This window comes from Humulus lupulus, chromosome 9 (assembly GCF_963169125.1).
Source record: "Humulus lupulus chromosome 9, drHumLupu1.1, whole genome shotgun sequence".
Taxonomy (NCBI): Eukaryota; Viridiplantae; Streptophyta; class Magnoliopsida; order Rosales; family Cannabaceae; genus Humulus; species Humulus lupulus.
In genome coordinates, this window is record NC_084801.1 from 117,176,809 (window position 1) to 117,248,897 (window position 72,089).

At 38.3% G+C, this 72,089-nt stretch overlaps 2 long non-coding RNA genes and 2 pseudogenes across 2 annotated transcripts; all 4 read left to right on the forward strand.

Annotated features, from left to right (window-relative positions):
* Positions 1 to 2,646: 2,646 nt before the first annotated feature.
* On the forward strand, positions 2,647 to 32,873 carry LOC133799965 (CDP-diacylglycerol--serine O-phosphatidyltransferase 1-like; annotated as a pseudogene).
* A 1,993-nt stretch (positions 32,874 to 34,866) lies between these two features.
* LOC133801863 (uncharacterized) lies at positions 34,867 to 35,403 on the forward strand. Its single transcript, XR_009877027.1, has 3 exons — positions 34,867 to 34,939; positions 35,144 to 35,191; positions 35,297 to 35,403. It is a non-coding gene; the product is annotated as an uncharacterized LOC133801863 (long non-coding RNA).
* A 1,982-nt stretch (positions 35,404 to 37,385) lies between these two features.
* Positions 37,386 to 38,062, forward strand: LOC133801890 (uncharacterized). Its single transcript, XR_009877050.1, has 2 exons — positions 37,386 to 37,464; positions 37,598 to 38,062. It is a non-coding gene; the product is annotated as an uncharacterized LOC133801890 (long non-coding RNA).
* A 2,271-nt stretch (positions 38,063 to 40,333) lies between these two features.
* Positions 40,334 to 49,969, forward strand: LOC133802056 ((E,E)-geranyllinalool synthase-like; annotated as a pseudogene).
* The last annotated feature ends 22,120 nt before the right edge of the window (positions 49,970 to 72,089 follow it).

Genomic DNA, 72,089 nt, shown 5'->3' on the forward strand with positions numbered 1-72,089 from the left:
TTACTATCTATATATAAGGCCCTGGACATCTTCTTCCTCTTATTTTACACTCATCAGAGAAAAAAGAAAAGAGACAAAACCAGAAGCCATCCCAGAGAGCTTTTTGCTTTTGCATGTTCTCCCAGCCAAAGAAACAAAGGACCGCTAGCTTGTTCGAGACCGTGAGGTTATACCTGCAACCTCTCCTTCAATCAACAATTTCTCTGCAATCACCATCATTGTGTAAGTATCTGATGATCTTTTCGTTTTCCTTTATGCCAGTTTCTGTCTGTGTTGCTCTTTTATTTTTGGGAATGTGCTGGTTTATTTTTTAGTTTGACACGCTAGGAAGCTTTGACTGATAGGCATTTAAGTTTAAGTTTCCACTCTAGGTTTAAGTCACTGGTTCCAAATCCAGTTTTGATGTAGAACAAACTCAAACAAGGTCTCTTTTTTCTGGGTTTTCAAAATTTAAAAGACATATCTTGCACACCAAGATATCGGGTACAAAATCTTGGTTTTAAAGAATGCACAATACCCAAGACTACCATTTCTCAATAACCGTCACCTTTTTCCCTGATATTTCGGGATTCTCACTTCCCTCCTTTTTCTCATAGAATACATGTTATGACCCTTAATCGGGTTTCCAGGATCAAGCTCGTTTCGTACCCAAGCACTTTCCGAGCTTGCCTTGCCAAGCTCGTAATTCTTGACTCCTTGCATGCATGGCCCTCACCATTTTTTCTTTCTCGCTAGATGTCACAGAATCTGGAAAGACGGTGGGGGTTGCCGCTTGCCATTCTGTACTCGCCAAAAACTCCGAGCCTAGAATCGTTGTTTTATCGGAATTAGCGCCTGATTCATGAATACGACCTCGCGCGTGAACAGGAAGAAACCCGAGCTCATTATCGCCGCCAAATCGTCGAGGTCATAGAGAAAAAGAGAAGAGTCCTTCGGGAGGCACTTTATCCGGAATCTGGTTCAGGGCCCCGACCGATCCCCCTTGATCCTAGGTTAAAGGTGACGATCGCATACAACCCGGGAGAGCTTCCATTCGCACTGATGGGGGAGCCCTCTATCTCGCAGCCAAGGAGAGAATTTTTTGAGGCCGAGCACTACTAGAGCTCGGTTACCTCGTAGGGATAGATAAATGATATCCTAGCCTCCCACGGTCTCAGACTATTAGGCTCCTTAAGGTACCGAGCTCCTACCTCCCAAGAGCGAAGCTGTCGCGCCCTAGGAGGGTGAAATCCTGATAACAAGCTGAGGTATGCGGCTTGGAGCCAGGAGCGTTACTGCCTTTGAAGTCTTTCTTCAACGACTTCACGGACTTCGTTGGGTTGGCTCCATTCTAGCTCAACACCAATTCGTATAGGGTTCTGTCTGCCCTGAAGTCGATTTACAACGAGCTGAAGCGGGAAGGACCCACGCCAGAAGAGATCTTGTATCTTTTTTTTTTTAAAAGTAATCCCTCCCAAGCTCGGGGAGGAGATGGCTTCTATTACCTCTCAAGCTACCCAAAGGAGAAAAAGATGTTTGAGGATCTTCCCAACCATCCTCCTGATTTTAAGAAGGCCTTCTTCTGGACGGATGGCCTGTCTCCGTCACGATGCTATTCCTTCAGATGGATCCGGAAGTACCCCAACTTCCTTTATCTCTATGCTCGAACTTTTGTCTATAGGCTTGCACTTAGTTGAGTTGTATTTTATTTTCCAGCCAACTATCATCGTCCCACTCCTTCTGACGAGATGAAGGAGCATAGGGAGACCCTGCTTCAACTACCTTATGGCAGGAGATCACTCTCATACCTTTTGTATGAAGGAAAACTTCGAGCTTGCGGGCTCTTGGAAGATGGCCAGTCCACCTCGGACTGGTCTAACAAAAAATACGACCGCTGGGATCTCGTGCCCTTGCCAACAGGCGCCCTTCCCCCGAGAAGAGGGGTGAGGCCCCCACCTCTAGTTCGCCGGAGGAGCCCACAATCAAGGAATGAGGCCAACGATGAAGCCTCGAGCTTGGGCTCGGATGATCAAGGTATAGTCATCCTAAGCTCAAAAATGTGGTCCCCCACCTTACTAGAACACAAACCCGATAGGTTAGTGTTGTGCAAGGATGATAGGAACCACTTTTATGTGTGGACATGGGTAGATGAACGGGTTCATAGGTTCGATAGCTGGCTCGGGCAATACAATACTATGCATAGCCTGAACGAGGTATAGAACGGAATAGCCGTTCAATAGGGAACCAATGACTATAGGGACCTTTCAAGGTTGACGTCTACATATAGGGAAGGTACTCCCCCCACCTCTTCTAAAGATGGGGGAATTTCTTAGTCTCCGAGCTCAAGCTCGACGGAGAGTTCCAGTTAGGTTTTTCTCCACCTGCCCTTTTTGTCACTTTGCATACTAGTGTGATGTTGAGTTACTTTTTATATATTCCTTTCTTTTTATTGACTCTACTACGGCGCGACTGTGTAGGTGAGATGGACTCCGACCTCAACAATATCCTCGAGAGTGGCAGTGCCAAGAGGAGCAAGCGCCCCAGGGGGTCGCGAAAGGTTGACCGGCCTGCAAGGTCCTTAAGAGGACCGACAAGACACCTCCTCCCCCAGCTCCGCCTGCCACGAGCTCCACTGTGGTGCTGACTTCACAGGTCGGTGCCTCCATTATGGACGAGCCTCAACCTCCTATATTGGTTCACCCGACACTCGGTCCACCTCCCAAAAAGCCTTCTGCTTCTCTAACTCACAAGCTGTCGGTTTCTACTCACGTTGAGGAGTATGTAACTGAAAATCCTGCTAGATCTCATGGGGCTACGCTGGGCTTGGATGTCTTGTCCCTAGTGGGCCAGAGCTTTAGCAGTTTCGACGCTCTCCAATGGAAATTTTTGAACAACGCCCGAGACTGCACCTCCCTCTACGAGAAGAGTATTGAGCTTGCCGCCACGGTAACTTTTCTTTTCTTTTCTTTTTTTTTTAACTATATTTAAAGACGGTCCGAGTGTTAATGATGATTTTTTTTTTGTGTGTGTCAGACTCTTGTTGTTTCTGCCCAGCTCAACTATAAGTTGAACAACGAGATCCATTCGAGCAAGTCCTATGCTCAGGAGGCGAAGGATCTTCAACTCAAACTGGGTGATGAACTAAAGGCAGCAAATGCAAAGCTTGAGGCAGGAGCCGAGGAGCTTAAGGCCAAGGCATTCGAGCTTGAGAAGCTGAATGCTAGGCTCACGGAGCTTGAGAAGGAGAATCCCAGGCTCGCGGAGCTTGAGAAGGAGAACACTCGGCTCCAAGAGGCTAATAAAAAGTTCGAAGAAGACCAGGCCGCCACCTTTGATATAATTGAAGGTGAAAAGGCTTGCCTCCTTGCCGAGTACAAAGAGAAGAAGGACCAGGCGGTCGATCTGGCAATGTACAGAATATGGGCCAATAACGACGACCTCAATACCAGCTTCTTAGGTCCTCTTGAAGAAAAGCTCCTAGATAAGTGGAATGCTCGGCTTGAGGCGGAGGAGGCTGCTCAGGAGGCCGCTACCGAGGCTGCTAAGAAGGATAGTCATGTTATTCGTCCTGAGGAGCCTAGTGCTGCTGGTGCTGAGAAGGCTAAGGAGACTGCTCCTTCTTGAATCTCATCTCGGGGCTGCGTCCCTTTATTTTTATAATTGTTTTATTTTATGCCCGTAGGGCTGATATAATTTCTTTTTCTTTTCTCTTAATACTCATGCTTTTCATTTCTTGGTTTGAAATATTTTGCACATTTTATATTAAAGAATCGCGTATGTTTATTTATTCGTACAAACATAGTTTGGATTTAGGCTCGAGGCTCAATGTATTCATGCACCGTTTGCTCGAATTATCCACTTTCGATCTCATTATTCATCAAGGTCAGATATTACTTTAACCATGAACTCGAAAGTACTTGTATGGTGTGTAATGCAAACGGTTTAGTTATATCTTATTGTTTAGTTACTTTTTCTCATCCTCGGTTATTTCTCCAAGGTTATGAGTTCAAAACTATTTTTTTTATAAGATACTCCAGCCTCGATCTCGACTTATCTCGAAGTAGGTTTAGGTTCCAACTTATCGTCGATTAAATCTAGCTGGTTTGCTCCAAACCTTTTAAGGTTGTGATTGGTTTGTAATCCATACACTTATATGTTTTTGATAATTTGGTTTTATGCAAACTTCCTTAGCTTGCGCATTTGGTTACATCCAAACACTTGTACGTTTTTGATAATCAGTTATATTCAAATTATCTTAACTCGCACATTTGGTTATATCCAAACACTTGCATGTATTTCGTATATGATACTTTATTTTTCAAGCTGGTGGTATTTATATATACCAATAATGCCCCCTTAATATCCTATGAATGTGATCATAGGTTATTAGATTAAGAGAGATTTCAAAAATAAACCATATTAGATGAAATAACTCTTTATTTAATAAAATCCAAAAGTAGGCAAAACAGTACAGATAAACAAGCATGGTTACAGGCAACATCGTTCCTACACTATTGATAGTAAGGTCGTAGGTGTTCGCCATTCCATGCTAGCGGTACCAGGCTCCCATCCAATCTCGCTAGCTTGTAGACACTGGGTCGGATGACTGACTCTATCTGGTAGGGTCCTTCCCAATTTGGCCCGAGCACGCCAGCTGCTGGATCTCGCGTTGCCAAAAATACACGCCTTAGCACCAGATCTCCCACACCGAACTTTCGATCTCGAACCCTCTTGTTGAAGTACCTGGTAGCTCGTTGCTGGTAGGCAGCGTTCCTTAGCTGAGCTTCGTTTCTTCTTTCTTCGATCAAGTCTAAGGTTTCTTTGAGCTAAGTGTGGTTTGATATTTGGTCATAAGTGTGAGTTCGAATTGTAGGTATCTCAACCTCGATAGGAAACATAGCTTCGCAACCGTATGCCAGAGAGAACGGAGTATGTCCTGTTGATGTTCGAGCTATAGTCCTATATCCCCATAGGACTTGGGGAAATTCGTCGGGCCATCGTTGTTTTGCTTCCTCCAACTTTTTCTTTAGCAAACTTTTGAGAGTCTTGTTTACAGCTTCGACCTGGCCATTCGCCTGGGGGTGAGCTACTAACGAAAAGCTCTTTATTATTCCATTCTTCTTGCAAAAGTTGGTGAACAAGTCGCTATCGAACTGGGTTCCGTTGTCGGATACAATTTTCCTCGGCATCCCATATCGGCATACGATGTTCTTTACCACGAAGTCAAGGAATTTTTTGGAAGTTATTGTTGCTAACGGTTCAACCTCTGTCCACTTTGTGAAGTAATCTACGGCAACTACAGCATACTTCCCACCGCCCTTGCCAGTTGGGAGAGAGCCTATGAGGTCGATTCGCCATACCGCAAATGGCCATGGGGAAGTCATCATGGCCAGCTCGGATGGTGGAGCTCGAGGAATCGTGGCGAATCTTTGGCATTTATCGCATTCCTTTACGTACTTGAAAGAATCTGATTTAATGGTAGGCCAGAAATAACCTTGGCGTATGATTTTCTTGGACAGGCTATGCCCCCCAGTATGGTCTCCACAGAACCCTTCATGAATTTCTTCAATGATCTTCTTGGCTTTGGGTGCAGTCACGCACCGATGTAATGGCATGGAATATCCCCTTCTATACAGCTTTCCGTCCAAAATGGTGTAACGAGGAAGTTGATACATTAACTTTCGAGCCTGGTTCCGATCTTTTGGAAGGACTCCGGTCTCGAGATATTCGACTATCGGGGTCATCCAGGTAGGCTCGGACTCAATCATACACACGTCTTCCTCCTCCGGCTCGTTAATGCTAGGTGCCGAGAGGTATTCTATTGGCACAAAATTTAGCTCATCATTCTCGGCGGAAGTAGTGAGCCGAGCTAAGGCATCTGCATTTGAGTTTCTCTCTCAGGGAACCTGTTCGATCGCATAAAACTCGAAATGTTCCAATGCGGATTTTTCCTTCTCTTGTAAGCTGCCATTTTTGTACCGCGACCCTGGTATTCTCCCAAGATTTGGTTAACCACAAGCTGGGAGTCGCTGTAGCAATGTATTGCTTTAGCTTTGAGCTCTTTGGCTATACGAAGTCCCGCCAGTAAAGCTTCGTATTCGGCCTCGTTATTTGATGCATTGAAGTCAAATCTTAAGGCATAATGAAATCTGCTCCCTGCGGGAGTAATCAAAATGACCCCTACCCCCGATCCATTTTCATTAGATGATCCATCGACGTAAAGTTTCCACAGCTCGTGGGCCGGGGTTATAACTTCATCGTTGGTCATGCCAGTACATTCCACTATAAAGTCTGCCAATGCCTGTGCCCTAATGGTCGTCCTCGGGTGGTAGGTGATCTCGAATTTTCCGAGTTCAAGCGCCCATTTAAGAAGTCGATCTGAAGCCTCCGGTTTAGACAAGACTTTCCGAAGTGGATGATCAGTCAATACATGGATAGGGTGCGCTTGAAAGTAGGGTCGAAGTTTACGAGATGAATGAATCAAGCTGAGAGCTAGCTTCTCCATCAAGGGGTATCTCGACTCTGCCCCCAGTAATCTTTTGCTGATGTAATATACGGGCCTCTGTATCTTTTCTTCTTCTCGCACGAGTACTGCACTTATTGTGTGTTCGGTAGTGGAAAGATATAAGTACAGTACTTCTCCCGTAATAGGTTTTGATAAGATGGGGGGTTCTGCGAGGTGCTTTTTAAGCTCCTGGAAGGCCAACTCGCACTCTTCCGTCCATTCAAATTTATTGCCTCCCCTCAAAAGGTTTAAAAACAGAACACAACGGTCTGTGGATTTCGAAATAAACCTACTTAGCGCCACCATCCTGCTGGTCAAACTTTGGACATCTTTGTGTCTTCGAGGTGAGGGCATGTCGATCAGGGCCTGGATCTTTTCTGGGTTGGCTTCTATTCCACGAGCGTTTACAATAAAGCCCAAGAATTTTCTTGATGATACCCCAAAGGAGCACTTCTGAGGATTTAGTTTCATGTTATACTTCTAGAGCACACCAAAGCACTCTTTGAGGTCGTCAACATAGTTATCGTTAAGTTGAGACTTGACTAGCATGTCATCAACATAAACTTCCATGTTGTTCCCTATTTTCTCCGAAAACATCATATTCACGAGCCGCTGGTATGTGGCCCCAGCATTTTTGAGCCCGAATGGCATGACATTATAACAGTATAGCCCCTTGTCCGTTATGAAGCTCGTATGTTCCTGGTCGGGGGCATGCATGGGAATTTGGTTATATCCATAATAGGCATCCATGAACGACATCAGTCCATGCCCCGCCGTGGCATCCACGAGCTCGTCAATTCTCGGTAAGGGAAAACAGTCCTTCGGGCAAGCTTTGTTGAGGTCTGAATAGTCAATACAGGTTCGCCACGTCCCAATAGGTTTTGGGACCAACACCAGATTGGCTACCCAGTCAGGGTAAAAAGCATCCCTAATGAACCGATTTGCTTTTAACCTATCGACCTCCTCCTTCAGAGCCTTCTTCCTGTCGTCATCCAGCTGTCTTCACTTTTGTTGCTTTGGAGGGAAGCTTTTATCAATATTTAGCGCGTGGCTCGCTATGTTCGGACTTATTCCTACCATGTCCGAATGTGACCATGCGAAGACATCCTGGTTTCTCTTCAAAAAGAAAATTAGTTGCTATTTGGTTTCTTCCTAGAGGTGTTTTCCAACCTTTACCTTTTTCGAGGGATCGGACTCTTCGAGCTGGATCTCTTCGAGCTCTTCCAACGGTTCGAGATCAAATTTCTCCTCAACCCTCGAATAGATTTCTTCATCAATCTGCAAGACCATCCCATCTTTATTCTGAACAATGACGAGTGCCTGTGCGCTCATCTATTTCTTTCCTCTTAAGGAGATGTTGTAGCATTCCCTTCTAGCCAACTGGTCTCCCTTCAATGTCCCGATGCCACTGGGGGTCGGGAACTTAACGCCTAGATGCCTTACAAACGAGACTGCCCCCAGCCCAACCAGGGCGAGTCTTCCGAGCAACACGTTGTAAGCCGAAGGTAGGTCTACTACTACGAACTCCATCATCTTGGTTGTTGAGACAGGGTAGTCTCCCAAGGTTACGGGGAGTTCGATGGATCCCATGCAAGCGGTCCCTTTTCCTGAAAAATCGTACAGTGTTGTTGCACATGCTTTCAGGTCGCGAAGAGTGAGTCCCATTTTCTCCAAGGTGGCTTTGTAAAGAATGTTAACTGAGCTCCCATTGTCTACGAGAACCCGATGAACTCTCTTATTTGCGAGCTGGAGAGTGATGACTAGTGGGTCATGGTGAGGAAACTGGACATGAGACGCGTCGTCCTCAGTAAAGGTTATTGGCTGGGATTCAATCTTTTGAATTTTTGGAGCTCTAGGTTCGGGTTCATAAGGAGACCCGTCCCTAGTTTTTAGCTCGTTCACATATCTTCTCCATCAATTGGAGGGGGCCTATCTTCTTCCTTAGCTCGGGAATTGTTGTTTTGTGCAGGCTGTGGCGCAGCTGCCCTCTGGCTCGTAGACGCTTGATTAGTATTCTGGTTTTTGACATATTATCTGAAATAACCTCTCGAGATCAATCCTTTGATCTCATCTTTCAGCTGTCGACATTCATCAGTAGTATGCCCGGTGTCTCTATGAAATCGGCAATATTTGCCGGAGTCCCTCTTGGACTTCTGATTTCTCATTGGGTTTCGACACCTGAAGGGGACCTAGTTTTCATTAGCCAGGTATATGTTCTCCCGAGACTCGTTGAGCTCGGTGTACACTATGTACACGGAGAAATATCTCTCCCCCTTCTTTTTCTTTCCTCCCTCGGCCTCGGGGTTACTCCCTTCGTTCTTCTTTCTCTTGGAAGGGTTTTCCGCAGCTGGCTTCGAGGTTTGTGGGTCTGCCGAGGTTGAGGCAGAGTTCACATTTACCGTTGTAGTTACGGGCTGGGAGGTCACATTAAGTGTCGACCTTGCTTCCTCTACATTAACAAACCTCTGTGCTCGTTTGTTAAACTTGGTTAGGGACCTCACTGGTTTTCTCTGCGTGTCATCCCAGAGAGCACTTCCTGGCATTACTCCAGCCTGGACAACCATTAGATGACCGCTGTCATCCACATTTCGAGCTCGGGCAACTTCCAAGTTAAACCTTGTAAGGTAACTTTTCAATGTCTCACCTGGCTGCTTCCGAACGTTAGTCAGAATTGATGCCTCAGGTCTAACCCCCATCATGGCTCTGAACTGCTTCTTGAAGTCTTTAGACAGCTGATCCCAAGAAGTTATTGAGTGTCTTCTATATTTTTCGAACCAGCTTTTGGCTGGTCCTGTCAGCGATGCTGGAAATAACATGCATCTGAGCTCGTAACCCACGTTACTTGCTCTCATTATGGTATTGAATGTACTCAAATGGCTGTACGGGTCAGACTTTCCCTCAAACATTGGGATGTGAGGGATCCGAAATCCTTGCGGAAACGAAGTGTTGGAAATATGGGGAGCAAACGGTTCAAGCTCCTCGTCAGAATCTTCATATGGACCCTGACTTGCTCATTTTTCAAGAGCCTGAAGACCTTCTCTAACTGATCAATTCTTTCCTGGACCAGGTCCCCGAGGGGTATTTCCTGAAATTGGTTGTCATCGATCACAATTCCAGGTTCGCGCCTCCGCAGGGGGTCTTTACGCCTATTTAAGCGATCCCTCAAGTCCGGGTTTTTCGGGTTAACATTACCCCGATTCTGATTCAAGTGTTCCCGTAGGTCGGAATGATTCCTGCGGCTCCCAGTATTCTTTCGACCTCGATCATGCATGCTGACTGATCTGGTATCTCCAGAGTCGTCACTAGAAAGACTCTTCGCATGATTATTTCGAGATGGGTCTCTTTCATGCCGCCTTGTTTCTACAGTGCGAGACCGGGACGTTTGACTTTTTTCAGATAGGGCGCCTCTCCGCTCCCAGAAAGCTTCCATGTTCCCTTGTCTCCTCCCCGCACGTCTTTCCTCATCATCTCGAACTGGTCGAGCATTCCTGTGAGGAGGTGAGGAATATCTTATAGGCGATGGAGGGAATCGTATGGGCGATGGTGGCTGCCACCCATTTCGAGGCCTGGACGGTCTAGAGTTTGCCCGAGATGGGTTGGTTGCATTCTGTGTGCTTCCAGGGACTTGAGTCCAAGCCTCTGCAGAGGCTCGGTTATTCTCAGTTCCCGCTAGTACCTCCGCAGATGGATTAACCGGGGCCCTAGCTTGGGTACTTCTCTGGGGTCTCGAGGGAACGGATGACTATGCTGGTGCCAGAGGTTGTTCCGGCCTTCTTGTGGCAGCATTTTTTCGTGGACGCCCATGAGGCCTGCAGGGAGGAACATGCACGTCCCTCGGAGGAGGGGCTTGGTTTTCACGCGGAGGCGGGGGCTGAGCCACCTGCGCCTCTGCGGCTATCCTAGCCAACTCCTCATTCCGTTTGTTGGCTTCTGCCAACTGCTGTTTCAGCTGCCGGTTTTCAAGTTCCACAATGGGAACGTACCGCTCAGGATTGTAATACATATCCTAATCCCTTGGAGGTGCGGGTGGTCCCCTAGAATCGAAGGACTCGCTTCTCTCTTCAGCATCCGGGTTTACCATTGGCTGTTTCCCAGGGCGTCTTGGATAGTTTTCTTCAGGAATGTTTTGATCGTTAGCGGCCATAACTTGTTTAGGGACTGAATGCTTAAGGCTCTCAATGAAAGCACCAAACTGTTGACGCCGTTTTTCGTCAACAGTGAATATAGAGCACGAAAACAATAAATAGTTATGGCCAGAAAAATACAATAAAACAAATAGGATTTTTTACGTGGTTCAGCAGTTAACTCTTCCTAGTCCACGAGTCTTTGTTATTAGAACTTAAGATGATTTTTGGAAATTCTTCAAGAATGAATTCTCCAAAGTTTTTCTAAAGATTACAAAATTTTCCGTCCTTTACAAAGGGACAAGACTTCTCTATTTATAGAGTAAGTCTCAGAATACTCTCCCACACGTCTCTGGGAAGTTCTTCTTTATGTAAATCAATTTAATGGCTTTAAAAGCCTGTAACACCTATATACAAGGAAACGTCCCCTGAAGACCAGGGGGCGTATAACTGAATAATAAATACCCCTTTATTATAGGAAAGTTACAACAATAAATGTAGACTACGTCTCTCCAAAATGAATCATTAAGATATTCAAAGTTATCAATCTATATCGTCAGTGTCGCGCCAGCCCAAGTCTCTTAATGACTTTCGAGTTGTAGTATTTTCCCCGAGATCATGTGGCTTCGAGCTCATACTTATGTCAAGCTCGGAACCCCCGATCCGAGGTCATCCGAGAATAGACGTACTTTGATGTCTGTCTTTCGAGCTTGTGAGGATTTCGAGGCTACCATCTTCAAGGTTGCCACCTCCTTTATAGGTTCGGTGCCTAGGTTGCGGACACGTATTTCTAGATATTGCGAGCCCATACCAGACAAATCCAGCTTTCGAGATCACAATTCTTAAGGCTCGAAATCTGGGTGTAACAGGTGTTGAACCATTTACAGTGAAACATTACAACTAAGTAACCATAGGTTTAGCATAACTCTACATTCTCGTCAAGTTGGCCATAGAAAATGAAACCGTCGGTTCCTGGTATCGAAACTCCGTTGTTTCTAAGGTGTCATAATTGAATGTTATATGATATTATATAAATTTATATTATAATTGTTACTTTGGGTTATGGTATATATAAAAATAAACTCTTCAATCTTTCTAAAAATACATTAGTTGCCCAGATCTATAAAGTTTATGATGTTATATGAATAACTAAATCTCTTTGACTTGCTAGAAATTATGTTATTGCACTATCTGTACTATTTATTAATTTTGGAATTTTTGAGCTTCAATCAGATCTTGATAGTTTGTACGCATAAACTAGTCATCTTTTGAGTTTTTTAGGTTTTAGAATCGCTCAAAAACGTTAATTTTTTAAGTTTATATTATTTTTACAATTTCATAAAATAAAGGTGTTAGTTTGTAACAAGAATTGTTATTGGACCAGAATATGAAATTTATTTGACACATAAAATTATATTAAAATAAGTCATACAATATCTTAAAACAAAGGTAATTGAGTCTATTTTTAAATGGAGCAAGTTTCAATTTTTTTTTATTTTTTGAATTGTTATAAATTTTCTACGATAACGTGTCAAAACTATTTTTGTTGGACATATTTGAATAAATGTATAGTTTTGAATTATAACGTCCCAAATTTTCTAATAAGGCTTAGTTCCTTGATTAGTGTGCCAGGAGGGCATAATTGGATTTATATGTAAGATTGATTGAATATATGTGTAATTATGTGGCATACATGTTTATGTGTAATAAATATGCATGTGGGCCTGTTTTTGTTGATAAGGGCATATTTGTAATTTTGACTCGTTCAGAGTATAAATGTAATTATATGTATTATGTGATTGAGGCCACATTATTATGTTGATATATTTGCGATATTCGGCTCGAGGCGATCCTAGTGAGCGGGTTGGTGGAAAATTCACAATGGGGTCAAATACCCAGCTCGGGGTGAGCCTAGGGTTATTATGGGAAACTTAGTGCGTATTCAGGATTTATCGGGTAATGGGTAGTTATTTGATGATTAATTGGGTATGTCAGGATTAATTGGGAATTTATAGGGCTACTTGAAGATTAGCAAGAAATGGGGTACAAAGACGATTTTTCCCTTGGGGCGTTAGAAAACCAAGGTTAAGGCTAGGGACGATTGGGTCTTTTCCCTAGCCTTAGACTGCCTTAGTCACTTAGGGACTTAGGAAACTTTGAGAAACAATCAGAAAACACCAAAAACACCTCAACTCTCCCATTTCTCTCTCTCTCTCTCTCTCTCTCTCTCTCTCTCTCTCTCTCTATCTATCTATCTATCTATCTCTCTCTCTCTCTCCCTTTTTTTGTTGGAAGATAACATTGGCTTGGAAAAGGCCCTAAGATTCTTGAGTTTAGAAGGCAGTTTGGTGAGATTAAAGTTTTGTCCTGGTGAGTTTAGGAATTTTCAAACTAGGAGGATCAGCTGGGCCGTTTAATTTTGTAGAGGTAAGTTAAAATTCTTGGAGCTTTTATCAATTTTCTTTTGAGTTATGGAGAGAGTCTGAATCTCTCACTTTTGAGGTTTTTATGGGGATGTTTTGGTATATTGTGGCGTTATACTGTTGTTCTGGATGAATTTCTTAGAGTTTACAACTCAATTATGGGTTTAGTTGTTATTTAGGATGATTTTAAGGAATTGGGCTCAGGGAAAATGTTGGAAAATTTTGGGTTTCCAGGGTTGTGCCACAACACTGTTCTAGGAGCACCGCAGCCCGCATGAACTCAGAAGCCTAGGGCTTTCTGTGAACTTCCTTAGCGTCGCGGCGCTGGGTGGGTTGCGTCGTGGCGTGTGTCTAGGAAAAATATGGATTTCGCTTTCAGACTTATTGAGGGTCGCGACACGTGTGGGGAGCGCCAAAGCTCAAATAGGGTTTTTATGCTCGGGAACTCAAATCTAAAGGCTCGGGAAGGATTAGACAACCTGGTTTAGTAGAATTCGAGATCTCGAAGGCTAGAAATTTACCTTGAAGCTCTTAAATAGTCTAAGTGATTGATGGTTATCCATTATTGCATTGTGACTAGGGCTCGGGAGTAGGATCGTGCTCGGGACCATGCTCAGGATTGCCATATACTATCTGCTTGAGACTCGAGGTATGAAAACTATACCTGGGTTATAATAGGGGCTTGGACCCTTGTAAATGGATATGATTGTTGTTATAAATGTGATTATTCGATTAGGCATTCTTTTATATGCTGCATCTGATTGTGTATTATGCAATCTATATGTTTGATTGTATCAAATCTAAGAGCCCAACCTAAGGGAGCCGGGGCCGACATCAAGCATGGGCAACGTAGCTCAGCCTAAGAGAGTCGAGGTCGGCAATAAGATTTGAGAGCTTTCCCTAAGAAAGTTGTGCCTGAACATCACGTAAATAATCAGAAGTGTCGTATGCACTTGTTTAACTTATTGATTGTTAACTTGGATTATGTGTTTGTTTGTGCAGATATTTATTGCTAAACTTATTGTTTATATTTTGTTGCTTATTGAATCTGTTGATTTAAGTTTTCTTGCTGAGCCTTGACCCACAGGTGTTATGTGGTGCAGGTAAGGGTAAAGGGAGGTTGGACTAGTCGTGAGTTGGAGAGCTTCAAGGGTGGCGTGTATATTTGCAGGTGCTCGACAACCACAACCAAGGGATCAACAGGGACTTGAGACAAAACTTTGATTTTGCCTCTTATTTCGACTTACATTGTAATTATTTTTGGGAGTCGTAAATGCCTTGTAAAAACTTATTTTTTTGGGATCCCATGTACAGAAATTTTTTTTTTAATGAAAACAACTATTCCTATGATCAAAATATTTAAACCCTATCATTAATTATCCTTAGTTACACGTTTATATCCAAATGACTTGATTAGAAAGTTCAAAACTATTTTAAATACACAATGTAATGGTCTTGGCTATCCAGGGCATTACAACTTGGTATCAGTGCAGTCTAGGTTTAAGGGTTCCTGAAGACTTGCTTAGCATGTACACCCGCAGCTAAACACAAGCTCGACTCAAGGTTTGGTAACTAAATATGTGAATGTGTGTTTAACTTCTTAGATAAAATATAAATGCATTATCTACCTGATACTAGGAAGCATGAGATATACTGATGGGGCCTGGCCTTTGACTACCATGTGTACATGGAAAGGCATACTTATTAGCATTGTTATTGTATGTTAGTACTATTGGAATGCTTGTTAGCATTGTCATAGCATATTTTTGCTTGATTGTTGTCATTGGACTGTGGGGTGACTTAAAAAACCTGTTATCATTGCCTGATCAGTCGAGTCGTTGATTGCAGATATACTTGGAGAGTTATGCCTCCAAAGCGATCAACTCGACTATCCGGCGTTGAGATCCATGATAGATAAACAGGGTCAAAATCCTTCGCCAGTCCCTGAGAATTGGCAACAGATGTTTCCTGATATGCAAGCCAGACTTCAGAGTCAAGAGGAAGAGATTCGCTTACTGAGACAGAAGGTTTCATCAAGGAACGTTGCACCAGATTTGCCACTTGCCGTGGCACCAGCCGTACAACAGCCTAAGATTGAGAATAAGTGGGAGCCGTTGTACGAAAGATTCAAGAAGCAACACCCTCCAATATTTCATGGAGGACCAGATCCACTAAAGGTTGAGTAGTGGATGAGCCTAACTACCTCCATCCTGGATTTTATGAGGGTGGTAGGTAATGACAGGCTGGCTTGGGCCACCTTTATGTTCCAGAATGATGCTCGATATGGCAGGAGGTGGCATCCCAGACTCGAGACATTTATTCCATGAGTTGGGATGAATTCAGAGATCTATTCAACTAGAAGTATTACATTAATGTCGTTAGAGAGGCGAACGTGAGCGAGTTTACAAGTTTGGCGCAAGGCAGTATAACAGTCCTGAATATGCTATGAAATTTTCTCAGGGGCTAAATACTATGATAGCCCAGGATGTGTGGATTACATCAGTACCTGGGGAAACTTCTTATACCTAGGGGGTTGAGAAGGCCCTCATACCTGAGGAGGTAGAGAATAAGATATGGAGGGAAAGTGCTGCACAATGGAATGTTCGGAGGGTAGTGCCTCCATTTGTGGGATATGGTAGAGGTGGAGGCACTAGTGATCAGAAGAAGAAGACCCCTGACACCATGACCACTGCAAGTCATGATAGGAGGGGCTGGTGTGTACAAGGCGGCCGTCAGAGCAACAGTGAGACTTGAAGGAGTAACCCAGAATGTGCTAGGTGTAGGAAGCGCCATCTAGGAGAATGTCGAGCGAAAACATATTATTTGTGCGGGGTGGCTGAACATCTCAAGAATGACTGTCAGAAATTGAAGAAAGAAGAACCAAGGAAGTCAGACAGCCTGACTCCAGCTCGAGTGTTTGCTCTGACTCAGGCAGAGGCTGAGGCTAGTCCCTCAATGGTGACAGGACAACTTTCTAGCCCTGGCACTCCATATACTATATTGACTGATTCTGATGCTACACATTCATTTGTTTCTAGCAGAGTGGTTGATATATTGTGTAGGCCCTGTGATAATTATACTGCGGGGTTTGGGACTTTATTACCTACCGGGGAGCTGGTAGTTTCTAGGAGATGGGTTAGGACATCGCCAGTGATGGTGGACAACATGGAACTATCAGTGGACTTGATTGAGTTGGGTATGGATGACTTTGACATGATTTTGGGAATGGATTGGTTAGTGAGGTATGGGGCAACTATAGACTGCAAGAAGAAGATGGTGACTTTTGAGCCCGAGGGTGAGGACCCCTTCGTTTTTGTTGGTATTGTGCATGGAGCCCTCATTCCCATTCTATCAGCATTGAGGGTGATAGACCTATTATAAGGAGGTTGTATAGGATTCCTAGCCAGTGTGGTTGATACCACTAGGGTCATGCCAGTGGGACCAGAGGAGACCAGATTGGTGTGTGAGTTCTTAGATGTGTTCCTTGAGGACATACCGGGACACCGCACTGAGAGATTGACTTCATCATTGAGTTGGCCCCAGGTATACTACCAGTGCTGAGTGAACCATACAGAATGGCCCTAGCAGAGCTTAAGGAATTTAAGGTACAATTACAGGAATTACTGAAGCTGGGGTTTATCAGCTTTTCACCATTGCGTGCTTCGGTTGATTAGATAGGACCGAGGATAGATGACCTGTTTAATTAGATGTAGGGTAAGACAGTATTCTGAAAGATTGATCTTCGATATGATTATCACCAGTTGAAGACCAAGGAAGAGGATATTTCAAAGACGACCTTTCGCACTAGGTACGGACATTACAAGTTTCTAGTCATGTCATTTGGGTTGACCAATGCCAAAGAAACATTTATTGATCTGATGAACATGATGTTCATGGATTATTTGTATCGGTTCATGATTTTCTTCATCGACGACATCCTAGTTTACTCTCATTCATAGGTAGAACATGAGCAGTATCTTCGGTTAGTATTGCAGAGATTGAGGGAGCACCGGTTGTATGCCAAGTTCAAAAAGTGCGAGTTTCGATTACTGCAAGTGACATTCCTTGGTCACATTGTCAGTGGAGATGGGATTAAGGCAGATCCGTCCAAGGTGGAAGCAGTTAGGGATTGTCCTAGGCCAAGGAATGCCTCGGAGGTGAGGAGTTTCCTTGGTTTGGCGGGGTATTATCGACGATTCATGGAAGGATTCTAAAATATTGATACACCATTTAAAGATTTGACACAAAAGAACTTGTAGTTCATGTGGTCAGAAAAATATGAGAATAGTTTCTAGGAATTGAAGCAACAGTTGATTACTACTCCAGTGCTGAGTCTTCCTTCAGATGGGGATAAGTTTGTCGTGTATTTCGATGCATCGAGACTTGGGTTAGGATGCGTGTTGATGCAGAGTGGGTAGTCATGTACTCATGATTTGGAGTTAGCAACAGTGGTATTTGCACTAAAAGTGTGGCGACATTATTTTTGTGGAGATAAGTGTGCGATATACACCGATCATAAAAGCTTGAAGTATTTCTTCACCCAAAAAGACCTAAACATGAGATAGATACATTGGCTAGAGTTGGGAAAGGACTATGAATGTGAGATTCTTTATCAACCGGGGAAAACCAATGTAGTGGCAGATGCTTTGAGTCAAAGGGGCCCAGGAAAGTTGTTTGGTTTTGAAGCAGATATCGAAGGAATTGGCAGATGACCAAAGCAAAGATAAAGTTGGTGGTGGGCCGGTTGGCTAATATTACTTTTTATTCCATTCTCTTGGAGAGAATAGAGGAGGGCTAGATGGGTGATTCTCAGTTGATGGGGTTTAGAGAAGATATCCTAGCGATAGTAGCTAAGGATTATTCCATTACAGAGACAGGCTTGCTGAGATACAAGGATCGGATATATGTTCCGATGGACATGGGTCTCAGACGAGAGATCCTTGTTGAATCTTATACCACACCATATTCATTACATCTTGGCACCACGAAGAAGTATCAGGATCTAAGGTCATTGTATTGATGGCCTGGGATGAAGAAGGACGTGGTCGACTATGTGGCAAAGTGTCTAACATGTCAGCAGGTGAAGGCTAAACACTAGCGGCCATCGGTGCTATTCCAGACTTTAGGTATTCTCGAATGGAAATGGAAAGATATTACTATGGACTTTGTAGGAGGCTTGCCCACGACAGTGGGGCAACATGACTCGGTATGGGTGATAGTGGACACATATACCAAGTCAGCTCATTTTCTGCCAGTGAGGGCAAACTATACTGTGGACCAGTATGCAGAGTTGTATGTGAGGGTGATTGTACGTCTCCATGGGGTTCCAAAATCGATAGTGTCGGTTCAGGATTAAATTTTTACCTCCAAGTTTTGGGGTAGCTTGCAGGAGTCTAGGGGGACTCAGTTGAAGTTCAGTACAACCTATCATCCTCTGATAGACGTGCAATCTGAGAGGATGATTCAGATAATGGAAGACATGCTCAGAGCATGCGTGCTATATTTTGTTAGGTCTTGGAGTAGCTCCATATGAGATGTTGTATGGAAGGAAGTGTAGGTCACCCATTCATTGGGATGAAATGGGAGAAAGGTAGTATTTGGGTCCAAAGATTGTTCAAAGGACTAAAGAGGCAATTGATAAGATCTGAGCTCAAATGCTCGAGTCACAGAGTAGACAGAAAAGCTACGCTGACCCTAAGCGTAGGGACATGGAGTTCCAGGTAAGGGACCACGTATTTCTGCGAGTTTCACCACTACAGGGAGTAAAAAGGTTTGGAAAGAAGGGCAAGTTGAGCCCTAGGTTTGTAGGTCCTTTCGAGATCCTGGAGAGGATCATATAGGTAGCCTATAGATTGCCTCTACCACCGTCACTATCAAGAGTTCACGATGTGTTTCACATCTCGATGCTTCGAACGTATGTGTTAGATACAACACATGTATTAGGAAATGAGGATCTAGAGCTACAGATGGATTTGTCTTATGAGAAGCGACCAGTTCAAATCTTAGATAGAAAAGACAAGATTCTAAGGAACAAGACGATTCCTCTAGTTAACGTTTTATGGAGGAATAGTAAGGTCAACAAAGCGACATGGGAGCTAAAGTCGGTTATGCAGGATCAACATCCCATGTTATTAAGGTAAATTTCGAGAACGAAATTTACAGTAGGAGGGGATTGTTGTAACGTCCCAAATTTGCTAATAAGACTTAGTGCCTCAATTAGTGTGTCAGGAGGGCATAATTGGATTTATATGTGAGATTAATTGAATATATGTGTGATTATGTGGCATACATGATTTATATGGTGATATGAGTATTTATGCATGTTTATGTGTGTTAAATATGCATGTGGGCCCGTTTTGATAATAATGGCTTATTTGAAATTTTGACCCGTTGAGGGTATAAATGTAATTATATGTGTTATGTGATTGAGACCACATTAGTATGTGGATATATTTGTGATAATCGACTTAAGGCGATCCTAGTGAGTGGGTTGGCGGAAAATTGACAACTGGGTCAAATACCCGGCTCGGGGTGAGCCTAGGGGTATTTTGGGAAAATTAGTGCGTATTTAGGATTTATTGGGTAATGGGTTGGTGATTAATTGGGAATTTATAGGGCTACTTGAGGATTAGCAGGAAATGGGGTACAAAGAAGATTTTTCCCTTGGGGCATTAGAAAACCAAGGTTAAGGCTAGGGATGATTGGGTCTTTTCCTTGGACTGCCTTAGTCACTTAGGGACTTATAAAACCTTAAGAAACAATCAGAGAACACCAAAAACACCTTAGCTCTCCAATTTCTCTCTCTCTCTCTCTCTCTCTCTCTCTCTCTTTCTCTCTCTCTCGTGGCTCTTTCTTTCTCCCTTTTTTCGGTTGGAAGTTAACATTGGCTTGGGAAAGGCCCTGAGATTCTTGAGTTTAGAAGGTAGTTTGGTGAGATTGAATTTTTCTCTTGGTGAGTTTAGGAGCTATTAAAATAGGAGGATCAGCTAAGGAGTTCAATTTGGAAGAGGTGAGTTAAAATTCTTGGAGTTTTTATAAATTTTCTTTTGAGTTATGGAGAGAGTTTTAATCTCTGACTTTTAAGGTTTGTATGGGGATGTTTGGGTATATTGTGGTGTTATACTGTTGTTCTAGATGAATTTCTTTGAGTTTATAAATCAATTATGGGTTTTGTTGTTATTTAGGATGAATTTTAAGGAATTGGGCTTGGGAAAAATGTTGGAAAAATCTAGGTTTACGGGGTCGTGTCGTGGGGCTGGGTGGGTTGCGTCGCGATGCATGTCTAGAAAAAATAATTATTTGCTCCCTGAATTGTTGACGGCCGCGGCACGTGTGGGGTGTGTCGCACTTCAAATAGGGAATTTCAGCCAAATAGGGCTTTTAAGCTCGGGAACTCAAATCTAAAGGCTCGGGAAGGATTCTACTACCTAGTTTATTATAATTAAAGTTCCCGAAGGCTAGAAATTTACCTTGAATCTTGTAAATAGTCCAAGTTATTGATGGTTATTCGTTATTTCGTTGTGACTATGATATACCGCTAGGGCTCGGGAGCAGGGATCGTGCTCGGGATCGCCATACACTATCTTCTCGGGACTCGAGGTAAGAAAACTGCACCCTGGTTGTAATCGGGGCTTGGACCCCTTTAAATGGATATAACTGTGGTTATTAATGTGATTATGCAATTATACATGCTTGTATATGATGCATCTGATTGTGTATTATGCAATCTATATGTTTTATTATATCAAATTAGAGAGGTGGTCTAAGGTATTCGAGGCCGACAACAGGCGTGCGAAACGTACTCGGCCTAAGAGAGTCAGGGTCAGTAATAAGAGCAGAGAGCTTAGCCTAAGAGAGTTGGGTCTGAATGTCACCTAAATAATCAGAAGTGTCATATGCACTTCTTTAACGTACTGATTGTTAACTTGGATTATTTGTTTGTTTTAGCAGATTTACTACTAAGCTTATTGTTTATATTTTGTTGCTTATTGAATTTGTTTATTTAAGTTTTCTTGCAAAGTCTTGGTTCACAGGTGCTATGTGGTGCAGGTAAGGGTAAAGGGAATCTAGACTAGCTGTGAGTTGGAGAGCTTTAAGGGCGGCGTGTACATTTGCAGATGCTCGACCGCAACGACCGAGGGATCAACAGGGACTTGAGACAAAACTTTGATTTTGCCACTGTAACGCCCTACTTTCTTAGAGGCCTTGCTAAGTGAGTTTAAAACGTGCCATTAGCTCACTAATTGAGATTTTAGGTTAAAAGTGTAGCTAAACTGGATGAAATAGTCATTTAATTTAATGTAAAAACGTGATCATTCATTGAAATCGTAAAGATATAAACATTTGCGATCCCAAAATACTGTTTAGAAAATACTTTACATCGCAAAATACATTTACGGTCGACTTAGGCAACAAAACAATTATCACAGTGTATTTTCCCAAAATAACCTTGGCCGTGGCAGCCAGGTAGGCCGAACATGTACCCATCGCTCCATGCTCTCCATACTAATGGTTGGTCGACCTTTCCTTTGCCCTTACCTGCACCATAGAGCACCCGTGAGTCGAAGCCCAGCAAGAAAACTCAACACAAAACAATTTACATATGCATAACTATCAACAGAATATAACAAAACAGCCAACAAGGCTAAACACATAGCGGCCATGCCTTCCCACACGCTTCACAAGGCCCTGGGTTCGCGGTCTTCACCGAGAGGATGACTCCAGCATCTCGAGGGGGGGGGGGGGGGTCTCTCCCTAATGGCCTACACTCCACATGCTCAACGCCATTCCTGGCCTCTTGCCATACTCGGCTTTGCACTCCGCGTGCTCAACACCGTTCCCGGCCCTTTGCCGTGCTTAGCTTTCTACCATTCTCGGCCTTCGCCGTTCTCGTCCATCACCGTTCATTCACAAATATGCATTACATAGCATAAAATCAACAAATATTTTAACATATATTAAGCATAGACAATAAGGCTATGCCCTGCAATTCAATCAATAGGGCCATGCCCTGCAATACAAGCAATAGATCCACGTCTTGCTCTACGGGTACAATTGTTTTCTTACCTATGTCCCAAACTATCTGAGCACTGTAATCCCAAGCACAGTCCTCTAACACGAGCCTCACTGATAACCTAGTCACAACATAATTACAACAGTCATTCATCGAATTCTAATCTAACAAATAACCTCGAGGCATAAATCTAGCCTTCAGGACCTTGGATTCTGCAAAACTGGGTAGTAGAAACCTCTTCGAGCCCTAACGTTTGAGTTCCTGAGCTACAATCCTTCAAATAGCCAAAATTCTGCATTTGGCCTGCGACCCAAACCCCTTAAGGGCCGCGGCGCGCCCTAAGTCAGAGGAAAAATGCCTCTTTGTTGAGAGACATGGGCCGCGGTGCCCAAACCTTGCGCCGCGCCGCTTAGGAAATTTTTCCAAAGTCCCTTGGCCTATAAACTCAAGCGAACCATGGTGCATGATGAACAGGGCCGTGATGCGAGCCCAAAACCCAAAAATCCCATGCAATATCACAAGCTAATTACCTTGAAAATCAACAATTCTGAGCCCTAATCCTAGAATTCTGCCTAGGATTCATATCGAAACAACATAGCTAGTTTAATCATCAAGAATTCCAACAAAAATCTCATAAACCTAAATTCAATCACATAAGTTCGAACTCCCAAAACCTCATGAAGATAGAGAAAGTTTGAACAAACATGCTTCAATCCCCTTACCTCTGTATTAGTTTCGGCCTGAGCTTGATTCCAATTGCCCCCAAACTTCAATTCTCCCCAAGCTTAGCAAACCTTTAGCTTTGAATTCCTAGGCTTGATTTCCTCCAAAATCCTCAAACAGCTTAAGAGAGAGAGAATCGGTGGAGAAAGCGAAAACAAAAGAAAAAATGAGTATCCTTTTGTTTCTTTTTTTATTTCTAAGTCCCTCCAGAACCATGTATACCCATTGCAAAAAGTCTAAAATACCCTAAGCCTATCCTTAAACCTCAAGTGCCACCAAGGGAAATTTTGTCATTAGCCATGCCCGCTAATTCCTTGAGTGTTCCTATAAATCCCCATTTAATCCTGACACATCCAAATAATTACCAAACTACTACCCATTACTCGATAAATCCTGAACACAATTACGTTCCCAAAATATCCCTAGGCTCCTCCCGAGCCGGGTATTTGACCCTGTTGTGACTTTCTAGCTAAACCGCTCCCTAGGACCATCTCGTATCGTGCATTACAAATATATCACCACTCACTCATGGTATCAATCACAATATACACAAATATTGCATTTATGCCCTCAACGGGCTAAAAATACAAATATGCCCCTAATAGCCAGATGGGGCCCACATGTATATTTAATTCACCTAAACATGCATTTCAAAGCACATAGTCATCAAATTCACATATTAACATATATAATTCCATTATTGCCCTCTCGGCATGCTGATCAAGGCCCTAGGCCTTATTAGCAAATTTGGGACGCTACAACTATCCCCTCCTTACAGAAATTTCGTCCTCAAAATTACTTGAATAACTCGGGATACTGATCCCGCATATCTATCTCAAGTTCCCACGTCACCTCTTCTACCTTGTTGTTCCTCCACAACACTTTTACTAAGGAAATTTTTTTGCTCTTTAAGACTTTATCCTTTCGATTGAGAATCTAAACCGGCTTCTCTTCATACAATAAACCTTGGTCCAGCTCCAAATTCTCATAACTCAGCACATGCGTAGAGCCTGATACATACTTCCGGAGCATGGAAACATGGAACACATTATGAACCCTTGATAGAGCTGGAGGCATCGCCAATCTGTAAGATACCTCTCGAACTCGTTCCAGAATCTCAAAGGGGCCAACAAACCTAGGGCTTAGCTTTCCCCGAACACCAAACCATTTCACCCCTCTCAAGGGTGAAACTTTGAGAAATACATGGTCACTGACTTGAAACTCTACACTCCTATGTCTCAAGTCTGAGTAACTCTTCTGGCGACTCTGGGAGGCAAGCATTCCAGCTCTAATCTTTTCAATCACCTCATTGGTCCTATGAACAACCTCAGGACCCAGATATCTCCTCTCACCCGTCTCATCTCAATGGATTTGTTATCTACAGTTTTTCCCATATAACATCTCATACGGAGCCACCCCGATAGTCTCCTGATAACTATTATTGTATGAAAACTCAATCAAAGGGAGATACTTACTCCAATATCCCCCAAAATCCAGCACACAGGCTCGTAGCATATCCTCTAGTATCTAAATCGTGCTCTCAGACTGTCCATCCGTCTGAGGATGATAAGCGGAACTAAACCGCAACTGCGTGCCCATAGCCTTTTGCAGGCTCTCCCAAAACTTGGAGGTGAAGGTGGGGTCCCTGTCACATACTATCGACCTCAGAGCTCCATGTAGTCGCACAATTTCCTTTACATACAATTCAGCATACTGCTCCACAGTATAGGTCGTCCTCATAGGCAAAAAGTTGGCGGACTTAGTATACCTATCTACAATCACCCACATTGAATCATGTTGTCCCATGGTCTTCAGTAATCCACCCATGAAGTCCATAGTGATATCCTCCCATTTTCACTCTAGAATCCCTAGAGGCTGCAACAACCCTACTGGCCTCTGATGTTCAGCCTTTACCTGCTGACAAGTTAAACACTTGGCCACATAATCCACCACATCTCTCTTCATCCCCGACCACCAATACAGAGTTCTCAAATCTTGGTACATCTTCGTCATACCCAGATGTAAAGAATAGGGATTGGTATGAGATTCATCCAAGATCTCTCGCCTGATACCAAAATCCATTGGAACACAAATCCGGCCTTCGAACTTCAATAATCTCATCTTCGAAACAGAAAAGTCTTTAGCCGCTTCGGCTAAGACGTCCTCCTTATACTCTCTCAATTGGGGATCCTCCCCCTGTGCCTCCTTGATCCTCTCAAGGAGCATAGACTGAAGAGTAAATTTGGCTAACTGCCTAACCACCAACTCTATACCCGCTCTAGTCATCTCTTCAGCTAACTTATCTGATATCTGCCTCGAACTGAACAACTGTCTTGGGCCCTTCTGACTCAGCGTGTCGGCCACTACATTGGCCTTCCCAGGTTGATATAGAATATCACAATCGTAGTCCTTTACCAATTCCATCCAACGTCTCTGGTGCATATTCAGATCCTTCTGAGTAAAGAAGTACTTCAAACTCTTATGGTCAGTGTATATTTCGCACTTCTCACCATGTAAATAATGTCTCCAGACCTTAAGTGCAAATACCACCGCTGCCAATTCCAAATCATGTGTGGGATATATCAGCTCATACTCCTTCAGCTGTCTCGACACGTAGGCTATCACCTTTCCCGCTTGCATAAGTACACACCCTAAATCCTGCCTGGACGCATCACAATAGACTACAAACTTCTCATTTTATGACGACAGACTCAAAACTAGAGCGGTGATCAGTCACTCTTCAATTCCTTGAAACTGTTCTCACACCTGTCTGTCCATACATACTTAGTCTTCTTACGCGTTAATTCGGTTAATGGTGTGGCTATTATGGAGAATCCCTCGACAAACCGCCGATAGTACCCTACCAATCCTAAAAAGCTTCTAACCTCTGGTACACTACTCGTCCTAACTCAATCTCTAAGTGCCTCAATCTTGCTTGGGTCCACCAAAATCCCCTCCTTGCTGACAATATGACCCAGAAATGTTACTTACGGTAGCCAAAACTCACACTTGCTGAACTTAGCATATAACCTATTCTCCCTCCACCGCTGCAATACCAAGCGCAGATGCTGCTCGTGCTCTGTCTCGGACTGAGAGTACACCAGTATGTCGTCAATGAACATAATCACAAATTTATCCAAATATTCCTTAAAGACTTTATTCATCAAATCAATGAAGGTTGCTGGGGCATTGGTTAATCCAAAGGACTTAACCAGGAATTCATAGTGTCCATACCTCGTATGGAAAGCGGTCTTTGGTATGTCCTCCTCTTTAATTCTTAACTGGTGGTAACCTGACCAAAGGTCAATCTTAGAGAACACTGTCTTCCCCTGTAGCTGGTCAAACAAGTCATTGATCTTAGTTAGTGGGTACATGTTCTTAATGGTCAACTTGTTCAGCTCTCTATAATCAATACACATCCTTAAAGATCCATCCTTCTTCTTGACGAACAACACTGAAGCACCCCATGGCGAGAAACTTGGTCTGATGAATCCCAAATTCAGTAACTCTTGCAACTAAATCTTCAGTTCCTTCAACTCTACCGAAACCATTCTATAAGGTGTCCTAGATACTAGCTCTGCCCTTGTCACCACTTCTATAAAAAACTCGATCTCCCGATGTGGCAGAAACCCTAGCAAGTTTGTTAGAAATCCTATGCAGCCCTCCTGCATTAGGTCCCTAGCTTTAAGTGCAAAAATCGTAGGTACTCACGGTCCACTCACTGTCCCCACTAATACAAAGGGTACCTCCCCTTCCGGTTCAAAAGTCACCATCCTGCACTTGCAGTCAATCATCGCCCCATACTTCGATAACCAATCCATCCCTAGGATGATATCGAAGTCATCCATCGCTAACTCAATCAGATCAACAGATAACTCCCTACTATCTATCTCTACTGGCAATGCTCTAACCCATCTCTTAGAGAGTACCAATTCTCCAGTTAGCAACAATGTCTGAAATCCCCTAGCATACAAATCACTAGGTCAACATAGCTGATCTATCACTCTAGCAGAGAAAAATGAATGAGTAGCACACGAATCAATCAATGCAGTAAAAGAAGAACCAATACTAGAAATATGACCTGTCACGACCGAGGGGCTAGCCTCAGCCTCAGTCTGGGTCAAGGTGAATACTCTGGCAGGAGCGAGACTGTCGCTCTACTTCGGCTCTTCCTTCCTGGCTTGTGGGTAATCCTTCCTCAGATGACTAATACTCCCACAAGTAAGGTAGGCCCTGATCCTGTACTCTCCCTGATGTCGTCATCTACATTGAGGACATAATGGGAAACTTCTCCAGTTATCTCCCCTGCCCTAACGGCCATTGAAAGCACCCCGTGCCCTCCTATCTGAGCCAGGAGGAACAAAAGAATTTGGGACCTTTCTCTTCTGCTAACTAGGGCCACTACCCCAACTAGATCCAGTGAAAGGAGGCACCGTCCTCCGAGTATCGCGCCTAGCAGTGCCCTCTTTCAATATCCGATCCTCAGCTCCCTTAGATGTAAGAGCCTTATCCACTACCTGTGCATAAGTGGTAGTCCCCGGATCCAAGGTTATCTTGACATCACGGACGATCATGACATTCAATCCCCGCACAAACCGATCCCTCTGTGCCATGTAAGTCGGCACTAGATCTGGGGCGAACTTCGCGAACCAGTCAAACTTCAAAGCATACTCAGTAACTGTCATTCGATTCTGAGTTAGGTTGGTAAACTCATTAACCTTTGCAACTTGAACTGTGACACTATTGTACTTCTCATTAAAAATGTTCCTGAACTCTTCCCAAGTCATAATTGCGACATTTCTTCTTTGCGACACAACATCCCACCAGATGTGGGCGTCTTCTCTCAACATGTAGCTGGCACAAGCTACTCTCTCATTTCCTTCCACCCTCATAAAATCTAGGATGGAAAAAATTATGTTTATCCACTGCTCTGCCTGTAATGGGTCTGGTCCACCCTCGAAGGTGGGAGGGTGCCGCTTCCTGAACCTCTCATACAAAGGTTCCCATTTATTTTCCACAACAGGCTGAGCTGGCACTAGTGCCATAGCTTGTGGGACCTGCAACTCAATGCCCTGAGGAAGGGCTTGTTAATTCAACTATCGAAGCTCTTCTTCTGTTAAGTGAAGTCTAGCTTCCATCTCGACAAATAACGGTTGCCAATTCGGTGGGGCAGGTGGAGGCTCCTGACCCTGGTTATCATCCTCGACCCTATTGTCGTGGAGTTTGATTGACTGCCGAGGCATCACAACAATATGCCTACAATCAATGATGCCGCTCATCATGCATGATAACAACATCCAAAACCACCTCCCAATTAACACCAACCATTCACAACCAGCAAATCCACATAACGCAAATTACATACAACAATCAAGGGGCCATGCCCTAGCATCATGCATATGTCAACTCATTCATCATGCTCTACATAAATACTCAAGAAAACAAGGCACTTTAACAAGCAATTAAACATATAATTCAATAATTACCAACCAACCCTGAGTCGAGCTTGTCAATAGCAGCGAGCGTACATGTTTGGTTGATCTCCAGGAACCATAAACCTTGGCTCACTCTGATACCAAGTTGTAACGCCCTTTGTCATTAGAGTCGTTACTATGTGAGTTTAAAACGTGCCATTAGCTTGCTAATCGAAGTTTTAGGTTAAAAGTGTAGCTAAACTAGAATAAAAAGGCATTTAAAGGAATTTAATGTAAAAATGTGGTCATTCATTGAAATCGTAAAGAGATAAACATTTAGGATCCCAAAATACTGTTTAAAAAAATACTTTACATCGCAAAATACATTTACGGTCGACTTAGGCAACAAAACAATTATTACAGTGTATTTTCCCAAAATAACCCCGGTCGTGGTAACCAGGTAGGCCGAAGAACATGTACCCGTCGCTCCACGCTCTCCATACTCATGGTTGGTCGACCTTTCCTTTGCCCTTACCTGCACCATAGAGCACCTGTGAGCCGAAGCCCAGCAAGAAAACTCAACACAAAATAATTTACATACGCAGATCTATCAACGGTATATAACAAAGCAACCAACATGCTAACACACATAGCGTCCATGCCATCCTAGACGCTTTACCAAGCCTTGGGTTCGCATTCTTCATTGAGAGGATGACTCCAGCATCCCGGGGGGGTTCTCGCCCTAACGGTCTGCACCCCGCGTGCTCAATGTCGTTCCCAACCTCTTGCCCTACTCAGCTTTGCACTACGCGTGTTCAACGTCGTTCTCGGCCCCTTGTCGTGCTCGACTTTCTGCCATTCTCGGCCTTCGCCATTCCTGGCCTTTGCCGTTCCAAGCCTTCACCATTCATTCACAAATATACATTACATAGCATATACTCAACAAATATTTAAACATATACTAATAATAGACAATATGGCTACACCGTGTAATTCAATCAATAGGGTCTTGCCTTGCAATACAAGGAATAGGGCCACGCCCTGCTCTACGGGTACAACAATTTTCTATCCTGTGTCCCAAGCTATCTGAGCACCGCAATCCCAAGCATAGTCCTCTAACATGAGCCTCGCTGATAACCTAGTCACAACATAATTACAACAATTGCTCATCAAATTCTAATCCAATAAATAGCCTTGCACTACACAAAATACCCTTTTTCATAACACATGAATATAATACTAATGAAAAAGTATTATGCAAAATATTATATATGTGGCAAAGTTAATGAAAAAGGCGGTAATTTTTTTGGGAGCCCGCCACTTCTACATTTTTTCATTCTTTCTTCCTTCGTCACTCCATACGGTGCGCCACTCTCTCTCTCTCTCTCTCCCTCTTTTTCCTCTCGGCCTAATCTTTTACAGTCATCATCAACATCAGCATCGTCTTCTTCTTTCAGGATCTCATCTCACAAACTTGCACTTTTCTTCTTCAAGTCTCATCTCACCCTCTCGCGACCTCTGTCTGTCACGATCCCTCAAGCGCCAATTTGATCACTTACCCACAAACGGACCCAGCTACTTGCCACCGTCGCCGCCAATTCGCCACCGTCGGCTATACGGGCATCGGTATCAATTCTCATGAATCCATCTGTCTGCTTATTTATTTTTGTTATCCCCAAGTTTGTGCCTTAGTGGTTTTGTGAAATATTTTTATGATTTTGTGCTGCTGCTTTGTTTATGGTGTTGTGTTTATGAGTTTGTGGATTGTGCTGCTATCATTTTTCAGTGAAATATTATGTTCAAATTTGTGTATCGGTATGGTTGACTTTGTTCAAACATGGGGAATTAGGGTTTGCAATTTACATAATCAGGTTCAAAAGGTTGATCTTAATATATACCATCTTCTTTCTCCTGCTGCCTTTTAAATCTTTAACTTCTCAAAACCTTAGTCTCTCTCTTGAAACCTCAATTTCCCATGTTATTATTTCTTCAATTTTTGAGTATAGTAACAGAGGAAGAAAAATATATAGGAAGATTTAGGTTAATGCCTTGTACTGAGGTTAGCCTTAGTGGTGTGTTGTTTGGCCATACAGTAGTAATAAATCCTTGGTTCAACCTTCTAATTGGTTGGTCCCCAAATCATTAGATAAAGAGTTTTGCCAATCCAAGATTAAATTTGGTGTGTAGCTAGCATTATTGTTTTTTTATGATCTAAAATCACAATTTTATGTGATGGGTTGTCATTATGATCATAATTGCATATTCAATAAAGCGCCTCTTTGCTATAGTAAGATAGAATCCATTTGCTTCCAAATTTTGTTATGTAGTTATATGTATGTACACATTTCTAAAAGGCTTCTTTCACTAATAAAATCTAAGTTATTTATTTATTCTTTATGTTTATGATGTATTGTATTCCTATTTATATTTATGTTTTTAAAGTTTTTAACATATTTGAAAATGTTTAATCTAAAAGTACCTTCGTCATATTTTCTTGTAACTATCATGTTGCTATCAATAAACTTTTTCTGGCCTGGCTAGCTTGTCTTGTTGGAGATTGATTGAAGCTTTGCAGGGGCAACGAGATTTCGTTTTGTTTGTTCCATTTTCTTCCTTTGCAAGTGTGCCAAAAGATTATCTTGGGGTTCTTGACCAACCTGCTGCAGACGGAGGTGAACTATTTTATGTGAACTATTTTATGTCTGGTTTATGCTAGAGTTTCAAGGGGTATTCAGTTGAATCCTGTATGTTGTTTTCTGACATAAATTCATACAGGATTCTGATTAGATCGCATCAAGTAATTTGGCACTTAGTTCATGGCATGGCTGTTGTTTACCTTGTTGCTCTCACATTTTTGCTTTTTCAGGTCAGCTCTTCTCTTTCCTATCTGTATAGTGATCTTTTTTTCCAAAAAAAAAAAAAAAATTGTGGAGAAGCATTCTTTTGATTCACTCTAGAGTCATCTACTTCAGATTCTTATCACATTTTTTTTCAGCCTTTTGAAGTTATTCATTTATCTATGATTTTGTTTTTTTATTTATATCTTATGGTAACAACTTTACATTTTCTCTCTTTCCAGAAGTGAGATGATGCTCGACAGTTTATGAAGTTTCTCCATCTGGATCTTGGTGTTGGTAATGCAGTTTAAGCTTGCAAAATTTAACTTTGCATATTATTTATGCAAATTCTTTTATTTTTCATCAGTCGAATGAGAAGCTTATGCTGATTGTTTATACTTTCGAATTCTGCCTTTGTAATTACGTGCAGAACTTCTTGAAAGATCTTATGGAGCTGACTGCCGCATATATCTTCCTGAAAATCCTACAAGCAGGTTTAAGAATGTTTATGTATGATTTCTTCTTTAATAATCTGTTTACTTATGATATTCTCTAATCATATCCTCTTGGTGTACTGTGTACGTCTTCTATGTTGCAGTTAAGCAGACTTCTGACTTCTCTATGTTTATAATATTTTAATTTCTATAGGAAACACTTTTTGATGAATTTATTTTAGCTCACATTATTGGATGGTGGGGTAAAGCTATATTGCTTCGTAATCAACCTCTTCTTTGGGTGCTATCAATTGGATTTGAGATGATGGAGGTTAGTTCTTTGACAAATATAGTATGTTTTACTATGTGCCTTTCAAAGTTTATTTAAATTGGTTCTGCTTTCTCCTTCTTTGAGCGGAGATCAAATGTCTTTTATGTTTCCGGCAAGTGTGTTTTGAGTGCTTTGGTGGTTATGGCTGTATATTAAAGCTTATCTTGGCATTTTCAGCTTACCTTCCGTCACATGCTACCAAATTTTAATGAATGTTGGTGGGACAGTATTGTTCTTGATATTTTTATCTGCAACTGGTTTGGTGAGAACTATTTATTAACAATTTCTGCTTATTAATTATTGAGCTCTATCCGTAGCCATAGTATTCAATTATTTCTTCTACAATATTAAGCAGATTGTGACTATAATTTTTCATTGTCTGCTATATGAGCTTTATGTGCAAATTATGACAAGTTTCTTTTGGTGAGTATGCTGCAGGTATCTGGGCAGGAATGCATACTGTTAGGTACTTTGATGGAAAAATGTACAAGTGGGTTGGGATAAGCCGTCAGCCTAATATTATTGGAAAAGTATGCTCTAAGTTTGGTGTTTTAGTTTTGAATATTTAATGAAGAGTTAATATTATTTGAAAAGTATGCTCTTATTTTGGTGTTTTATTTTTGAATATTTAATGAAGAGTTACTAAGTTGTAGCAAGAAGTTTAAAATTGGATCATATTTTTTGGAGTAGAAATACATGTGTTTTAGTGTTTTTTTTTCATGTAAACAGAAAATCATGGATTCCCTGTACTTTTTAGCTTAAGAAATTTGCTTGTCATGTCTCATTTTCTGTTTCTTGTGAACCTTTGTTATTGACACTGAGTTAGATGCATTTTTTACTGACTCAGGACAAAAGAACACAAGAACAATTTACAAAAGCTCAGTTGGACAAAGATGAGTGGCATCCCCTACTTGGTCTATGGCATTTCATTCAAGTTGTTAGTCTTTGTATCATCTTCCTCACAGTAGAGCTCAACTCCTTTTTTCTGAAGTTCTATTTGTGGATTCTTCCTCGAAACCCCGTTATTGTGTATAGGTTGATATTGTGGTGGCTAATAGCAATTCCTACAATCCGCGAGTACAATTCCTAATTCTAATTTTAGTAGATTAATATTTTTTTCCTCTCTAATTTGTATATTTAATGATATATCTTATGTTTTATATATTAACTATTTCTTATGTGAAATATATGGCATTATAGGTGATGTTAGGTGTAGATCACCTTGATATGATCAAAGGGATTCCTCAGAAGATATCTCTTCAATGATCCGCTCATTGGCCGTCCATTTCTCTAACACCACCCCTCTTTCAGTCTTGTCCTCTATTTCTCTGAAAACCCAGCAATGACTAACAATCTCTCCTTCAATATATTTCTCAAACCCTCTTTTTTGTTTCACGTTATTAGTTTTGTATTAATATTTTACAGTTTATTTTCAATGGTAAATGAATCTATCTTTTTCTCAGTTATGATTTTTAATTTATTTCATGAGAGAGTAGTATTTCTCTTCATGTATATGTATTTTTGGCCTCTTATAACCCATTATTTCTATTGAAATTGCTTCAATCTTTTAAATTCCTCTATTCGTCATATTTCTCTAGACTGACACAGCTATTTCTATTCTACTTATTTCCAATGTCCTTATCTTCTTTACATTGATTTAAATAGTGTCAATTACTCAATATCAATTATTGCCCACCAACAGAGGAAGACATTCCAGAAGGGAAAAGTTTGGTAAAATTTTGAGATTTCCTTACCCTTCAATGGATACTAAGGTGAAATTTTTAATGTTTCATTGTCTTGATTACTAATACTATTTCAAGTTGTAGTGGCATATAATCATCTTGGTTGGCCCCGTACCGACATTGTTAAAATACTGGTAAGTATATGTTTGCTCAGTTCACATTATCATATATTAGAATATTTGAATGAATAGAATACTTTCTCCAATGTGGTCTGAGAATCACAATTTCCGCCAGGTTAATGATGCCAATCTCGTTGTTAAAGATTCTTCAGGCAATACAATTAAGGCACAGTATGTAAGTTTAGACAATGTTACAAAGAACTTGAGAAAGTTCTATGCACAAGCTTACTTGGGACAATCACCAAAACAAGCTCCAAAGTATTGGCTTCATTTTCAAGTTTCTGTACTATCGCTTGGTTGGAATACTTACTTTGTCTCAAAGGCATCTAGTACAAGTAATTGATTTCAAACTTGCTAGTCAAATTATATTGAACATATAGTTGATTCTTATGAAGCTCACCATTAAGATACAATATCATACAGTATGCATAAAGAGGCATTAATTGTTTAATTTCTCTGGTTTCTTTTCCAAACTATTGCAGTAAACAGGAATTTACTCTCCAAGATAAAGAATCCACAAAATGATACCATTGAAGTTGGGCCTAGAGATTTAAAGCTGACCTTTTCGTCTACCTCAGGACAACTAAAACAGATGTACAATTATAAAACTGAGGTAAGTTGTTTAATTTCAAAAAGTAACCACGGAAATATTTCTTAACCCAGTAGTTACATATTATAAAATCAGGCAAGCCAACCACAAATGGGCACTAAAAATGAAATGCTAACTTAAGTTTATATGTCAATTTTACGTCTGTAAGGAAATTTTTTATGTTTTTTCTCTGACTTGACAAAAAAAATTGCATGCTAAAATAATGCTCATTTGATTGTCATATATTACAAGGTTGATGTACTAATACAACAGAGCTATCTCTGTTATGGTTCAAGCACTGGTGATTCTGATTCTCAGGTAAGCACTTCATGTGCTATGGTTATCAAGTTATTCAAGTCCCAAATTTTTTCAAGTGATGCCTTCAGTACTTAAAATGATCTATCTTGCAGGCTTCAGGGGCATATATTTTCCGGCCTAGTGGGGCACCTCCAACTATTTTTTCAAGATCAGTAAGAACTTTCTTGCAGTTCAATGTATATACATGTTATTACTTATTTTCTATAAAAAATTATAAGACCAATTTATGATAATAAGCTTTGAAAAAAACAAATTAACCAAGAGCTTCTAATGGTTTTGACTTCTGATCTGTTATCTAATTTCATGCATTTTAAAGGTTCCACTAAAGGTCATTCGTGGAGCTTTAGTTGATGAGATTCACCAAGAGTTTAATTCATGGATCTATCAGGTTATTAGCATATTTTCGGGTTTAACATTTTAGGCCATAATGTAAGAACCACAACTTGTTCTCTTATAATAGTATCAAACAAAAATGAAACACAATCAGATTGCAATTTTCTAGTCTTGGGAACTATCAGACCATTCACAAAATATAATTTCATTTTTAAGCCTTCATTTGGTGACCATAACTTTTCGGTTTATGTCATATTAGGTTACCAGGCTTTACAAGGACAAAGAACATGCTGAAGTTGAATTCACAGTGAGTACAAACATAACAGACCAAGCAAATATATATATAGATCAAACAAATAATGAGACATATATACTTAGTGTGTGTAGTTCTGACAACTCTTTATTTTGAAAGATTGGTCCAATCCCCACAGATGATGGTGTTGGGAAAGAGGTCATCATGCGATTGGCAACGAATATGGAAACAAACAAAGTTCTCTACACTAATTCGAATGGAAGGGATTTTCTTAAACGAGTAAGTATTTCTTATTAAACATAAGTTACTGGTTTTGCTATCTTGATATATATGATCACTGACAATGGTTTCTCAGGTTCAAGATTATAGAGAAGATTGGTCTCTTTCAGTTACTCAGCCTGTAGCAGGAAACTATTACCCAGTAAATTTTCTTAACCACTGCTCCATATGATACTAACAAGTATTACCATTTTCTTGAAACAACAAGAACAACTACTAACTTAAATGAACACTTATATTTCTACTAATAGTAGTAATAATCTTCTATAACCTTTGTCTTTCCACTTTCTTTAGCTTAATCTTGGAATTTTCATTGCGGATAAGAAATCTGAAGTATCGGTATTAGTTGAGTGTGCCACTGGGGGAGCCAGCATTGCAGATGGACAACTAGAGCTGATGCTGCACATGTAAAAATTTCCACATATTCATAACACTATTATACATATATGGATTAATTATCTGTTACTTAATAACACTATTCTAATATCTCTTAGCTTTTCTTATATTGTTTTTTCTTTTCCTAAAACACTTTCTTATATTCCTTATCAAGATTTTTTAATTGCTGTTACATATTTTTTTCATAGATCACCATTTAATGGCTATGAAAAGGTTAGAATAAACTGGTAAAATTAGTATAATTGCAGTTACATATCTTGTTATTACTTTGTATACGATTTTCTCTTTTTATTAAAGTTACTCTCTTGCATCTCTTGTTTATAATCAACTTTTTTTTATATCTCTTCCCTTAGAACACTAGGCAATATATATAATAATCACTTAGTATTCCTAGTACATTTCTTATAATCCTATTGGACATATATTCAGCCAATAATAATAGGCCTAATTAGTAACTAGTTCTTTTTATTTTTTCTGGAATAATTAAACCTCAAAGAAGGCCTAATATTCTTATCATTTGTCTTGTTATAAGTAGTTGTGTGTCACGATAAAACTTTGTTATTGCACTAGTTCTTTGTCACTCACTGAATTAGCTTACATAACTAACTCTTGAACTCTCTTTAAACATTCTTCACAGTTGCTACTTTATCATGCCATTAAAAGAAGATTTATTTAATTCTTCCTGCTGAAAATTACAATGTCCAAGTAATGTTTGAACTTTGAGAGAGTTGGAGATTTTTCAGCATAAATATCTGCTGTATGAACTTACTTATGTCAATATGATCTTCTGCTTTAGTGGCAGCTATGATTATGGCAGTGAAAACATTTGATAACTACTGAATTTAAATTGGATTGATTCTCAGATTGAAGATTGCATTCCCCAGTTTTAACCTATTCTTGACTTTTGGTTTTATTCTCTCTAGCTCTTAATTTCCATCTCTCAGAACTATAGTACTAAATTTCTAATTCAGATTATTTAGGAACCAGTTGAAATGATACTAGAATTCTTCTATGGTGTATAATTTCATTAAACTTCTGTTGATGAAGAAGTTTATCAAAATTATACACCATAGAAGTTTAGCAAGCCATGAGAGTAGAATGAGCAAAAAAAATAAAAAATGTAGTTTTATATTAAACAAAGAAAGCAGATAATGATAGTTATGTAATGCTCACCTTGATAAAGCAGGGCTGGATTCTAATACTTTCATCTTAATACAGTTGATAATTATCTATTTAAGGTTAAATAGTATTATAAAATCCAGTCTTTCTTACTTTATTTGTGCCCTCCTAGATAGATGTTAAAACTAGTGACATGTGACTATTTTACTGCTTGGCTATTTATGCATTTTTCTGTTGAAATATGTTTTACTCTACATTGGCTTTAAGGTCTGTTAACTATGTTTTGCACTTTGCAATTGGCACAAATGGGAATCTTCAATTTGTTGTGTTTTGATTATTTAAAAATTTGCCAAGAGTTTCTTTTCTTTATAGGCTTGTTTGATTTTTCTATAAATTTTTTGGTTTACCTTGTTCTTTCTATTGATATATTTTTTCTTTATGCCCTAGGCAGTGTGTTTTGCTTTAATGGGAATTGGCAGCTCATTTCATGCTCAAGAAACTGTTGTGAGTGGGCAATTGGAGAGTCGAGTGTGGTAAATAATGTTCTTTTCCTGTGTACTGTGTTATGTTTGGGGTCATTTGGGACATGTTATTTTCTTATTCTTTTGAGATCTGCACGTAAAAGCCTCAACTTATCTGTTTGCATACATTTGTTGAAAACATCAGGTTCTGGCCTTCGGGTACTGTGTGACTTCAGGCCATCAACTACAGAGGTTAACATAACAATAAAGCATTTACTTGTGTTGCTTCTCTCAGCAGTGGAGTTTTGTTGTCTCAGTTCACGTTTTGGTGGCATGATCGACATGGAATCTGTCGAGGACGTGGCTAATATTTCTAATGTGTCTGGGATTACTACCCATTCTTTGCAACTGTACAGTCATTGCTGACCACTGGACCCTCTCCCTGCAACTGTACAGTCATTGCAATTGTTGTTTTTTAATTTGGCAAATACTAGGAGCTTAGGCATAAATGCATTGTCAGGGGAGAATATTTTGTGCTGAAAGTAGTAACTTTTCAATATGTTGAATATTTAAGACTACTTGAATACTTAAAGAACATTTTGTTGTTGATGATAGTGTTGAATGTTTTAAACTAATTTGTGGATTGTTAATACAATGTTGAATGTTTTTACTTTTTGTTATTTGAAAATCAAGTTCATTTGATGATGCTAGTATATATTAGAAAGCTAATTTTAATTATATAAAAAAAATTAAAATAGAATAGAATAAATTAGTGTTATATAAATAAATATATAATGAGAATTTAAACTTATCTAAATATTAAAATAATACGAAAATTGTGTTATAATATCTATTACAATAACACTTTTTATGTAAAGAATTTTGTTATGCAAACTTCATTATATAACACAAAAAATGTGTTATACTAAAGTGTAGTATAACACAAATTTATAAGTATTGAAATGTGTTATATAATCGACTATAAATAATATAATTAAACAATTATCTATTTGTTAAAATAACACAGAAAATGTGTTATCGTTGACAGTATAATAACACATCTGTATAACAATGATAAAGTCTTATGTAAAGTACTCTGACCTACGATAACATAGTCGGTCTTAACACATCAAAAAGTGTTATGGTATGTTTTGATAACACATTTTTGGTGTTATTAAAAGCATTTTTTCTTGTAGTGTTGAGACATAAATCTAGCCTTCGGGACCTTGGATTCTACCAAACTGGGTAGTAGAAACCTCCCCGAGCCTTAATGTTTGAGTTCTCGAGCTAAAAACCTTCAAATAGCCAAAATTTTGCATTTGGGCCGCGGCCCAGCCCAACTTACTAGATAATTGATTGTATATATCCATAAAAATATTAAATTATTAGAGATAATTGTTTTTTGTAGTGTATTTTTTTAATAGATAATTGATTGTATATATCCATAAAAATATTATTGTAATAATTTGACTAAAATAATTAAACAATCAAAATTCAAGTTCTAATAGCTTTTTTTTTAAATTATTAGAGAATCTTTAATGGAGTAGCTCTAATGATTTTGCAAAAAGTGTGCTAAATTCGACACATTCTAAAAATTGTGAAAAATTTTGCGCACAATAAATGTTTACATTTTTTATTTGCCTTTTGCCACAAATTAAAGTCTTTTATATTAATTGAAAGTTTTTTAACTTTTTATTTAATAATTTAATAAATTTTTTTAGTATATTTTCAATAAAAATTAAATGACTTTGTTGACTTTATCAATTAATTTGTAACTTATGCACTGTAGCACAATTGTAAAAATTGGACTAAATATAGCATGAGAAATTTGAGGTTATATGCTTAATAATATACTCTATTTCATCTATATGACAAATTTAATAGGCATCCCAAATATATATCATTTTGTATAATTTTGACTATAATACCCATTTCATTAAACTTCCCACTCTCTCTCTCATTAATGTGCACTCATGATTAATTTTTGTTCTACATCATAAATTTAAGGCTTTAAATATGATAAACGTGTAGATCTCGAAAAAATACTATGATTGAAAAATACAACTAAAAACGGACATTTAAGCAAAAGTTATGGCTCACCAAAAATTTCATCAAATTTTAGTAGAGAGCATCGATATAGCATCAATGTACCATCGATTTTGCATCATTTAGGATAAAAATAAAGTTTTCATGATTGCATCACAAGAGCATCGAAAAAATTGCGTTTTGGCAAAAAAAAAAACAAGTTTTCTAGATTGCATCGATTTTCCATCGAATTTGCATCGAATTTGCACAGTTTTTGCCAAAAAATCAATTTTTGTGGATGCATCACAATTGCATTGATGAAGCATCGAAATATCATCGTTTTCATTATTTTTTTTGTACAGAAATGATGTTATTTCGATGCAATTGCGATACATCCACAAAATTTTATTTTTGGGCAAAACTGTGGAAATTCAATGCAAATTCGATGGAAAATCGATGCCAACATAAAAACTTGGTTTTTTTTTGCCAAAACTATGCTTTTTCAATGCAAAATCGATACTGTTTCGATGCTTTTACGATGCTCTTGCGATGCAATCATGAAAACTTGATTTTTTTCCAAAATAATGCTACATCGATGGTATATCGATGCCCTATGCTGAATTTGGACAAAAATTTTGTTGAGCCATAACTTTTTGCTTAAATGTCCATTTTAATTTATTTTTTTAATCCTACTATTTTTTCGAGATCTACACGTTTAGCATATTTAAAACCTTAAATTTTTTATGTAGAACACAAAAATTAATCACGGGTGCACATTAATAGGATGAGTGTTTAAGTTGGCATATTAAAAAAATATCCTATGTTATGATGCATAGAACCTAAAAATTTTCTATAGCATTTGGTATTTTGTAAGCCAAATTTGACACATAATTTACACCTTCCATTGGAGATTATCTTAGTACATATAACAACAATTTATATACATATTATAACACATAACATGTCCAATATATATATATAAATATTAAGATCTCTAACCTAACAATAACCCACCAGTGGTAGCACTGCATCTTTGGTATCACCTTGGGGAAAAAGTGTCAAATTTCTTCATAATGAGGGGAGGGACAGTAGCTCAACCCCACCAATTTAGAGAACAAGAAGATAACCGACTTTCGGGACACCAAACAAGATAACTTGCAGGGACACACAAATAAATATATTTTTTTGTGGGGTTCGTTTCGTACCCGACATTGGACATGTGCCCAAGGCCCCAACCACTAATTTAAAGTGTTGTTATGCTTGGATTCTCTTGTAATATAACGATGTAGATGGCGATTACTACCCTATCATATTCAGAACATTAAATTTTGTATGCAAATTTAGACCCAAATAACAAAAACAAAAAATAAAAAAAAATCACATTTGTATTCTACTAATATACGATTCTAATAATTCTCTACACGTGATTACATTCTACTATCATATGATCTTCCTTATAAATGGAAACTAAGCCCGCACACAATAAAGTCAACTTAGATTCAAAGACTTGGAAAGAGACGAAAAGCAAACAGTGCAGTAGCTAGGATTATAAATAGCTAGCGTATTTTCGTTCAGCATAGTCAAGTGATCAGTATTTTACGACCCAGAGTTTTGAGCCTAGTATTCAAATATAGGTAGTTGCTGTTATATATAAATATATATTTATATGGATCAACCGATCAAAGTGATCAAGGAAACGGTGTTCTCATTATTAGACATCGATCCTTACTCGCTCGTTTCTCCTTGTGCTTACGAGACTGCATGGCTAGCCATGATACCACATCCTCACCAACCTTCGAAGCCCATGTTCGAGGGTTGCTTGAGTTGGGTGCTTAACAACCAAACCGAACATGGCTTCTGGGGTATCTGCGATGGCTGCAGTAGACCAACCCTAGGCTGCCTTAGCGCCACTCTTGCTTGTATTGTTGCCCTAAGGAAGTGGAATGTTGGTCCTGTCATGACAAGCAAAGGTACGTATAGATACTACGTATGATATGTTAGATATATATATGTGTATATTATATATATATATATATATTAGTTATGTTAGTGAATTGACACTTAGGTTGATTTGCAGGGTTGGAGTTTATGGATTCATCAGATGCAAAGAAGTTATTGAAAGAAGTCGAAGATCATGGCTGTCCTCGTTGGTTTGCCATTGTTTTCCCGGGAATGGTTGATTTGGCAGAGCAAGTTTTGAAGGTCAAAATATTAAAGGATCAAGTGGTGGCTCGGGACATATTATTCAAGACTAGGAAACACATTTTCGAAACGTACGTAGATAACTGAACCTCTTGCACCAAACCCCTTCTAAGTATTTATATATATATATCATATGTTTTTACTTATAATGCATGATTTTTGTATGTAGAGAGGGAGTTAATAAGGGAAACTACGGGCAATTGCTATCATATCTTGAAGTGTTGCCTTCATCATCATATGGATATTTTGAGATTGAAGATGATGTAGTAATAAAGCACTTGTGTGATGAAGGCTCTTTGTTCCAATCTCCTTCGGCCACAGCACGTGCTTTCATGGCTACTGGCAATCCTAAATGCTTGCACTATTTGCAATCTCTAGTTCGCACATTTTCCAATAATAATATCACTGGAGGTTAATTTTTTTTAATATTTTTTTATCACAGTATATACATATTAAATAAATTAAACTTTGCTATAAATATATATATATATATTTGCAGTTCCCGCCACATATCCCACGAATGAAGATCTTATAAAGCTTTGCATTATCAACCACGTGCAAAGGTTGGGGTTGACTGAGCTTTTCACAAGGGAGATTGAACAAGTTCTCCATCAAGTTTATAAGCACGTTTTATTGTTTTCTTTTTATTAGAAATTTATCAACAAAAACAAATCAAATTTCATTATATAGATAAAACTAGGTTTAATAATAATAAATACAGTGAATATTGTTGAATCCAAAACATTTCAGAAATTACGGGAAACTCGATGGAAAATCATTCATGAAACTATACCATTCAGATGCAATGTTACAGCTACAAATACTCAAAGACTCATTAGCTTTTCGGATTCTAAGGATGCATGGCTACAAAGTATTTCCTAGTAAGAGTTCAAAATATATAAAATATAATACATATATAATATACTATTTAACAGTGATTTTATTTTGTACTCATGGTAGGAACTTTTTTTGTTTTCCACAAATAGGTAAGTTGTAACCCAGTTTTTTTTATATGGTAGTACGTTATAATAATTTATGGTGCCGAAATTAAGATTTAAATAAATAATTTTTTTTGTACGCGTATCTGTTTTGTTTTTTATGCACGTGTGAGAAAATTTGATTTCTGATTTCGACACACTAAATTATTTGGAGTTTTAAAAAATTTGGGAAAGATATTCTATAATATACACTCTTATATAAAAATATGAGATTACAAGTTATCGGTGTAAAAAAAAAAAAAAAAATTCCTACCGATTTTAACTTTATCAGGTATCCTACTGTAAAACTACCCTAATATATATATATATATATATATATATTATATCAACTAACTTCAGAAGTTAACATTCAACCATTTCTTAATGTATGCAGGGAACATCTGTTGGTTTTTAAATAACGAAGAAATTAAAAATCACATAGAAACCAACTATGAATACTTCTGGGTTATGTTGTTTAATCTTTACAGAGCCACAGACCTTGCTTTTCAAGGTGAATTTGAACTTGGTGAAGCAAGAAAATTTTCAAGAAAACTACTTGAGAAATCTATTTCAATGGGACCTGGAGATCACAATCCATTTTACAATCTGGTATTATTTATATGTATTTATATATATACTATAATTAATTACTATATGTGTTTAAGTGACGGACTCAAAAAATTTTATTATTGGGAGGTTGGAATAATAATAACAAAACAAACTGATTAAAGTCTTTATATTATTTTATAAGATAATTTATTAAACGAAATTAAAGTTATTACTCATATGATAGTAATAAATAAATGAAAAAGGGAAACGATATAAAAATATCTATACAGATATATATCTAACTAAATAACTCACGTACATACAGCTAGGGCCACCACTTTGATATGAAAACGATCGATCATACGAGCTAATTGATATGTAGAAATTAGCGTTTTACAATTTAAACGTGATAACTCACAAGTACTACCATGTATGAAAATGAAAATGATATATATATATATATATATAATAAGCAGGTTTCACCTGCTTTTTTTATTTAATATATTTATATTACTAAATATTACTGTACGTGGTGGTTACATGGAATTTTATTAAATAAACGTATATTTTTAATATAATTTTTTATAGTTTGATAAATTGAGTGGATATACAGGCACACACACATATATATTTATATATATATATATATATGTATATGAGTAAAAATATATATGTTTCTATAACCAATCCTATATTTTATAATAAATTATCTATTACAATACTAACTATATATATTATCACGGGATAGAATGTATTACATATATTAGATACAAGCAATTTCTAATGCAATATATACAATATATACGCGCACGTTTGCTTAGTTTTATTTATAGAATTTATTAATTATTTTTATTAAATTTATATTAATGTCATATAAAATTTTAAATAAATATTATATTTTAATTAAATAATCTATTTACTTTTGTTTAAGTTTATGTTTGTTCTAATTTTTTAATTTGGGAATAACAATAAAAGATTATATATTATATATTTAATGTAATATTAAATATTCTACTTGGATTTTAAATTTAAGTTCTTCCTAATTTTTTTTAAAAAAAAACAATTTGTTTCTAATTAACAATAGATTATATTATGTTTAATATGATATTATTCTAATAAGTGAGTTTAAGTTTAATTAAATTTTATTTAATTGATAAAACGTATGATTTTATTATTTTTAAATAATTATCATTGTAAAATATCTCAAAAATATCATATTTTAATTTGTTTAATTATTTATTATTTTAAAATAATTATCATTGTAAAATATCTGAAAATTTTCCTATTTTAATTTGTTTAATTATTTATTATTTTTAAATAATTATCATTGTAAAATATCTGAAAAATATCATATTTTAATTTTTGTTATTATTTATTTTATTTTATTTAAATTTAAATGTTTACAAATTACGTTAAATATAAGAATATTCAGTTAAAGTTAACATAAAAAAAACTGTTAAAACTAAGAATTTTTGTTATCTACACACTACTTATATTAGATACAAACAACATGTTTACTTCGTTTTATTTATAGAATATATTAATTATATTAATTAAATTTGTATTATTGTCATATAAATTTCAAATAAATAAACAATATTATATATAAAAGAATGACATAAACATATAAAATGAAAAATTAAACCAAATATTGTTTATGAATTTTTTAAATATATATGTAATATGATAATTTTTTTAAACATAAATGATAATTTGTTTAATAAAAATTAAGATTATGTATTGTATATTATTATTATAAGGATATTTTAAAATATTTAAATTTATATTGATATAAATATTAAATATCTAGTTTTGTATTAAATATTATTATAGATATAATATATGAATTTATATTAATGTAATTAGTAAAAAAATAGGATTATCATAATAATATTTTATAACATTTAAAGTTATATTAATATAATTATTAAATATTTATTCTTGTATTATAATAATGATATTTTATCACATTTGAATTTAAATTTATATTAATATAATTATTATGTATAAGTAATCTTATATTATAATTATTAAAAATATTAGGATTGTCATAATAATATTTTGTAACATTTAAATTTATATCAATATAATTATTAAATATCTAGTCTTGTATTATATATTATAATAATAATAATATTTTATAACATTTGAATTTGAATTTAAAATTATATTAATATAATTATTATATATATAAGTAGTTTTATATTATATATTATTATAATAATGATATTTTATAATATTTGAATTTATATTAATATAATCGATAAATATTTACTTTTAAGTTTGTTGTAAAGGTATATTTCATTAAATATTTAGAATATTACGTTAAAGTTAACAAAACAACCGTTAAAACCAATAATTTATGTTATCTACACAAATTTTATATAGAAGAGATACGATTCCATGCACGTTTCCTTACTTTTATTAATTTATTTTATTAAATTTGTATTATTCACATAAAAATTTAAAATAAATAAATAATTTATATATTTATATAAATGAGAGCGCGAATGAGATGATGTGTCATTCTAAAATTGTTCTAAACCACTCTTTTTATTTTATTATTTTTTCTCATTTTTTTATTCAACTTTTTCTATAATAAATATATTTTTATTTTATTTTCAAGGAGATGGCGCAACACTCTAATATTACTCTATCTATTATTTTTTTTCTCATTTTTTTATTCAACTTTTTCTATAAATTTTTTTTATTTCTATTCTATTTTTTTAAATAATAATAATAGTAATTAACCCTATTTTATTTTGGTTTAGTTTCTAAATATCTATCTATCTATTTATAATAATATATTAATTAGCTATTTTAAATGGGAGATATTTTTTCAAAAATATTATAGTTAAAATGAAGCATGCATGCATATAAATATATAATAAAATGACTTAAAAATTAATATATTAAAGAAAATATATTATAATCCACTCTATTATTTTAGTCAAAAGTATTATTTCCGAAAATTCAATATTAATTCTTAGTTCAAATTTTTTTTAATAATTTATTTTACCATTTTAAAAATAAAGGGTCCAAATAATAGTAATCAACCAAAATACACGTGGTTTAAATAATCTATCTATATATTCCTAATTTTAACATTTTGACAAACACATGAGGTCCAAAATTTTTAATAATTTATTTTACCATTTAAAAAATAAATGGTCCTAATATGTAATCGACCAAAATACATATGGTGTAAATAATCTATCTATATATTCCTACTTTTAACATTTTGACAAAACAAGAGGTCCAAAAGTTAATTTTATAAAATAAAGGGTCCGAACAAGTAATCGACTAAGATAGAAGGTTCAAAATGGTGTGAACATTTACACAAAATATGTTTTATATATATATATATAATTTACTTTTTATAAATAATATGCATGGTCCAAAGGTTAATTTTTAAAAATCAATGGTCAAAACGAGTAATTGGTCAAAATAGAGTAGTGTTCAAATAATTGATCTATATATATTTATTTTTAACTTTTTGATAAAACATGAGGTCTAACATTATCGACCAAAATAACCCTTAAACATAACATAAATTTCTCTACACATAATTTAGATTTTTTTATAAAAATACATGCAAAATGTATATTAATAATAAACAAAAGTATTTGTATAACAAGTTGTTTGAACTTTGGTTCTCATACTTTAATTATTTGATATAAAATAAACACCATAATAAAAAATAAAAATTGGGGTCAAGTCGTGCCTATATGTCCATATAAGGAACATATTGTACGAGTAGGCTGAAAATGACTCACTACCACACAATCTCCCAGAAAATTTAAACAAATATATATTTTAATCATTACAAAAGACTGTGCGCGCGATAATGTTTTATAATATTATATATTAAAGAATGACATAAATATATAAAAGAAAAATTAAACCAAAACATTGTTTATGATTTTTAAAATATAAATATATAATATAATAACCTTTTTAAATAAAAATGATAATTTTTTTATAAAAATAAGATTATGAACTATATATTATTTTTATAATGATATTTTATAATTTATAAATTTATATTAAAATAAGTATTAAATATCTAATCTTGTTTTAAATGTTATGATATATAATAATAATATTTTATAATATTTGAATTCATATTAATATAATTAAAAAATCAGGATTATATAATATTATCATAATATTAATATTTGAATTTATATTAATATAATTATTAAATATTTAGTCTTTTATTATATATTATTATAAATATATTTTATAACATGAATTTGAATTTATATTCATATAATTATTAAATATATAGTCTTACATTAAATATTGTTATAATAATGATATTTTATAATATTTGAATTTATATTAATATAATTAATAAATATTTATTTTTAATTGGTTTTAAATATATATATTCCTTTAAACATTTAAAATATTCCATTAAAATTAACAAAAAAAAAACTATTAAAACCAAAATATTTGGTTATCTACACATTTTTTTTTTATATAGAAGAGATATAATCCCTTAAAAAAAAGAGTAGGGTACACATATAAATATATATATATATATATAACAATATGAGGGGAAAATTAATCCAATTTTTGGATTTTTCTACACCATTTGTTTTTATTTCTCCATCCACCTATAATTATATTATGTATCATTACATAACTACTAACCAAACTCTGTAGATCCCCCAAATTGTTTATACATCAAAGAGCCCACACAATATTATAATAATAGAGATGTATGCAATATATGTAGATCGAGCATGAATTAAGTCTTTCATGGATGGCTCGACTGGATCACTTGGAATATAGATTTTGGATAGAAGAAACTAAAACTGATGTCCTATGGATGGGAAAGAGTTCTTTTCAAAGGTAAATATATTCATATGTATGCATGTATATATATATATATATTCATGTACCTTAATAAATTAATATCTTTAAGTTACAAAATATGAGTTTTGAAAAGTGGGGCATGATCAATAAATCTAACTTTATTGATCATTGAAAAACAGGTTATTGAGCCTTCATAATGAAGAAGTAGTTAGTCTAGCCATCTTAAACTACGAGTTCAGACAGTCTCTCTATAAGACTGAACTCGAACAGTTAACAAGGTATTTCATTAAAAATAATCACCACATTATTTATTTATTTTTTTATGAAGAAAACCACATGAACATATGTATTTAATTATTATTATTATTTGATTATTAATTATTTGAAGAATATATATGTATATATATAGGTGGTCTAATGATTGGGGACTAAGTAAAATGGGTTTTGGTAGAGAGAAAACTACATACTGTTATTTTGCCGTAGCTGCTGCTTGTTGCTCTTTGCCTTATGATTCTCCTGTTCGAATAATGGTTGCAAAGAGTGCCATATTAATTACTGTGGCAGACGATTTCTTTGACATGAAGGACTCTCTAATTAGTGAATTGAAGTGCTTTACCGAGGCAATTCAAAGGTATTAATTATTTTACAAATTGCATTTATTAATATATATAAATATATATATATACATACATATATATAGCTACTAGAGATATTAATAATAAATATTTCTAACAAATTCTAATGATGTGGCCAGATGGGATGGTGAAGGCTTGTGTGATGTTAGTAAGAAAATATTTGATGCCCTTGATAATCTTGTAAGAGAGATGGCAACTAAGTACCTTGAAGAAGAAAATAATCATGATGACATAACCAATCGTCTAAGAGAAATAGTAATAAGTTCTTTAATCACACAAATAAATTATTGTTAGTTTAAATAGCTTTCTTTAATTTACTCACGTCAAATTAGTAAATATATTAATTATTTAATCTTTTATGTTCAATATTATACATGTAGTGGTATGAAACGATCCTTTCATGGCTTGCTGAATCTAAGTGGATTGAAAGTGGGATTGTACCATCAATGGATGAATATCTTCAAGTTGGAATGACATCCATAGCAACTCACACCTTGCTTCTTCCAGCTTCTTGCTTTTTAAAGCCAAGCTTACCGAATTCCCAATTGTTACGACCAACTGAATATGAAAGCATTACTAAACTGGTCATGATTATTTGTCGATTATTGAACGACACACAAAGTATTGAGGTACATATATATTATTTTATAATGAGTACATTCATGACTTTATGATGTATACAACATTTATATAAGTGTACTTGATCATTATTACAGAAGGAAAAAGATGAAGGCAAACCAAACTCAGTTACAGTGTACATGAAGGAAAATCCTGAGGTAGAGATGGAAGAAGCAATAAGTACCTGAAAGAGATACTAAACAAGAAGAAGAAAGAGTTACTTGAGCATGTTTTGATTGATGGTTTTACCAATCTTCCTAAACAATGTAGGCTTCTATACCTCTCTTGCTTAAAAGTATTCCAGATGTTCTTTAACTCTTCAAATCGATATGATTCCGACACTGAAATGCTTGAAGACATTGGCAAAGCAATCTATATTCCTTTGAAATTAGCATCCAAAAAGAATCTAAGAAGATTTCCAAAGCCACCACCCGATCTTCCTCATTCAAAATCAACGATCACAAAATGTGCAATGAACATGTACCACTTTAGCCGACCCTCCAAACATTTTGTCATGAATGAGCTTTGTCTCTATTCTCATAAAAATGGTGGCAATCGGAGAATGACACACATTATTATGCCTCCAAAACTCAACCTCTGCTCCATTTAAATAGCCCTATCTTGATCCTTGGTATAGCTTATAATAATATTGTATCTACTTAATTATTTGGTTGTGTGATAAAGTTGAATAGCTTATAATAAAGTTTTTGTAACAATTTATATAAGAGTGTATTGAATACTTAAAAAAATTCAATATCATATATACATACATATGTCTAAGAGTGTCCCGCATCCATTCCTATCTCTAATTCTTACATACTATCATAGCCCAATAATAGTTCAGATGTGACCTAAACAATAGAAAACAAAAAAGCTGAGATCAAGAGGTAACATGTAAAAGTTTCCCACATATATAGAATAGATTTGAGAATATTAACGTAATCATAATAAATATTCATTTATTCACAATTAGTTTTCGAAGTAGAATACCATAGATCTTAACTTGTACCATTAGTTGGTGTAAGATCGAGGATTTTGATATATATAGTATCAAAGCCCAGGTTGACTCCTTCACCTTCCTTCTAGAGAAAAAACCCAAATCCAACCACAAATGTCTTTAAATCCTCAAAATCCTAGCTCCTCGATAACTCAACTCTCCATGTTTTCTACTCCAGTCTCTATGGCCTCCTCTGGATCTCTTTCCCTTAAAAAGTCTTCAGCCAATAAACTTGCCTACATGTATAAACTCTCATACCTTAGATCAACTATGACTTTGTTCTACACCTCGATACTGAAATAACATTCTATCATACTTCCCAAGTGTTTAGAAAAGCTTTTAACCCAAAACTCAAGTGTTTCTCTCTATAGTAATCTTAGCAGCTTGGACGCTCTGAACAAAGCTTGAATGATGAGTGAAATGGCTGAGTACTAGGTCATATTTATAGAGTTCAAGGAGAGAAACTAACCCCTTTTAATTTGAATATAAAATGAAAAAGTTGAATTTTCGCTTAACAGATGCCTCGAGCCTTCATGCTTTCGTTTGTGCAAAATCAACGTGTTTTCCGTATCTCCCATAAGCGATATATCGACCCCTATAGCTGCAATATATTGGCATAAGTTGATATACCAAACACGTATTTGTACTTTTTCAGCATATTTTGAATTGATTAAGCAACTCTGACTGAGTAAAAAACGTGATTCTAACAATTGCTGGAAGGTTCTAGAGCTTCTAGATCTTTCTTTTAATTAAATTATTCATCAAAAATACTTAATTCCTTAATAAACATGCTTGTGACAAGTGTCATGCTCTTAATAATTCTATCTAAACCTTAGGTTATTATGAACAATATTTCTAGGACCAACAATATTAATCAAACCTTATGTTATAATTAATATTTCTAAACTATAGGTTAAACTTATAAAATCCATAATTGTTGCTATGAGTTTCCAATTAAGCCCCAGCTTGAACCAACATCCACGAAAACTAACACTACTACAAAAACACCCTTTTAGGACACTTTTTTAGGGCACTCACCTAGATGCAAGTCCTAAAAACAAACTCCTGGACTTTTTAGGACTCGCGTTGTGAGTCCTTAAAGAATTTCTTTTAGGACTCGCTATGTGTGTCATAAAAGTTTGAGTTTTTTTTTTTTAAAGAAACACCTCCTGGACTTTTTAGGACTCGCGTTGGGAGTCCTAAAAGAATAATTTTAGGACTCGCATTGTGAGTCCTAAAAACTTGTGTGTGTCCTAAAAATTTGAATTTAAAAAAATTTCAAATTCCCTCCAATTTTTTTAACTAAAATTACGAGAATGTATTTAGGACTCACATTGCGAGTCCTAAAAGAATGCTTTTAGGACTCGCATTGCGAGTCCTAAAAACTTATGTGTGTTTTAAAATTTGAATTTTAAAAAATTTCAAATTCCTTCCAATTTTTTTAACTAAAATTACGATAATGTTTTTAGGACTCGCATTGCGAGTCCTAAAAACTTAGTATGTTCTAAAAATTTGAATTTTAAAAAATTTCAAATTCCCTCCAATTTTTTTAACTAAAATTACGATAATGTTAAAAGAATGATTTTAGAACTCACATTGCAAGTCCTAAAAACTTAGTGTGTTCTAAAAATTTGAATTTTAAAAAATTTCAAATTCCCTCCAATTTTTTTAACTAAAATTTCGAGAATGTTTTTAGGACTTACATTGTGAGTCCTAAAAGAATGATTTTAGGACTCACATTGCGAGTCCTAAAAACTTATGTGTGTTCTAAAAAATTTGAATTTTAAAAAATTTTAAATACCCCCCAATTTTTTTAACTAAAATTACGATAATGTTTTTAGGACTCGCAATGGTGTCCTAAAAGTTTGAATTTTAAAAAATTTCAAATTCCCTCCTATTTTTTTTAACTAAAATTTTACTATTTATTACTTCACAAAGAAAAATAAAACACAACAGCCCATTCTCTCTCTCTCTCCTTGATCTCTTCCCCCACTCTCTCTGTCTCTCTCTTAAGAACTCCACAACCAAGCCAAGGACGGCGGCACTCTGGCCACCCCTCTCCTACACGCTCCAACGCAATGGATGCAGAAGGTCGGCGACCTTCGATCCCCGCGAGCCCAACCCCTCACATGCCGCCCTCCGCCGCCTAAAGTCGTTCGAAGTCGCGGTGGTGCTATTTTTCCCAAACTCTTCCGAGTATTTTCCGACCGCCTCGAGCCACCCTGACCCAAACGAACACCACCAATGCATTCCTTGTGCTTTGGGAATCAAAACCCACTAAATGATTGATCATTTACCCGAACCACCACCGTGGGGTGGTGGCACCACTGTTAATGTTGGAGCTCCGGCGGGAGCTTTGGCTATCAATTAATTTTTTAAAAATTAAAAATAAGACTTTTGAGGACTCGCATTGCGAGTCCTAAAAATATTCTTTTAGGACTCACGTTGCGAGTCCTAAAATCTTACTTAAAGGCACTCAATGGGATTTTTTAGGACTCGGCTCTCAAATAGAGGACTCGCGCCCGGCGAGTCCTAAAAACTTTTTTAGGACTTGCAATGCTAGTCCTAAAAAGCCTTTTTTGTAGTAGTGTAACATACTACATGCTACTACTAACTACTAGTACTACTACTATCTACCTAAGTAAAATTTCAAGACACTACATGGTATGCTTCCTCATTGACTCGTCCTTCTTCTCCACGAATAATACCGACGCACCCCATGGTTAAAAGCTAGATCTAATTCATCCTAAGTCAAGTAGCTCCTTCGACTGAACTTTCTACTCTCTGCACTCTGCCAGTACCATTTAGTAAAGTTCCTTAGACCTTGTTCGAGGCTCCAATTCTATCACAACTCAGTTCCTCGATGTCGTAGCAATACATATAAGTCCTTTGATAAAACCTTCATAACAAGAAAACCTCTTTAATCCCCTCAAGTTCCATAGTTCCAGTAATAAGTGTTTACTCTTCAAAACTGAGGTCGTTGAAATACAAGGTCCATCCACTGCACCAATAATCCCAAAAGAATCTTTTCACTACAAGAAATAATGATTTTAGAGGCGACTTTATTAGGGGCGACTGTGTGTCGCCTCTAATATTTAAGAAATCAGGGGCGACGCATCAATAGTCGTCCCTAATATTGTATTAGTCGTCCCTGATAAATTAGTGGGAAAATTTGGGGACATTGGCGGGGAATGAAAATTATTAGGGGTGACACGTCGCCCCTGATAAAAGTCCTTAATATCTATCCTCATCATCTCCATTCTAACCGTACTTGCAAAATACCCTAATATTATTTGCCTCACTCTTGCCTCTCTCCTCTCTATCAGACCTTCGCCTCTCTCCTCTCCTCTGGAAACCGTAGCCGCTCCTCTCCATCGGACCCTCGCCGCTTCTCTCCGACCACCGCAAATACCATAGCTTATTGCTCATCCTCTCGTCGTTCCTCTCCGACCACTGTGAACCCCCCACAGTCGCTCCTCCACTCGGCGCTCATCTCCGACCACCACAAAACCTCCCTCACAGTCGCTCCGGTATATATTTTTGCCTCTGTTCTTTCGTGGTTCTCAGCATATATAATATAAAATATATAAATATGCCTCTATTCTTTCGTAATTGAATTTCCATGCTCAATATTTATTATAAATTTAAAGTTTAGTTGGGTTGCAACTTACACCAAATAGAGGACCTGGAAATTCTCGAGATTCCCTAAGACCACTTGATCAGATTCAGTGGAATTTCAGCTTATCAGATCTTACAGCAGATTTATATAGTGATAAAGTCATTTACGAGTCTTCTTTGTTATATTGTTGTAAGTTTAGGACAAAACTTGTTTCTCTTTTCAACCACTGTGTTTAAAATGACCTTTCTATAGGAAAAAAACTGAATATTTTTAGTCCCAGTTATATACTATTCCAGTGTGAGTACTAGTCCATAATATTAATGGGTTATGATTTTTTTTTTCTTTGAAAGTGAATGGGATATAATTGTGAAAAGTAATATTTTTTAGTGCCCTATAATTGAATTTCCATCTTTTAATAATAGTTTTCTTACCATGCCCAATATTTGTTATTTTTATAAGAATTAAATAGATTCTGTAACTTTAAATTTATAAATATCACGTAGCTGCAATTTGATCTAAACATATCAAAACCATAAAGTGGTATTTTTGAACTATATATATTAGAAAAAAAATTGTAAATTCAATAGAAAAAGGCCAGCAAACCCTCATGCATAGCCCCTTCCTATCACAAACTATTTTTTTTAAAAATTAAAATATAAAAGAGTACCATATATATAATTTTGTTTGGATGAAGAGAAAAGTGAGAGATGATCATATAATATAATTTTGTTGAAGAACATGTAACCGAAGAAACTGATGATGAGAATCATAATTTTACTGATCATCGAAAATAACAATGACACACAACCAGTTCATAAAATCATATCAGAAAGAAAGAACTTAAATATTGTACTTGCTAGATTGATATATAGACAAAAAAGACATAATAAGAAGATGATGATGATGATGGTATAAATAAATGGGATATCTTTTTGTTTGTTGTTTATGCCTATACTACTAGAAATATATATAGGCAGGAGAAGAGTGAGAAGAGAAGAGTCAAGCACAAAAAAAAAAAAGAGAAAGTGCAGTGTGCAGTGGGCATTGTGCAGCACTCATTTGTGTTGCAGGCTAAAATTGCATTATTGTTTATGCAATTTAAGGCTTTTATTAATCTATAATACCTTGATATTTCTGCAGACTTAGGAGCCACAAGTTCAAAATTACCATCTCCCATTTTTTTTACAGTCTATGGCTACCTCTTTTTGACCAACCGATACATTACTCGTACCATATCAAAATTCTCATTTTCTAATTCAACCAATTCACAAGTAATTCCTCGCATTTCAAATTCCCTGCCATGATCCAAGCCATCTCCTAAAGATCCTTAACTCTTAGAAAATAACAGGTTCCAAATCCCGCACTATGCCCATCTCAGGGTCTTCCGCATTTGTTTCTCACTACACTTGATACAACAGACATATGGCACTAGGTTTTTGCCTAAGTTGTGAGCCCTCAAAATCGTTCATCTGACCTAATGGTACCAAAATTTTTATATTTTTTCCTTTAAGCAAATGGGGCACTCACCCTGTAAAGCCCTGGTTACTCCAAGACCGTTACTGTGGACTTTAAATAGTTCTTAACTCGCTAAATGAGTCATTAAGTTATAAACGTGCATCCAAATGTTTTTATTAGACCAGGATGAAAATATTAATAAAAAGGAATGGATAAATTTTATTTAAAACGTTAAACTGTACATGGGCCAATAAAAGTGTTTACAAAGTTATTTACAATCCAAAATGGCCATTACAGTATAAAAGTTACAATCCGCCAACCTAAGCGGCAAGAATAAGGCTAACCCATAGTTCCCTTGAGATACACCTTGGCCGTGGTGGTCAAGCGGTCGCATATGTATACATCGCCACCTAAGATCTCCACTCAAGGCTGGGTGAGATTTCACCACATAGAACTTGTGAGCCAAGGCTGAGCAAGAAAACTTATTACTGAATGCATGTAATATCAATAAATGATCATGTAATCATTTCAGAGCTTGCATCCCTTATCAGATAAGAGACTAATGAATCACTCCCTGGGTAGGTGACTAATGAGTCACCCTCTGGATAGGTGACTAATGAGTCACACTCTAGATAGGTGACGAATGAGTCGCACTCTGGATAGGTGACTAATGAGTCACACTCTGTATAGTTGACTAATGAGTCACACTCTATATAGGTGACTAATGAGTCACACTCTGTATAGGTGACTAACGAGTCAGACTCTGTATAGGTGACTAATGAGTCACACTCTGGGGCTCCGCACCCTAAACTCCAGGGAGCGTTACGGTGCACATTGCAAATAGTGCTAAACTCGCTAATCGAGTCATTTGGCCATAAACGTGTAACTAAGTATGACTATGGGTTTCAGGATTAAAATTTTCGGTTAAGATGTAACGTTTCATTAGAACATTTACTATATACATTTGGATCCCAAAAATATAATTTAAAGGTTTATTATAACAAAATATTTACAACCAGCCGATCTAAGCGACCAAATAGGGTTTAGCCCTAGTTCCTCTCCTTCAAACCTCGGCCGTGGTGGTTGAGCAGCTGCATATGTACACATCGTCACCTAAGCTCTCCAACTCAAGGATGGTCCAGCTTTCTTTTGCCTTTACCTGCACCACATAGCACCCGTGAGCCGAAGCCCAGCAAGAAAACTCAATATTCTCATGAACAGTCATATCATGATATCAAATCATATCTGGCATGCCTAGCAAACATAGCTTTATTCAAGCATGCAAAATTCAAACAATGCTGGGGAATCGAGGATAAGAAATCCTTCCCTCTTGACTGGATTACTATCAAGTCTATCCTAATCAGATGAGTGATTTAACACTGGAGGTTCTGGTAAACCATACTGAGTGACCGACAAGCAAGTCACTACGGGGCTCAGCACCCAAAGCCATGCAAATGATGATCAGAATGATCATACAGAGCTTATAGCCCTGGACAGATGAGTGAATATCACTTTGAGGTTATGTTAACCATAATGAGTGACTGACAACCAAGTCATTAAGGGGGCTCGGTGCCCATAGCCGTGTAACGAAACCGTTACCTGGGCTTTCCTGCAATGGCTCTATCAGATGAGTGATTGATGGCTAGTCACTAGCTTAAACAAATGTGTGATTGATGGGTAAGCAACACAAGCGCTTTTAGTTTTCATCGAACTTGAGGTCGGTCCGGCATTAACGCTCTTCTGAGTCATTTAATGTAGATGTCGATTAGATCTAATCTTTACTGGCTTATGTTGACACGCTAAGGCTGTCCTGACTTATGAGTCAGCACTGTGTGACCAGTGCCCAGTACCACTGTCGAACATGACTAATAAGTCCCAGCTTCACAGTTGATACTATCACCTTTGCCAATTCTGACTAATTAGTCAGTACCATGCACAAGTAAGCAATGCTAACAGTATATATCATATGTCAAATATTCAAAAGTAAGGCATTTAGCATGCTTACTTAACAGTTGCTAGCATAATTATGATCATGCACAAACATAGAGACTCAAGCTCTGATCAGTCTCATAGTCAATATTCATGGCATGCCCTAATCACATGTTTCTCGTGCATCACATGCATCACACTTAATCATCCAGCATGCCTCAATAATAACCATATACAAATGAGCAAGATTGCTAAGCATTCAATATGCTATTAATGTCCACATTTAAGCATCCAACATGCATCAAGAATAACCATGCATGTCACATATGGGGTGCAGTTTTCTTACCTCGGGTTCGAGCAAGAATTAGTAAAAGAACGACCCTTGAGAACGATCAATCCTTTGATCCTTTAGCGGTCACCTAGTCATAACAAAATATGGAATCCCATCAATAAAATCAATCATAAAAAGGTTTATAATCTAAAACCACACTCCCGGGATCCATCCCACACTCTCGGGACTCTCAATCTACCCAAACGGGGTAAAGGAACCAACCCCCGAGCCTTAAAAGTCCTCCCAAGCCCTAAAATAGGCTTGCTGGAAAAAGAACTAGCGCTGGGGCACTGCCTAGTGGCGGTGAGGCGCTGCCCCAAAGTCAGAGAAGCCTAAAACCAGCCCTGCCTAGCACTGGGACGCCATTAGCAGACCACAAACTTTTATGGTTTTCCTCCTTGCAATTTCCCCCAGAAAGCAAGCCTCAAAACCAATCCCAAACTTCACCCAAACATCAAATTCAACCCCTAAACTTCATCTACAACACACCCTCATCAAAACCCAAGCAATCAAACTCAAGAACTTCTATGAATTCTCACAACTAATACCTCAAATTCTCAACTAAAAAACCATAAGGAAAAACAGAGCATAGCCTATATTCAAGGATGAATTCTTACTTCAAGCTTGATTTAGACCCCCATCAATGATTGAACCAAGGTCCTAAGCCCTCAAGCCTTGCTCTCCTAGCTTGGATCCTCAAATTGGCTCTCAAAGATCAAAAGAAAGAAGGAGAGAAGGACATGTATGGGAGGGAGAGAAAGAGATGAGGATGATGATGCTCTGTTTTCTCTAACATTTTCTACAGCTTTCTAAACTCAAAGGGCTATTATATAACTTAGGGGTGAAAAGACAATTTTGCCCCTAGGTCAAATAAAGGCTTCTAAAGACTCCCAAGGATAAAATCGTCCTTTCCCGCTTATCTCGTTAATTATAATTAACACCCTCCAATTCCTGTTATTCTCAATATTCTCAAATACCAATATTTCATATCCCGTTACTCTTTAATTCCCAGCAACGTTCTAATCACAAAATTACCCCGAGACTCACTTCGAGCCCCGAACTTAATCCCGTTATGACTAGACCGAAAACTTGCATTCCATGATCGTCTCATGTCGAATGGCTCGAACCAATCCACACATTATGTGGTATTATTTATAATTCACCCACATGCATGAAAATACACAATCACGCCCTCAATGGGCCAAATTACCAAAATGTCCTTATAATTAAATGTGGACCTATATGCATGCATTTACCATCATACAATAATATAATTCACATAAACATGCATATAGTCATTAAATAGCATAATAAATCAATTATGGCCCTCCCGGCCTCCTAATCAAGGTCCTAAACCTTATTAGGAAATTTGGGGCATCACACTAAGCCATGTGATGTGTCAGTCACCTGAGCCTTTTGGCCCTGGCTCTAAGTAACTAGCCTTTAGACTAGACCAACACTTTAGTTTTCTTCGACCTTAGGGTCGATTAAGCATTTAATGCTCATGTTGATTAGATATAATCATTTCGACTTGTGTTAAACACATTAATGTCGTTCTTGACTCATAAGCCAATACCATATGACCAGTGCTCAGTAATACTGGTAATCTTGACTCACAAGTCACACCTTCACAGCCAATACTAAACACCAATGTCGTTCCCTGACTAATAAGTCAGTGCGATTCACAAGTAAGCAAAGTTGCTATGCATTTACAATGCAATCAATGTCCATATATAGAGCACTCAACATGCCTCATCAATAACCATGTATATCACATACTGGGTCCAACTTTCTTACCTCAGGCTCGAGCGTAAAATAATTTCAGAACGACCCTTGAGCACGATCCTGACCTCAGGCCCTTAGCGGTAACCTAATCGTAAGCAAATACAATAATCTCATAAGATTCAATCCTTAAAAACAAACTCCGTGACCACTCCCGTGCTCTTGAGACTTCCAATCCACCCAAACGGGGTGGTGGTACCATCCCCTGAGCCCCCAAAGTCCTCCCAAGCCCAAAAAATGGGTCTTACTAAAACAAGCATAGTGATGGGGCGCTCATGGGTGGCGCTAGGGCGCTACAGCAAGTCAGAGAGCACCCGAGCTCTCCCTTGCCAGTTCGATAGACAAAAAATTTATGGTTTTCTCCCCTGTCTTTTCCCTTAATTTCAAACTTCAAAACCAACCCAAACACCATCCAAACTTATAATTTATCTCAAAAACTTCATCTATACCTCAACCTCATCAAAACCCAAGAAAACTTTCCCAAAAACCTCATTGATTTCCCAAAACTAGCATCAAACTATAAACTTTGTAAGAACTTTAAAAACAAAGGAAAAACTTAAGATCAAAGCTTGGAGAATCATTACCTCAAGAACTCAAGAGCTTCCTAGCAATCCCTTCCCTAGCTTAAACTTCTCAAATCCAAGCTTTTCCACCAAAGAAATCCAAAGAAAAGAGAGAGAGAGAGAGAGAGAGATGATTGAGTGAGTGAGTGAAAGAGCCTCTGTTTTTGCCTTAACCTTCTACAGCCATCTGACATTAAAGATAACTCATGGTCAAAAGACCAAAATGCCCTTAGGTCAATTAAAACCTCTCAAGGCTAGCAAGGACAAAAGTGTCATTTCTCAACTGTCTCGTTAATTATAATTAACATCTTCCAATTCTCGTTACTCCCATTATCCTCAAATAATTACCAAATAATTTCCCCCATTACCCAATCCCGGTAATGTACTAAATTACTAAATTACCCCTAGGCTCACCCCGGGCCCGATATTTGACCCAGTTATGACCAAACCGCTAACTTGCTTCCTAGGATCGTCTCATGCCGAATAACTCGAACATATCCACACAACAATGTGGTATCACCCATAAATCACCAACATGCATATAAATATACAAATATGCCCTCAACAGCCAAAATTACAAAAATGCCCTTTTAATAAGAAATGGGCCCACATGCATGCAATTATCATCATATAATAATATAACTCACATAATGATCCATATAATCAAATAATTTCATATTAAATCAATTATGGCCCTCCTGGCCCCCTAATCCACGCATAAGCCACATTAGGGAATTTGGGACATTACTACTATCCCATCCTTACAGAAATTTCGTCCTCAAAATTTACCTGAACAACTCGGGATATTGACTTTGCATATCTGACTCCAGCTCCCAGGTCGCTTCCTCGACCTTGTTTTTCTCCATAATACCTTAACCAAAGGTATAGTTTTATTCCTTAGGACTTTTTCCTTTCTGTTTAGTATTTAGATTGGCTATTCCTCATAAGAGAGATCTGCCTCAAGCTCCAGATCCTCGTAACTCAATACACAAGTAACATCTGATACATACCTCCGAAGAGCTGAAACATGAAATACGTTATGCACGGCCAACAATGCTGGTGGTAAGGCCAGCCTGTAGGCCACCTGACCAATCCACTCCAGGATCTCAAATGGACCAATAAATCTAGGGTTCAATTTGCCATTCTTCCTCAATCTTTTAACCCCTTTCCATGGCGAGACTCTAAGGAAGACATAGTCTCCCACTTAGAACTCTACATTCCTGCGTTTGGGATCTACATAACTTTTTTTTCTACTTTGATAAGCAAGTATCTGAGCTCTAATCTTCTCAATGGCCTCATTGGCCTTCTGAACTGCCTCAATATCCAAGTATCTCCTTTCTCCTGTCTCATCCCAATTGATGGGAGATCTGCATTTCCTACCATACATCATCTCATAAGGAGCCACCCCAATGGTCGACTGATAGCTGTTGTTATAGGAAAACTCTATCAAAGGTAGATACTTACTTCAGGACCCACCAAAGTCCAGCACACATGCTCGCAGCATGTCTTCTAATATCTGGATCATGCTCTCAGATTGTGCATGTGTCTATGGATGATAAGCAGTACTAAACTTCAATTCTATACCCATGGCCTTCTATAAACTTCCCCAGAACTTGGAAGTGAATGTGGGGTCCCGATTTGACACGAACGACCTTGGTGATCCATGGAGGCACACAATCTCTATCACATAGAGATCTGTGTACTTGTCAACTGTATATAAGTAGTCCTCACTAGTAAGAAGTGAGTTGACTTGGTATATCAATCTATGATAACCCACACCGAATCATGTTGACCCAAAGTCCTGGGTAACCCCACCACTAAATCCATCGTGATGTCCTCCAATTTCCACTCTGGGATATCCAGAGGTTGTAATAGCCCTGCTAGCCTCTTATGCTCAGCCTTGACCTGTTGACAAGTCAATCACTTAGCCACATATTCTACTACATCCCTCTTCATCCCAGGCCACCAATACAGCGATCTCACATCCGAATACATCTTTGTGGTGCCTAGATGCAAAGAGTAAGGAGTAGCATGAGATTCATCCAGATTCTCCCGTCTCAAAGCAGTGTCTAACGGAACACATATCCCTCCCTTGTATCTTAATAAGCCCATATCTAACACTGTATAATATATGGACACTCCAGCTAAAACATCCTCTTTGATCTTGGTCAGTTGTGGATCACCCAACTAACCTTCCTTGATTCTCTCCAATAGCATAGACTGTAGTGTAATATTGGGAAACTGGCCCACCAGCAACTTTATGCCAGCTCTGGTCATATCTCTACTAATTCTCTGGATATTAGCCTCGCACTAAAAATCTGTCTCGGACCCTTCCGGCTTAAAGCATTTGCTACCACGTTTGCCTATCCTGGGTGATACAGAATCTCACAATCATAATCTTTTACTAACTCCAGCCAATGCCTTTGTCTCATGTTCAGGTCTTTCTGTGTGAAGAAGTACTTCAGGCTCTTGTAGTTAGTATAAATCTTACACTTCTCTCCATAAAGATAATGCCTCCATACCTTTAATGCAAGGACCACAACTGCCAACTCTAAATCATGAGTGAGATATCTCGGTTCATATACTTTCAGCTAACGTGAGGCATAAGCAATCACCTTCCCTGAATGCATCAGAAAACAACCCAAACCCTGATGTGACGCATCATAGTATATCACAAACTTCTCCTTATCTGTTGGAAGACTCATAACTAGAGTTGTAATCAATCTCTGCTTCAGTTCCTGGAAGTTGTTCTCACACTTGTCTGACCACACAAATCTCTGATTCTTGCGTGTCAGCTCAGTCAATGAAGTGGCAATCTTTGAGAACCCTTCCAAGAAATGTCTGTAATAACTTGCTAACCCAAGAAAACTCATAACCTTTGAAGCATTCTTTGGCCTTGGCCAATCCCTGACCGCCTTAATCTTGGTTGGGTTTACCTTAATCCCCTCCTTATTGACACTGTGCCCAAGAAAAGTTACGTGAGATAACTAGAACTCACACTTCTTGAATTTGCAAACAATCTGTGTTCCGTCAGTCTCAGTAGAACAAACCTCACATGTTGCTCAAGTTCTGACTATGACTAAGAATAAACAAGAATATAATCAATGAAGACGATCACAAATTGGTCCAAATAATCCTTGAACACTCTTGTTGATGGTAAGAACTCGTCAACTAAGTTAGATCAAGAACTTTTTCAGTTAAAAGAAATAGATTCAAATCAAATGAACTTCAAGCAAACTCTCTTCTGATTTCTAGAGCACAAAAATGTAAATGCTAAAATTTCAAAATGAAAAATAGAAAGAATGTGTAGTGTCTGTCCCATTGGCAATATGTGGTTACAAAATTCTCTCAAAAATCCTCCTCCATTCTCAGGTGAAGGGATGTCATATTTATAGTAGAGCATTATTGGCTCATTGTACATGGTGGTCCCTGGGGACATGACCCTGCATATGTAGTCTATAAATAGTAGTGGTGCCAGGAGTGTGGTGGTCAGCTCCAGTACATGCTCAGGGTCTACAGGAGCACCTCCACGTTAGTACTTAGTTATATCTCCACCATCTGTTTAGCACGAACATCAGAGGTTGGTTGGGAAGGATCACATCAGGTACCCCATTCGTACGACCACTACTTTTCTGGCATGGTCTTTAGGGTCAGTCACCTGGGGTATTCAGAGTCATACCCCCATATGTACTTTGTATCCGTATGATCTCTTTTGATTCACTCGTCATTTTTCTTGTACTCATAATGTTCCCTACTCTCTTAAACTTTAAGTTTTGGAGCCTTTATGGGTCATCATGGGAGATACATTCCCACAAGGCATGGGAGGAAAGACCGTGTGCGAGGTGGTGTCTCGTGAGGCGGGTTGTCGAGGGCCAGTGGCACGAGGCCGTTGGTGCGCTGGTGCGCAGGTGTGCGACGCAAGGGTGTCTTGCGTGGTGTTGGCGAGACGGGGTCGCGAGGGCGTCTCGCGTGATGCTAGCGAGATGGGGTCATGAGGGCATCTCGCGTGGTGTTGGCGAGATGTGGGCTGGTGGCACAAGGCATCTGGTGCGGCAGCTGGCGCGAGTCACCTGGTGCAAGGCTGTGGTGTCTCGCAAGACCGTGGTGCGGCTGGTGGTGCGAGGCGCTTGGTTCGAGGCGCTTGGTGCGAGGCAATGGTGTCTCACGAGATCGTGGGTTGCGAGCGCAACATGGGTACACTGTATATGGGTGCCTGGGCGAAGTGAGGCGTGTCCTGCTATGCGAGGCCATCATGGCTTCTAGGCACCCGAACGAGACCTTTGAACCAAGCGCAAGGCGAGCGCCTCGCAAGACCACTTGTGTGAAACGACTGTGTTAGGCATGACGTAAGGCCAAAACGATGGTAATGCCAGACCATGTTTGATGCCTTTTTCATTGAGGCGGTGCTCCAAGAGACCAACGAGGTGTTGGTCATGGTTGCTTTGGATCTTCAAAGGGCCATAAACATGAGATGTGGGTCTTTCACAAGTATAGAATTTTTAGCATCCACACTTGCCCCCCAGTCTACGAGAGGGTCTTTAGGCTCTCTGGAAGACTTCAAGGTGTGATGCTTTTGGGATGCCTGCAAGGTATTAACTTTCTTCTTCACTGTGACATTATAGAAAAACACACTTTGGAGTTGAAGACTATTATGAGATTTTGAGAGTGAATGTGATCCTATCATTGTGCTCTGCGGATCCCAAGGCAAGTGCCAAGCCCCCTTCTTGACCATTGATCAAGTAGTGGATCCAATGGCTAAGATGAGTTTGTGGTTCTTATAAATAGACCTTCATCTCAAGCATAATATTTACATTTTCTCTTCTTAGCTTGGTGGTATTAGTGTCTTCACTTCCTCCAAAAGGTAAGGGGTTCGATTCCTCACAAACTCATTTTGGTTGTCTTTCCTCTTTATTATTTAAATTCCTTTCTTGTATGCAAATGTCCATGTAGGTGCTTGGAGACTAAACCACCTTTCTTTTTTATTTTTGCAAACGCATACTTTCGACCCTTTGCATTTATTCGACCGCGACTGTGCTTTTGACCCTTGGCCTTCTTTCAACCGTGACGATGCTTTCGACCATTGGCCTTCTTTTGAACGTGACAGTGTTTTCGACCTTTGGACTCCTTTCAATCGTGACCATGCTTTTGACCCTTGGCCTCCTTTTGACCGTGACGGTGCTCTTGACCCTTGGCCTTCTTTTGACCGTGACGGTGCTCGATTTTACTTACTCAAGGTATACTTTCTCTCTTTCTTATGTTTAATGGGTCTAAACTAGCATTACTCGGGATGGGTTGCCTTGGCCGGAGCTCCTCGTGAGCTAATCCACACACATGCCCTTCCTTGTACCCCGTAGTTGGTCATTTCGAGCGCTTGTGTCTAGAGGTTTTGAGCCCATTCCTTTGTGTTGTGTAGCACCCCCTTCACCTATACGTGCACCCTTATCACCTACGAGATGAGGTTCCATGGCATGTGAGGGATCGTCTGGCGTTCCTCCGGGGGTCGAGTTTGTAGACTTATCTTCAGACTCGGGGTCCCCCGAAAACAACCCTTACCAAGACTATGACACTTTGAGGAAGGCACGTATACATCACCTTGAGAACATGACCAAACATAGGCATAAAATCTGGGTGGTGGAGAGCGAAATAGATTCAGTTTTGAGGGGTGAGGGAGTCCCTTTCCCCTATGATCCTAGTGACGACATTGCAAACCTTAGAGTGAGCCTTTTTGATCTACCAATGGAGTTGGAGTTCATGGAGGGAAACCTCCCACCTGAGCCTCCTGCCCTGTTCTCCCCTTATAGTTTCCATAAGGTCACCCTGGGTTCCCCTCAACCCTTGTCTTCTATCCACCCATGCTTGGTGCTTCCACACTCAACGCCTCAGTGGAAAATTCTTGCTAGAAATAAAAAATGGAGGATAAAGTGCCCTGTTTCGACCTCACCTTTTTCCTTGGGTTTTGTAGATATGTCAAAGAGAGTGCAGCGACAGGTGGCTCCCGAGGGGCCAAATTTTGGTCCTCTGTTGGCATCTACAATCGTGTCCAACATGTCGGAGAACCAGCTGTTGGAGTTATCTGAGAAATACCATATTGGCAAGGAGTCAAGCTGTACATTCCTTCCAACAAGTGTCGGGCCGATAATCCCCCCCAGGGGTACATAGCCATGAGTGAGCACATCTTGAAGACGGGTGGGACCATTCCCTTACACCTGTTCTTCGTCATGGTCCTCAACCATTTCAACCTTGCTCCGCTCCAGCTCGTGCCTAACATGGCATTTATGGAGCTTAACCACCGTGCTCCTACAACTCAAGAGGTGCACTTTATGTACAACCTCATGCCCACCCCTAAATCCAAAGGCTTCTATTTCCTGCAGAAAGCCAATTCCCAGGTCTCCCTAATAGAGGGTTCTGTGTCCAACCCAAGGTCTTGGAAGTAAGACTTTTTCTTCGTTAAAGGTCATCTTTCTGTACGTGAACATTTTCGCTCATCCCCAAGTAAGTAATTCAAGCTTTTCTTCATTTTACTTTGAATTTGCTATTTTGGAACTTATGCTCATATTGATAACTGTGTTGATTGTGCAGAGAGCTTTAGTATCCCCGACATTCCTGAGTCAGAGGCCACACCAGTGGACACCATTCTCGATGCCGACCCTGCTAAAATACATGGCCGCCCGTCTCTTCACCATGGGAAACCTTAACCGCTATGGTTTATCCACGGTTTTAGAGCCTAATTTGCTGTGGCATATTTCCGAACGAAGGAAGAAGGCAACTCTAGTCGAGCCTCACTTGGATGGGGGTGATGCGGAGTGGTTACCTGAGGAGGTTTCCCCTAGAATCTAGACACACACCCCGGTCATCTCCGTCCCCCAGGGAGTGCCCTCCATTTGCCCCTGTGGACCGCGACATGGCCTCTCACTCTCGCGGTCCACAGGCCATGCTAGGGTGCTTCGTCATTCCCTTCCCTGAGGACTACGATAATCTTCCTCATGCTCCCATTAATCTTTGTCCTTCGGGGCTCCATTTTCCGATGTTCCTGCGCCTCCTCCTCCTTCGGTGAGTTGGTCATTTTTCCTCGCTCACCTGCACGCCCCTGATTCGAAAGGAACACCCTGGGTGGGTCGTATGGTAGCCTCTTATGGACAAAGATATACCTGGGTTGCTGAGAGCATTCCTGAGACCGAGTGGAGAGGTCTTGGGAATTTTACCATGACGGAGCTTGGGGGAGACCCTTGTGCGCTTCACAGCCTGGGTGAGTTCATGCATCTTACATTGGTTTTTCTCTTTCTTTTTTTTTTGTTTTGGGTTCTTTGTTTGCTCATCATTTTATTTTCTTTTTGCTTTCTTGCAGGCTTCTCTGGTGGCTCAATGCTTCCTCGACTCGGTGCAGGACCTCTCTTCGTCGAACACTAAAAGGGACCATCTAACGATCAAAGTTCAGGAGCTGAAGAGGGAGCTTACTGACACCAAGCTTAAGCATGAGAAGGCCCTGGCGAAGGTCTCTTCATCGTCAAAAAAGAGGAGGAGAGAAAAAGCCAAGGCTGTGATGTTGCAGGAGAGGGTCGCTCGCCTGTAAGCTGATCTTGAGGGAGCGAAAGTCAAGGTTGCAACGTTGCAGGAGAGGGTTACTCTCCTGGAGGCAAATTTGGCTGAGATCGAATACAAATCCATAGAGTACACCCTCTATGGAATGTGGAGGCAAAATCCTAACTTTGATTTCTCCTCCTTTGGTGAACATGCAGTCGCCAAGGTGGCCGAGTGGAATGCTCGCGACGAGAGGCCTTGAGATTTTTCTTATGCAATTTTTATCATTTAACTCGATTTGGTCGTATGCTCGTTTGAGCCTATCATTTTTTTTGGAACTTTTCTAAGTCCCGCAACATTATCGCAACTTTTCTTTTATATATATATATGTGTGTGTGATCATTTGTTTTGGCTTCTCTATGCTTGAGGTCCTTTTGAGCCCACCCGAAGGGGTTTGATAGGTCTCTCTTTGGTGCACCCTGATTGTATCTATAAGGATATGTTGATCTTTTGGGTTCTAGTAACCCTTTTATATACTTCTGCGCATGCTTATTATTTCTTGCGAGAAGCATCCTCCTTGTCATTATGCATAGTACTATTTTTGCAAGGGTCTCTTTTAGGACCGTTTTTGGCTAGATGGCTTGGTGGCCGCTATAGACTTATTGGTGGATGCTCTTCCTGACACTACACAAAATACCCCTTATCATAACATATGAATATAATACTTTTGAAAAAGTATTATGATATACATATATGTGGTAAAAGAAAAAAAATGGCGGTAATCTTGTAAAAGTTATATTTTATCCCAAGCTAATTCCTTTTTTCCTAGCTTGCCTATAACTCCCCCCATTTTCTTCTTCGCACCCATCTGCGCCTCTCCCTACATCGAAATCTTCCATTTATGCAATACCCACCATTAGAATCGAATAGTCCCTTCTGAATGATGACCCTTTTGTGCTCTGCGCTGTCTGCAAGGACCAGCTCGAGCTTGGCATTAAGGCCAAGCAGCTTCCCTGTAAGCATCTCTACCATCCCGACTACATTCTGCCTTGGCTCGCTCACCATAACTCTTGCCCCATTTGTCGGTTCCGGTTACCTGCAGAGCAAGCCAATCGAGACTCTTTTGGGTCCCCGGAAGAGGTTTGATTACGGGGGATGAGGACTGGTTTGATTACGCTAGAACTTTGAGATATATTTCTAGGAGGCACGATCTTCTCTGGAGGCTTTGGTTTGAAACCAGGTAATGTTCTCATCACCATCACCAAATGCTTTCCCTTGCTCTCTCTTTAGCTCCCTTTCTTCTCTCTCTTCTTCTTTCTCGTTTCTCCATTTATTCAGAGGCTTGAAAGAACCCAAAGAGTAATCGATTTTGAGAGGGTTTTTCTCTTTCATGATTGTTGGAGAGTGATTCATAGACTTTTCTCTTGTGTTTGCGTGAGCCTTCAACATTGGATCTTTAATCATTATTTTCTTGGTATTCAAAAAGTATTTGTTTCAGGTTGAGAAATGGCTAAGAAACTACCTTATCTCCCTCCTCAATCTTATCATCGGTGAACTAAGCTAGTCTCTAGACCTTGCTACAACATGGGGTTTTTGTTTGTGGTTGGCTACAATGGCTCCACCTCTGTCATTCTCTATCATGTAAGCTTCTCTTGTTTTCCTCACTTCCTTTTTATGTCTATTCTTGATTGTTTCTCTTAAACTTTTCATGAAACTTTAGGAAATGCAAGGTTAGTTTATTGAGTATGTATAGTTTCTGAGCTTATTTTAAGAAGCTTGTTTGTCTTCTAGAGGTAGATAGTAGTTTAGGAAAACTTTCTAATGTGGAACTCATAAACTAATGGTCGATGCCTTGTATGTGTTTGTGAAAAGGATGCAAAGAAACCATAGATAATGATGCAAAGAAAGGTGTCAGTATTTGATCAATTCTTTTGTGGTGTTGTCATTTTGATAATTATTATTGCTTATGTTGTTTCTTTATTGAGTCAAAAAAGACTGTAATTGATTAATGTGTTTGATTTTACTAATATTGATAATACAATATATTAATAACTATCTCTACTGTATTAAATTGTTTTTGTTGAAATTTTTTATTTTCTTTATATTGCTTTGGTTCTATATCATATTACTATATGAACTAATGCTTTAATCATTTTTTGTCCTACTTGGCCAAGATAAATATGAGGAAATTTTATGCATCTTTATTTATATGGTTAAGCATTTTTTGTTTGAGTGCTACTTCGCTGCTTTGTAGTAATTATTACAGACCATTAATGTAACGCCCTGGATAGCCAAGACCGCTACACTGTGTACTTATAAAGTGCAAGACTTGCTAACCAAGTCATTAATTTAAAAATGTGTCATTAGTTTAAGTGTTCTAGGGTTAAAAGACATTTTGGTCTCAAAATATGCATATTATAAATTTATAAATAGTTCAAGTATAAAGGATCCCCAAAAGATTAGTATTTAAAAGTTGGATTGCAAAACTCAACAGTTAAAAGTAAACATTAGCCATACTAAGGCAAAATACAAAGTTCTGGTTCTCTTGTCCCTGTAACCTCCTCAACCGTGGCGGCTGAGCGGCCTGCCATGTACATTCATCTTGCAGAGCTCTCCAGTCAGGGCTGATCGATCTTGCCTTTGCCTTTACCTGCACCACGCAGCACCTGTGAGCTGAGGCTCAGCAAGAAAACAACATATACAACAATCTCAAACAGACATTCCAGTAAGCATATTCAGTTATTCAATCCATAGCATATGAGCATACTTCAAGATACAAGCAACCGCAACCACACATAGATTATTCAATAGTCTCATCTATAGTCAAGTATAACATTCACTTTACACAAATACTAGGGCCGACACCTTAGGCCGCACCCTCTGTTTATCCCACTGACTCTGGCCCGCTTAAACCGAGCTCAGTGCATAATATGCTGTCCTCGGATACCAGTGTCCAAATCGTGCCAATTACACAAGTTAACCATGGCTCGCTTTGGTCGTTGGTTACAATATGCATGGCATAATACCATTCTTTCAATCATTCATATTAGGGAGCCCTTAGTCCCGTTCAAATATTCAACCGGGTGTAGTTTTCTTACCTTTAATCTTTATAGTTGTTGAATTACAAGCAACGCCCCTTAAGCACGATCTGTTCCCGAGCCTAAGCTTTTATCACCTAGTCACAACCAAAGTATAGGGTTCCATTAATACTCGAATATAGGTTTTCTGGTTACAAAACTAACTCCCGGGAATCCGAATTCCACCAAGCACGGTGGTGGAATCAATCCCGAGCATACTAGACCACATCCCCATGCCTAAAACCCTCAAAAGTTCATGTGCACAACCAAGGGCTGCGGCCCTTAAAGCTTAGCCGTGGCCCTAGCCTCAAAAAAGAACCAAGACTATCCTGAGCAAAGACACACGTAGCGACCCTTGCTTTGGGCGCCGCGACGCCATCCCTTGGCCGAGCCTCCTTGGCCCTTTTTCATCCTAGGGCTGCAGCGCTCTAGAACAGAGCCGCGACCCTCCTTTCGAACCCAGAAAACCCACCATTTTAAATCTTAAAACCTCAACCAAAATCACCCCTAAGCTTTCTACTTCAACACCCAACATATCCTCAACTCATGCTACACAATTTAAACAGAAACTCAGCTCAATAAACCATAGAAAATTCAATTCCAATCCATGAAACTCTAAGAACATAAACACCATGTTATAACCAGTCAAAACTCAAACTCAATTCATCAATTCATGAAACAAAGCTTACCTTCTTGATTGAACCCTTCCCTTAGCCAAATCCCAGCTAATTCCAAGGATTTGCCCAACTCAATTTCCACCATAATCATCAATTGAACAATACCTCAATACCCAGCTGAAACTCAAGTTCTAACCACAAGAAGAAGGAAATTCATGCTTACCTTGGTTCTGATTTAATCCTTGATTGTCTACTGAGCTAATCCCCAAGGTTGCTCCTGAATTCCTCTAAATTCCAGCAATTCTTCAGCTTCAATTTCCCCAATTCCCTAGAGAGTTTCTGGTTTGGTTCCCTTTGTTTTTCTTGAGAGTGAGAGTAAGAGTAACCAGCTGAGTAGGGAAAATGGTAATGTCAGTCTAATTTTCTAAAGGCTTCCTAAGTTTGTCTTACTCGTTAAGTTAATCCCACGGCTCGGGGTGCCGGAACCGTCCCCGAGGCCAAAATGGTAAATTTCCCCAATATTCCCGCTTAGACATCCTAACCTCAAATATATCTCCATATATTTATTTTCATGACCCGATAGTCTAAATCGCTACCTGATACCTAAAATACCCCTGACTTGTCCAAAGTCATACCTTAAGTCCCGTTGTGACTTTTCCCGTTATCCGACCCTAGGATCGTCTCGAGTTGCGCTCTATGAACCTACCCACATAATAATGTGGTTCTCACATATATCACATAAATATTTCATATTATCACATAATATCATTAATTATCATATAATCATCATCAATCACATATTCACACATTTAAGTCAATAGTATTCACTCTAATCCCATTTATGCCCTCCCGGCACACTAACCGAGGCCCTTAAGCCTTATTAGCGAATTTGAGTCGTTACAATTAATTAGTGGTATTCATTTTTGTTTGAGTGTTACTTAGTTGATTCATCTATTGGTATTTCTAACATTTTTTTATC